General features: G+C 40.4%; 1 protein-coding gene across 1 annotated transcript; it reads right to left on the minus strand.

The window, feature by feature from the left end:
• Positions 1-299: 299 nt before the first annotated feature.
• CCDC80 (coiled-coil domain containing 80) lies at positions 300-32,929 on the minus strand. Its single transcript, XM_032852208.1, has 8 exons — positions 32,136-32,929; positions 29,796-31,702; positions 22,159-22,315; positions 12,518-12,654; positions 10,725-10,873; positions 4,395-4,498; positions 1,823-1,903; positions 300-803 (listed from the first exon to the last, which is right to left on the minus strand). The coding sequence occupies exons 2-8, from the start codon at positions 31,689-31,691 to the stop codon at positions 457-459; spliced, it is 2,871 nt and encodes a 956-aa protein (XP_032708099.1). The 5' UTR covers positions 31,692-31,702; positions 32,136-32,929; the 3' UTR covers positions 300-456.
• Positions 32,930-72,089: the final 39,160 nt, after the last annotated feature.

Raw genomic sequence — 72,089 nt, forward strand, 5'->3', positions numbered from 1 at the left:
AGACTGACATTTCCGAAAGTGTTAAGAAGCTATTTCCTCTGTTATATGTGTTCAGATGTTTCCTGAAAACATCTGTGCTGTGATCTTTAATTTTCTATATCAGTTTTACTTACCAATGAATACTTTTAAAAATGTAAATGAGGGTGTAAATACTTTTATATAGAATTTCGTATTCCAAATAGTATCTATCATATAAGAAGAGGGAATTATCCATTCAGCACCAGATCCCCTCCAGTTAGAGAACTGGAGCATTCTTTTAAACATCTTTATGATTTAAGGTTTTAATAACAACTCATGAGTAGGCAAAAGTTTGCTATTTATTTAATTTTGAAAGAACACAGAAAGAAAAAGGCAGGGAATGTAGGCAGTGTGGAAAAACTCCTTCACATAGCTGGCCATTTGTGGCTTTAACAACTGCGGGGGAAAGTGGCTGGGGCTAAGGTTACACATTTCTGTTCAGTAAGGGTATCCATGGTGGTAACTCTCATGATGACGGTAGTCATCCTGGTAACCATCCTGGTATCCTTGGTGGTAGCTATGGTAACCGTAGCCTGCGTACTCATCTTCTGGGCAGCGCATTCCCAGTGACTGCTGAATGGCCATTTCCTGTCTCCGGAGTTGCATGGAATCAATTAAATCATACACAATCACCATGGACCACATTGGGGAAGGATACCAGGATTTGACATTTCCATCTTTTCCAACAAGAAGCATGGAGAAGTACTCTGGGCTCACTTGAAAATAGTTCCGGATGTCTTTCACCAAATGGGCTGGTATGTCTTCTCGCTCCACAACAGAACTCCCTAGAACAGGGTTAGAAAAGTAGTTAGTGGATTGAACAGTCAGCCCTCAAGCAAAGATCAAAATGAGAAGAAATCACTATGAGAATAGAGAGAGGACCCATGAGTCCTTTGGTTCAGAATCCAATTAAAGAAGGTTGCTGAACTTTTTCCACTAGAAATTAAATGTCTCTGATGTTCTACAATATTATTAGTGTCAAACTTTGGGACATGTGATGTCTTTTTTATAGGAATGTTGCAAAATATAAAACCAGTCCTTTAATTTAATTCTGGCAAGATCAACTTCTTTCAAGTGTATCACGAACAAAGATTATATTGTTGATATTTCTAAGTTTATTTCCAATTAGCTTAGTTACTTCTTTGCAAATTTGGCTCTCCTTTTGATGCTTTTTTTAGAACAAAAATCTTATAACAAAAAAAAATTTCTCCAAGGGGAAAATACCAATTACCTAAGATGTGGATACATGTATTTAAACTATTATGGTCAGTGAAAAGGGGGAGGGGGAGGAGGAGGGTACTGAAGCTTTCCGTGCCAAGGGGTTTATGCCACTATCTCTGGTGAAGATCTTGATCTTGCAAGGAAGAACTGATTTGCTTTCTGAAAACTTGAGTCACTAGTCATCTACTTTCAGCTTCTCTGAGCCTTTCTGTACTGAGCCCATGTATTAAAAGGGGATTCGTAAGATACGCTCCATGAGCTCCATAAAATTATTGTGGGAATTAAATGAGGTGGCATCGATAAAAATGCTTTGTAAATCACACAGTCCTATGCAGACAAACAGCATTATTCTAGCTAAGAAAGCGGATACTTTTACTGCCACTTATGATTTTCTATTAAAAACAATATTAATGATTGCACCCTATTTCCCATTTGTGTGCACATGCATCGTGCGTACACATGAGGTGGATGAATTCAATGAGCTGCATTCACCTTAACGGTCCCTCACTGCTTGCGTACCATTTAACATAATTCAATTTAACTTAACCGTGGTTCATAATATTTTAAAAGAACAACACTTTACCATTAATTGGGAACAGTTCTAAAACTCCCCCAACTTCCTCTCCAACCCCTAAAAGTTTCAGAACGGTTATGTGGCGCAGACCTGGAAAGAGGAAGAAAACCATAACGTTGGTAAATCATCTTTTACCTTCGAAGGCCAATAGCTGACAATTAGGAATCTCTACATTAAAAAGAACATAACTTGATTAGGCAAAATACTCCATTTTTTTTCTATAAAAAGAGTCATTAAATACCTTTAAAACCTTGAGAAAGACCTAATTTCAGATTTGGGATTAATAACAGGGTCAGATGTGGGTTTTTTTGTTTTGTTTTATTCTGTCTGTAGATGGAAATAGAAGAATTTGCTCTTAAACTGTGGTTCTATTAAATAACAAACAAAAGTGAAGCCGTCGGAACATTTAAATATCTGGGATGATCTGAGCTGATTTGAGTGCTGAAAAAAAGTCATGCCTGAGGTTATAACAATTTAGGTGGATGATGTTTACTGGGCTAATTCAACTGTCTCTTGGAGAAAAAAGCAGAACCTATCCAGTGTGATTGTTAAAGGAATATTTCCAGCTTTCTTGCACAAAAGTTTGTCAGTGTAAAGGGCAGGTTCTTACCACTTACTTAGAGGATTCAGAGGAGAAGCACTTAAGTAAGCACAGCGTGCTTCCCACCCACAGCTAAAGTTTCAGGAAAGGAGAGAGGTCATGCCTTGGTAGCTTGTTGGAATTCTTTTGAGGATGAAGTGCACACCAAGGGATTCAGGAGAAAAAACACTGGAGGACAAGGGGGCTGTCAGTTCATCATATCAAGATTTCATGGCGTTGGACAAAATGCCAATCTATTCAGGGTCATAACTTGAGACTAATAATACGAATATCAATGGAGTTTATTGTTCAGAGGAGAAAACTGACAGTAGCCATGGCTTGAGGCTGTTTTAAGGAGGGGCTAAAATCCTAGCCAACGGCTATCCAAAAAAAAAAAAAAAAGTTTGTGGTCTATGCTCTTCTCCCAGAGAAATGAAGCATTCTGTTCTCCTTGTCGTTGAGTCATGTTTTCAAAAGGGAAGATCATGAATTTAATTATTCCTGGAAAATAGGACTTGTTTACATTTCCTGTATATTGCAAAAGGGTTTGCTTGCACTAATGTGATTTCGGTTCTGTGTGCAGAGATTAAATGAAACATCACCTAATAACTGTTCCAAAACTGTCTTTAGACAGCTGAAGTAAGCCATGATTTTATTTACATTCTTATTGTGAAGGGCTATTAACCGCTCTAAACTTCTGCCTTACCTAGCAACATTGGTTGCTACAAATAGTTTAAAATATACTTAAAATACAAAAAAAACCCCAACCTTATATATTGATATAAAGTCGTTATTTATTTACTTTGATAGTAGGACTATACATAAAATACTCGTGAATTTTCTAGTTGTTTTTACTGTTCTGAGCTTGTTGTCTGCCTCTTTTGAGTTATTATTTTATATCTTAAAACTAAAATGTATTTAAATTTACAGATACGGAGTCATAGTAAAGACCCAGGCTCTGTTAATGCTTTACAAAACTTATACCCCCATTTCTTAAAATAAATTAAGCACAGTTTTATAACTAATAAATGATTCTTCTTCCTAGCAGAAGTATCAAAATAATGCTGATTCATCTGTAATCCAGTTAGGAATGGAATTTTTAGTCTGTAGCTTCTAGATACTCCCCGCCCCCCACCAATGACTGTCAAAATTCTTCCTCTGTAGAAGTACATTTTAAATGAGATTTCAGTTGTAAATTCCAGTTTTGAAACTGCCCTTAGCTCCTTGCTTCACCACTGATCTTAGTAGTAAGTTCTATCTATGTACTATGCATTTTCCTTTGTATGCATTCCTATTCAAAATGATACTTTAGGTCACTAGGATAATAATTTTGGTAAAGAAAGCAAATGTTAGTTTTTAAAACACTGAGTAGTTCACTACAAAAATATAAATAAATAAATAATAAACTATGTTTCTCTTTGACCTACTTGTCCTAAAATAAGATTCTGTTTGACAGATCTTGCTGTATTTTCTGTCCAATTATAGATCAAAATCCTTTTTAAGGGAGTGGCAATGTAGTACAGTATGCTTCCATTAATATATTAATTCTCAAAGCCATTCCTGTTTTATAAAAGACACTTAACCTACGGAGAAGGACCCAGTGTTTGTAGCTAAGTATTACCTAAGTAAATGATGATACCTGAGTTTTATGATGTTGAGACAAGTTTAAAAGAAATAAAATAAAATAAAATAAACCACAGGGCACATAATACAGATCACTGAAAGTAAAACAGTAGGTTTTTTCAAACACTTCAGTGAAGAACCCCAGAGAGGAGAATATTGAGGAAAAACAAAACAAAACAAAAATCCAAAAAAACCCTGCATTTGATGAAGGCTCCAGTCTGAAAGCAACTTTATGCTCAATACAACTGAGTAAGTGTCTGGGAATCTCCAGTCTGGACTGAGGAATATTTGGATGATCTAAGCTTCTATGTTCCATTTTAGAATTGACCAGGAAGAGAGTGGTATGGGAAAACAGTGATGACGAGGCTTCCCACTCACCAAAATTGCAGGCCTGGCCACTGAGGGCCGAGAGCTGCTGTGAATAGGCCCAGTCTTCATCATTAGGGGCAGAGATCACCAGCAACCGCCTCCTCCATCGGAACCTGGATAAAAAAGGAGGCCGTGATTACTGCTTCGAACAATAGAGGCTAATGTAAGAAAGTAGTCACTTTGGCTGTCGGGTTTGCCTATGCCCAGAATAAAAAAACACTGGCCCTTAGAAATATCTCATAGTTCCACAAAGCCATTAAACTTCATTTCCACATTTCTTGAAATTTTTCTGTTATAACTTCATGGTCTGCCTACTGTGGCATTTGCATGAAGCATCAGGCATGAGTCTGGCCACCACACCCAGTAGGGTCACTTGGGGAGACATGAGGTCCTCAGATGCCATGAAGACTGGCCAAAATAGTAACCACAGAAATAGGGAATCAGAAGAACTGAAGAAAAGTTCTAATAGAGTTCACTAGGGCTTGGAGGGGGTCAAGAATCAAAGGTAGGGACAGAAATAGAGTAGAAAAAGAGAACTAAATTTAAAGCAGATGACAGTGACAGGGTGACAGTGACAGGAAGAAGGAAAATGGGGAAGTGGTTCAAAGAGTCAGGGAGGATTCCTGGAAAAACAAAGCCCTAGGTATCTTTTTCGGTAGCCAGTGGTTCATCCTTTGGCAAATGCAAGTTCTAAAAGGTAGCCTACCAACTAGAAAACCAACCTTATAGAGCCCTCCTGCAAAGTGGGATGGGGCTACACCTTGAGCCTAGGATTTCAGCATATAATACAGTAAACCTGTTTCTGCTCTGACACTGTAGGGTAGTAGAAAACTTTTGTCTTATAACCGGAGTTCATGTTTTGTCACTGCTAACTTTTTGGGTTCCCTGAGCGTGTCACTGAGTTCATCCAAGTCTCAGTTTTTCCTTATCTCTGAACCAAAAATAGCATCTACTTCAAAGAATTCATAACACCTAAGAATTAAATTAAAACCCATCAGTGTAAGTTGTCTACACGAGGGCATGGATATAGATAGTGGCTTGATCTGTGGCCTTCTAGATGGAGAATGTTGTCTATGAAGAGACCTCAGACATTTATCTGCCAAATGCCATATGATAAGTGATTTAATCCTTTGTGTATCATTTCATAGCTCACGTTCATCTACACGGAAATCATTAGAGGTCAGTGAAGACACAGCCTATTGTCTTCATTTGATGGATGACAAAATGGGGCTTAGAGAAGAGAAGTAATTTGCCAAACTGGTAAATCAAACAGTTGGTAATAATGGTTTCTCTAGTCTATCACCCTCAGAGATCCTGGCGCTTGGCTGATGCAGTCAGGGTCCCTCGGGAGATAGGAAGGAGAGGGTATGCATCCAAGGGCTAACAGTATGGAGTTGTCTCCAATTCCCCTTTCACTGGAGGGGAGGGGTTTTGCTTTCTGCCTTCTGTGCAGACAACCAGGGGATGTTAGTACCCTCGCTGAGCTGGAAGCCAGTTGATTATATTCATGACTTCTCTCCCTGTGCCCATTCTAGCCTCACAGTGAACACGAGAGTTTTCAACCCCAAAGAAAATGGCCTCTTGGGGGAATAGTGGTTTGGGTGAATGAGAGAAAATGATAGTCTGATGAAATACAACCTCTCAATGGATGCCTGTAGCAAGGCTTGCCAAAAACTGCTTGCTGTGACATTACATTTGCTTCCTCTGCTTGTTTCTCTTCAAAGGGAAAGAAAAACTAAAATGTCCACTGAGAATAGGGAGATGAATGTATTTAGCATGGAGGAGGGGAGAGGAATGTCTGAAACTGTCCAAGACCTCCTGGGAAAGGGAACAGTGACTGCTGTCGGATCACAAACATGGGTCTCCTGTACCCTCCCTGCTTCCTTAGGAGGCATGCCAGCCCAGCACTGCCCTGCCCCCACCCAGCCCCCAGCCAGCATCCAAACCAGGCCAGCCTTCCTGGCCTCACACAGAGCTGTAGGGTATCCTCGAAGGAGCTATTTTGGGTGAGGTATATTTTGGCTTGTTTACCGGTGTGCACCACTGGATGCTGTCCTGATTAGACAGGGACAGGATCTGAGACTCCCTGTCGCAGACACAACCAGGCAAAGGTCATTTCCCCTAAGGAATGATTCTTTCTCCCACGGACCTTCACGTTAAGATATGAGGCTCCAACTTGCAACACTGAAGGAAATAACTTCCACAGGGTGTAAAAAGAGATGTCACTGTAGCCCAGATCCTTATTTCAGACAAATTGTTCTCCTGTCACTTTAACGTATCAGTAAATAAAAATTCTATGAGCTGTGTGTGTGTTTGCTTCTCTTAACTGGCACTCCTAAATTAGTGTGCATTTGCCCACTCTTTGGGGCTTCTGTCTCAGAGGAACGTAATTATAGCCTGAACCAGATGAGTGTCACTGAAGACCAGACCGGCTTGAGTCTGGTCAGCTGAAACCAGGCTGTGTAGACTCACCAACAACTCAGCAAATGTGAAGGAAAATTCCGATTGGATATTCATTTATTTATAGAACTTCTATTTAAAAAAAATTTTTTTTTTCCGTTCTCTCTGCCTGGTTTCAATCCTGAGGTGTTTACTAAATCTCCTCTGACCTCTCCCTTCATGACAAAGTTTTCTAACTAGGAGCTGAATAACTGGTCCTAACACTACCGATAGCCAGCATTTGTTGATTACCCACTTTGCACTAACTTGTGGTCCATCATTACCTTTATTTTTTGTCTTATTTTTTAAAAAGATTTTATTTATTCATTTGACAGAGAGATAGAGAGAGCCAGAGAGCAGAAATGGGGGGAATGGCAGAGGAAGACGTAGAAGCAGGTTCCCCGCCGAGCAGGACATCAGATGCGGGGCTCCATCCCAGGACCTAAAGCAGTCCTTAATGGACTAAAGCAGGCGCTTAATGGACTGAACCATCCAGATGCCCCATCCCCCATCATTACCTCTAGTATTGAATTTACCTTTCACAACAATCTTAGGAATAGGTACACTTATTATTCACATTTTGCAAATGAAAAACTAAAACCTGGAGAAGTTAAGTCATCAGCCCAAGGTCACACAGCTAATACATGGAGATACCAGGAATCTAACTCAGGAATCTATTCCTGCCTCTAGGTAATAATACACAATTCTGCTTTGACTTTTAAGATCAATGATAATTATCAGCACAATGATTGCATGAGTTGCGACCACAAGTCATGCACAGTTATAGGACATCCAAATTAGAATGGCATCCATTCTGAGTATCTGCAGAGGATGCCTTTTCCTGACATAGTACTGAATACATATAAGGCTCTGACATTCGAAGGAAAATATATTTACATATTATAGTGTCCTGGTAAGTACAAAAGGTTTTAGATGAAAAATGTGCATACAAGTCTTAAAAATCAAAGATAGGCCAGATTTGGATGCATGATCAGCCAGAATGAATGCTGCAAGATTTTGTGTGTGATTGAAATTGAGATAATGTCAAGCTTTCCTGTCAAGGTTTGAAACCCATGACACAGTAATTATAAAAAGACAGCCTGCCTGGAGATGTTAGGAAAAATCTCTCAGAATGTCTGTAGCTACAGGTCTCCTGGCTGGCCCAAATCCTTGGCTATAAATAACAATAATGAACTAGGTGGTAACTGTCTGCTGTTGAGGACAGGTGACCTGAGTTTACAGGGTTGGTTCAGCAGGTAAGCATCTTTTAGTCCTGGAAAATTTAGAACTAAGAAGAGAAGATTTTCAAAGAATCATAGTGATAATCTATATTTCTAAGAAGGATCCTGGTCTTTATATACATAATTTATGTTATTATGAAATTTTAGAGAATTTGGTTTAATAAAATGACAACCCTAAGACTATGATTAGAATGTGTAATTGAGTGATTGGCTTAGATGTGTGGTTTTAAGTCACGTGCAGTTACTGGAATATCTGAGAAAACGTTGGATTCACTGTATTTACAAGATTACTGGATCATTTAAGTATTCAGCAAGGTTTTGTTTGTTTATGTCAAACAATTAAAAAATACATATTAAATGTAAAAATGGCTGTTTGAAATAATAAAATTGTTTAATTATGGCGTTTGTAAGCAAGATCAAACATTATTCAAAGCCCCTTAAAACTGATAGCTAAAATTTGCTAGGTTATAAATAGAATAATATGATTTAAAAGCCTAACTTAAAAGTTTAAGAGACAACTGTGGTCTTAAATTTATTACTTGGATATATTTGACTCTAATTGTGAAAATCAAAAGTGAACTTCTAAGAATCTTGTCTGCCAAAAGAAAGGTGGAAGGAAGGAAGGAAGGAAGGAAGGGAGGGAGGGAGGGAGGGAACGGAGGGGGAGGGAAGGAAGGAAGGTGGGAGGGGTGGGGGGGAAGGAAGGGGAGTGCAGGGCAAGGAAGGAAAAGGAAGAAAAACACCTCAAGGGTAACAGAAAGGTTTTCTCATCAATCCTGTAAGTCAGTGCCATCGAGAGGGATGACCCTGGACCAGAAGCTGATGTTTCAGTGCCCCCAAAACTAGACAAAGTGCCATCTGCCCAGTGGAGTGTTAGAGCCCTTTCTTAGCCAAGAGACTGGCCTGAAGACTGAGTTGAACCTTAAGTACTTATAAAGGCACGCCCTTTCCGTCTTCAGTCCAGATGCTTGCACTGCCCTGGAAATTTGAATGAAGGAAGAACCTCAAGTTCCTTTCAGTTCTGAAATCCTGTGGTTTTAGGGATGTCTCCCTTTGCTTCAAACTCTGGGCTTCTGGCTCCAAGACTAAAAATAATTCACATTATATTTTCAAAAGGAGTATCAGATAAGAATGTGAAATTTAGGAGCCAGATTCTCCTGGGGCCACTGAGTCCTAGAGCTGGCACTAGCTCAATGTTGACAGAAAGTTAGTTACTTAATCTCCATTAGCCTCAGTTGTCCCATCTGCACCACAGCAATAGTTACAGTATTCAGATCCTAGGGTTGTTTATAAAGATTAACGTTGGAAAGGAAGATGAAGTGCTTGGCACAGAGGTGAGCATACAAAAAGTGGTCGCTTGGGGCACCTGGATGGCTCAGTTAGGTGTCCGACTGTTGATTTTGACTCAGGTCATAATCTCAGGGTCATAAGATGGAGCTCCCTATTGGGCTTTAGGCTCGGTGTGAAGCCTGCTTAAGATTTTCTCTCTCCCTTTCCCTCTGCCCCTCCCCCGGCTACAGTACATGCACTCTCTCAAAGAAAAAAGAAAAAGTGATCCCAGCAACCCTGGGATGTAGTCTGTAGTCAGATCTACTTGCTAATGTTCCCCTTTATGGGTGAAATTTTTAAGGCAGGTTAATTGAGAAGCATAGAGAAATCAACATAGCTAGTAAATTGCAGGCCCCAAACTTGGATGAACAAGAAGTCCTATGCTCTTTACACATCATGAGGTTCTCTTTTAAGAGACCCAAGCTTCCTGAATCTAGAGGAATTCAGATGATCTATTCACTTACTAGTCATAGCATTCTTGATTTTCCAACTCATGAATGGAGAATACGCAGGAAGTTAACAGTTTCCAAGTTAATGAGTCTCCAAGTAAGTTCTTGCTCCATTTCTGGAGTGTCTTGGCCACTCAGTATAACTAGGTGTGGGAGGTGAGGAGAGGAGATGTTACACTGAGATTTCTGTGCCTTTATTTGTTGTGGGAGGAATTTCTGCAGTTTTCACCTTCTAGATCCCCAAAAGCCCTGTAGAATTTTTATCCAACATGAGGGAAGGGATGAAGAAGGAAGAAAGTAGAGCAATTTTCTAAAACAATCTTCTCCATGTATTTATTGAAATTTTCATATAATGGTTTTCAATAAACCCTACTCCTCAGGGAATCAGGGAGCTGGGTCAAGAGGATTTCTTCTTTTGAGGTCCTAGAGGGGGTTTTTGTTGTTTTCTGAAGAGTTAGAAAGAAGCAGAAAATCAAGGATAGTGTTCCAAATCCTGTTTGGAACCAGAGTGACCTAATAAACAAACATGTAAAATAAAAACGCTGTATACAAAGCCCTCTAAATTCACTGGTGGAATAAATGAAACCTCCCAGGTCAGAATTCTCTACTCTGTGCCCCAAGAGGAGCAGAAAATGAGAAAAGACCTATCCAAAGCCACCAAATCAACAATCAAGCTTGGAGTTGACCCCAGTCAACATTATGACCAGAGCCCTTTCAACAGGAAAAGACTAAGCCCTGTGGCCTTAGGGGCTACGAAGCAGACAGACATTTCACCAGGGAGGGTCTGCACACAGGTCTACATCATGTTTCCTTGACCTTTTTATTAGCTCACCCAGAACACCTTCCCATCTGCCTCCTCAGGATCTCCAAAGGTGGGATACCTGGATAGGAAGTTCTCCAATGACTGCTTCTTATCTTCCTTGCAAGCAATGCCCTCCTTCTTCTGCTTTTCCATGTCTTTGATACGGGACTGGAATGTATCAATCAAATCGAACACAGACTTCATTGATATAGGCACTTCATAGTATTGCTGTTTCAGAAAGAATAGAAAGCATACAGTGTATAAGGGTGTTTCTTCCCTCTGTTTGAAGGATAGAGAGCCTGGGAGAACTCAGGAGAGCACTGGAGAAATCAGAGTCTGGAGGGTACATTGATTAATAAACTAAACTCTCTTCTTCAAAAGTACCTCTGCTGATGCTTTGAGGTTCAGAATCCATGAAACAACTGTCCCTTACCTTTTATGAGAATTTCTTAATTGCATACGTTTGTTGGAAAGGGTTCATGCCTTCCTCATTACATGTATCTTAGGTTTGCTTCCCTATCTCTGGGACTAAACTGATTCCTATTCACTGCACAACTGGAGAGAAGGTAAGAAATACTGTAACCAACAAGGGAATGGAATAACCTTGTAGAGCATCTGACGTGAACTATAATGGTAATTTTGCACTATGAGGAGGACTGTTCTTTGTCCATCAGGAATCTACATACACCCTTTGTGATTCCCAGAGACTGTTTTATTGAGCAATCGTCACTTAAAATTAGGTCATGTTCATATATGTATTCTTAGAAAAAAATTGGAATCCAACTTCAAGATAATGCCATTCAGTTTCTTGGATCCTAGCTGTCTGGACTTACAACAGCAACCTAAGATGGATTTGAAGGCTAGCTGAGCAGAGGCAACGTAAACTAGAGAGAAGTCTGGACCTAGCTTGGAGCTATGCCTCCAGTGGGAATTGAGTAAACTACAATGTGAAAGCTGTCAGAGACCTTTGGACCCATCTAGCCCAGCCTTAGAGGTGGGGCAACACAAGTGAGGAATGGATTAATAAATGGACCGCTCTCCAGATCCAGAAGAATACTGCAGGATGGATCAGCTATTCTGATAGCCCTGGTGACCTTTTCCCTGATGATTTTCATGTAAGCATGGTACGCTATTGGTGTACAAGAATAGTTCAGAGATGCGATCTGGAGCTCACCTGTATGGGTAGGAAGTGCAATGCTAACTGGGTGAACTTGGGCAAGTTACTTAATCACTCTGGGCCTCTCTTTTTCTTCTGGGAAATAAAAGTAATACTTGTTATTTATCTCAGAAGTTTGGGATAGGGATTGTAAAGGGTTGAGGTGAGTGCCTGTCATGGAAAACACTTAATAAAGTTAGATATTTTTGCTACTATTTTATAATTATTATTAGTGTCACTACATGGCACAGTTTTTCATGGCTCAGAACTTCTGTTCCTAAGCATAGGAAGAAAGTAGGTATAAAACCCTGCTATCTTGTCCATGTTGAATCAGAAGGTAAACTTCCAGGCCCTTCCAGAGTAGGTCATGTTCAATCTGGCTTTCCTGAAGGAAGAAGCCAAATACTCTTCACCTTTTATCCCTTGCGCCTGGCAAATCGTAGCTATTCAACAAGTGTCTGATGAATGCTTGACACTAAATTTGGTCTGAGTCAAACCGCTGGGCCACAGGAGGCCATCCAACCAAGCTCTTTCCATAGACCGCATTTCTAGGCACAAATTCTATAAGGCAATGTGGAATATCTGAATCATTCCCAAACCTTAACACTTATAAAATAATTTGTGCTTATTCATATGTCTAATAGATTCACTGGCAAAAAAATTCCGAGTTGTATTCAAAGGAATATAACTGTATCACCTAAAACAGAAACCCATACCTTGACTCTCAGGTCCACATCTGTGAGCACCATGAAGAAGTCATTATAGGTCATTCCGTACTCCTTCCTCAGCTCACCAATGAGATGCTGGTCTACCAAGTCCTCATCATCCACCACTCGCAAGGGTTTTTCATTATCTTAAGGCAAATGAAATGTGAATAAATATAGGTGTGACAAGACAGAAATAAGTGGGAAGCAAATGAGTGATGGCTCTGGGTCTCCATCCCGAGTTAATTAGAACAGCTTTCATTAGTTGCACACATTCAACTAACATTCTGTTTGAACAAAAGTTTCCCAAGTGGATAAGTAAATACAGAAATAAATGAGTAAACTAATTTTGAAAGTCAGTCTTCTACAGATGATCAAGCCCCACCTCTGCCTACCTTGGTCGTGGTGAATCAGAAGGCACAAAGTGAGAGTGAAGGCAGCTGAGTCATCCCTGGAAGATGACTGCCAATTCTACTCTAGGAATGAGTCATCACCCCCACCTCACCAAGGAGTTTTTAAATTTATTTTAGTTTTATTTACTTAGGTGAGTCTAAAATCTGTGTCTTTTCTTCACTTTCATTAGAGAATCACTTTGGGACTCAGTGTACTATGTTGTTGCTATAGAGAAAAATAACCCTATGTTCAAGCCTGGCCACAGGTTCATTTTAACTCCAGAAATGTAGGGTTTTTCATAATACAAATGTTGTAAGTAAATACCATTTCCAGTCAAGTGTTACTAAATGTATGGTAGTTTTTAACCATTATGTATTTTTTTAACATTGAATCCTAAAAATAAATTATTATAATTTGAAATGGTTCTTGAAGATGTCACTAGGTTGATGAGAAGTATGAACATGGCAACTCCTACATCTCTGGAAATGATTTTCACATTTCTGAGATGAAAATGCTGCTTCCTTCCCTTACACGCCCCAGTGTTTTCCTCAACCCTATAAAAAAATTTCCTCTCCAAAATAATCCCCTGTCCTTAAAAAAAAGTGAAAAAAATTAAAGTTAGCAAATATGTGATAATAGATCTATTAGTGAAAAGACTCTACCAGTTACTATCCACATTACTACCCAATGAGTAATATCATAGTAGAAACAACCACAGCTTTGCAGATACAGAGCTTATAGAGCTTGAGTACCATAGACCATTACTCTTCTATGGATAAAAAGGGAATGATTACAAGTTAACTATTACTTTGATTTATTTGATGAAGATCACTAAGAATATACCAACAAGGAACTTGATTTCCCCCAAAGAAGATCAAAACACAAAGAAAAAGAATCAATTTTCCTCCCTGAGATTGGGACAGTTCTTTATGAAGGGGGTTCAAAGGCATGGGAGCTGATAGCTTATATGAGGACCAAGCACTGTCTGCAAAATGAAAAATGACATGCTTCATGCATATAAACTATTTTTAAATGCACATTTTTACTGCCATTAATTACAAAGTGATGAAAAAGAATTGCCAGATTCATGTTTTTTTTTTTTTTTAATATGTCTCATTGGGCAAAAGAACAAAAAAACAAGTTGCTGAAGAAAATGCATAGTGGATGTTATTCTTGGTTAAAAGGAAATAAAACAAAAGAAAACACATCTGCACAGGAATAGACACCAGAGAATGTCCAGAAGGACAACTGGCTGGTAATGATGGCTGTCTCTAGGAAATGGAAAAGGTGAGGTGGAAACATTCTCTGTTTATTCCACACATGGCTATAGTAGTTAAAATTTAACAAGGAACATAGTTTAAACTTAACAATAATAATAAGGTAAATCATTAAAAACTGATTTCAAAAATGTTTTTAACAACTGATTATTCTAAAACTTGACAAACCAAGTTTTATCTAGAACCTAGGGATCACCATTTTTAACTCCCAACATACAGTCATTTTTGCTTTTGTTCATTCAACAAAATATTTGTTGTCAGTGCCCTGAGCTAAGTCTATGCTGGGCCCTGGATTCAGATATAAGTAACTTGGTTGGAGTTCAAGTTCCTAATTAGAATAAAAATTAGATCATTATATCTACCTAAAAGAGGAAGCTACAAAAATCACTGAATGGATAACGAGATGGAAGTTGGAGGTTGTAGCAGATTTCAAAGATGGCTCCTATTCACCACCCCTCTCCATATTTAGACTCTTGGCTCAGTAACTGCAGCTCCTCATTAAGGTGAATGAGTTAAACTGTCCTGCCTCCTGATTCTCAGGTCATCTATACAACTTGTTTTGGCCAATGCTAGCTGATGTCAGCACGCATGACCCAGAGAATAGAACTGGGCCTGTACATTTGGGATTGCTCTTGCCTCTACCATGGCCATGAGAACCAACGCGCACACTAGCCTTCTGAAGGATAAGGTACACCAACTTACCCTGGCCTCAGCCCAGAGAGGGCCACTCCGATCAGCCAACAGCAGTTGGCCTGTACAGTGATCAAGTCCAACTAAAATCAGCAGGACTGCAAGTACATGGACCAGTCTCCCTGAGGCCCACCAAGCCCCGCCCAGATGAGCAGAACCTTACAGATGTGTGACTCAATATTTAATAATTACATGCCACTGAAGTATGCAGGTCTTCATTACAAAACCTTATTGTGGCAATAGAGAAGTGGTGCAAATGTTATCTGGCACAATCCAGTCACATTATTGGGGAAAAAATAATATTGGGAACATATGAAACAGGAACTGAAGCAGACCCTGTGGTTTGCAGTCCAGATCCCACCTTCAGAAGCAAGGTCACTGTGGAGAGAGCTGACTCCCTCTCTGGAAATCACTCTCCTTAGAAAAGAGCTGCCTTTGCCCCAAGTCACACTCTGACTAGGGGGCAGCCCACATTCAGATCTGAAAGATGTCCCCCTTGCCTCGAAGAGGACCACTCCAAAGAGTCAACGGCAGTACAATTAAAATTTCCTCTCTGTTCTCTTGTATCCCTCACCTCTCATAAGCATCATTCCTGAAAATATGCCCCATTCACCCTGTGCATGTAAATCTCAGAGTCTCAAGTCTTTTTACCAGAGGATAAACCTATCACAGAGCCCATGAGGGGAGCAACTTGCTCAAGTTCACATCACTAGTTAGTAACAAAGTGAAGGTTAAGCCTCAGGTAATATGACCTCACTCTTCTCCAGCGTTCCCTCTAGTTGACCAAAATATGTCCCACTCAAGGATAGATTGGACCTACAACCAAAATTTAAGCTAAACTTTGCTCTAACTGAGATATAGCAAGAAACCAATTTCACGGTCTGGTTTTTCTTTTCAACTGAAATATTTTCTGAAACCGTTTTGATGCGACATCAAACATAAAACACTTTACATTTCCAGACTACAGAATATCTAACATCCCAAATGAATGTTTGTGTCAAGGAAGAGCATCTGCGCCCCCCCCACCCCCACAAAACAATGAAAGCACTGATCAACGGTGGCTGCAAGGATGAGCGCAACTCTCTGCCAGAGCTCCCCTCTGGCCCAGTTCTGAGCAAGGTACAGGCGAAGCCAACTCCCAGCTCCAGCTGCCTCCCCTGCCCCACGTCTCTGTTATGCTCTGCATTCATTCTCAGTCAGGGCTGAGATGGAACTGGGTGAGCACAAGGCTCTCTTCGGGCTGGAAATGCAGCATAAATCTGCCAGCTTCTTGTTATATTTATCCAAGTTTTGCCAAAGCTCTCCAGTCCTCATTCACAGGGCTTAGAAGCAAACATTCTTTAGGACACATCCTATAAACAGTCCACATGGTCTTGATCCCACTAAACGGATTCCCAGATCCAGATCCATTTGGTGGGATTTGTCTATCCCAAACAGATTGTCCCTGACCCAAGGTGACTGAGGAGGGACAGAAGGGAGCGTGAACTCTGTTACATGCTGGTGGGGACCTGTCCTGCAAGGGGGGCATTAGCCTGGCTTTCCATCCTTGAAGGACCTCAATTCCAAAAGTCAGTGGCCAATTTCAGGTAGTGGTAGATTCCTTCACATCTTTGTTCTTCCATGTCTGACTACAGACAGTAATGACCCCACAGAAAAATTCAGCTCCAGCCACAACTTATTAATCACCAAATGTGTACCAGGCATTACGTTCGAAGCTTCCATCCATGATGGCTTCTCCTCTGTTGGTATTCATGGTATATCTCCTCCTCCCTCCTGTCCTACCCGAGTTTAGGCATTCGACCAATGTCCCTGGACAGCATCCACCTCTCTGCTGCTTCAGGAGTTTATCTCCTCCAGCAGTTTTTCAAAGCATGATCCACTGTCTACTTTCATCACAATCACCTGGGGCACCAGTTAACATTACAATCCTTGGATCCAGACCAATTGGATCCGAGTGGCTAGTGGTGAGGCCCAGGAATCTGCATTTCTTTTAAAGATTTATTTATTAATTTATTTGAGAGAGAGCATGAGCAGGAGGGGCAGTGGGAAAGGGAAAGAAAACCTCAAGCAGACTTTTACGCTGAGCCTGGAGCCTGACTCAGAGCTCGATCTCACGAAACTGAGATCATGACCCCAGTGGACAACGAGAGTCGGACACTGTGTCACCCAGGCATCCCAGGAATCTGCATTTTAACACGTATTCTGGGTGATTATTATGCAGTCTAAGGACAGAAAACAAGGACAGGATAAAATCCAAATCCTAGACTTAGCAACCAAGGCCATTTCTGCTAGACTCAGCTGATCTTAGCTAGCTGATCTCTTAACTCTTCCAAATATTATGCTCCAGCCTCTGTTTTTGGTTTCTAGAAATATGCCTTCTCTTTCTGGAATGCTATTCCTATCCTTGTCCACATGGGAACTAATTACCTGTCGACTTGTCTCTACCTCATCTGTGCACTCACAACACTTTGTTACACGTTTCTGCAATCATGCCTATCACCTTGCATCGCAATCAGTGATTATGCATCTGCTTTCCCACTAGATATGAGCAATTTATCAATAGGGACTGACTTTGACCACCTTCTAAATCCTGTAGCCTGGCACACATAAACACTAGGTACAAATTTGATAATCATGAAATCTCTCCCCTAAGAAGGATGTCACATTAAAAAAAAAAAAAGTAGTGAAGGGTAGAATAAAGAAGTTGAGCAATTCTGAGTCTCTGTAGAGAACCCACCATCAAACCCTTGCACTTCCTTAATCTTGTGAGCCTGTAACTCAGCCAGTCTAAGTGTAATAGGAGAAAACTCACCATATAGATTTATTTTCTAAATTTGGGTTTTCATGTATGAGGTCTCATAATGGAATTAATCATATTTTTAATTTTCTATATATTATGATCTTTCAACATCTTAAAAACCCTTTCTGACTGGGGAGAGACTGCTCCTCCCAAGGCTAGAAAATTCTTAGAGACAACAACAACAAAAATAATAAACAAAAATAAAAAATTTCTTCTGCCATTGGAAGAGCTTAACCCTCCATCACATTCTTCAAGCACTTGTTTCATATGGTTGACTTATCAAGTGCTTTTCGCCCCTTGATCATTAGGGCTTGATCTTGACACTGATACACTTGAGAGGCAGGAAGGCAGTGAAATGGGATGACTGAACAAGGTGGGAGCACGCTCGCCAGCTTCCAAGGCACACAGTGATTGATAATCAGAGACTGAATAAACAGAGAGGGACACCCAGCCAGGATCTGGAAATCTGATCACTCACACAGCCTGGCCTCCCAGCACAAGATGGCAGAGTCTAGAGAAGGCAACTGAAAGGAAGAGTTGGGGCAAAAGGTCAAATTTTCAGGTGCTTCCCAGGGAAAGTGACATTTCTGCATTGTTATGGAGTCAGTGAGGCTTGTTCATAAGAAACAATTCTCTTCAACAGAATCAGAGACAGAAAGAGAATATTTAGGCTGAGATAGAGTCTGTTGTTCTCACCTACAAAAGGTATTTTAGAAATTCACCCATGACTTCCTTACTCATATAACTATGGAATCACTTTCTATCCTGTTGTTACATTCCAGCCCCATCCCCATCAACTTTCCACCCCCTTTTTCATCAAATACCCTCAAACTCTTCCTCTTTCACAGGAAGTTTTCAAAGAACTTCCTTTGTCCATAAAAATGTCCTATATGTTCTAGCCCTTAAAAGCTGGTGATTGGATATCAGTGTCAAATATTTTTTTATCCCTGTATCTTTCTAAGAGAGGAACACACTTCCTGTGTTTTCCCCATATTTCTCTTTCCATTCTGCAGTAAAGTGCTTTTATTATTAATTTTTAAAATTTATTTGAGAGAGAGGGAGCATGAGAGAGACAGTGAGAGCATCAGCAAAGCTGAGAGGCAGAGGGGGAAGGAGAAGGAGAAGCAGACTCCCTGCTGATGCCAGGCTCAATCCCAGGACCCTGGGATCATGACCGGAGCTGAAGGCAGATGCTTAACTGACTAAACCATGCAGGTACTCCAGCAAAGTGCCTTTAGCCAGCTACTTCTTTCTCTCTGGCACTCTTTGTCTATAATCCATCCTCTTCATATGTACACCAATTTTTCTGTCCAATTGATATTTTAAGTACCAATAACAACTGAGAATGCTTTTGTATGTTGTATCTTTCTAAACTCTCCTGTATAATATTATTTTGAATGGCAAAACCACAGGGGCTTAATCTGCGTTGTAATTTGCTCAGGCATGAGTGACATTCATTAGGCTAATGATTGAAATCTTAAGGTAAATTTCCAGGTATTTGTAGGTCCATCACCTATAGTCCAAATACATTTAGCAAAATGGACCAGCTGGTGAGTACAGCCCACAGTGTAGTTGGATGTGGGTCTCTCTTTTTAGGGCCCAGTAAAAGTCTGGAAGGGTAGAGAATCCTTGATTTATTTTTAAAGAAAGTAAGGCCATCTGATAGATTTCCAGCTGAAAATTGGTCAAGGCTAGAGTTTGGTTCACTGAGTCCATGGTGCATGCCAATTCCTGTTTTCCCATGGCTGGCTCCCAGTCTTGGCTGAAAATTCTACATCCTTTCCCATAAGGAGGGTAAGCTGGGACATAACACAAATAGAGAAAGGCCTTCCAGGAATTAAATGAGGATCAAAAATGAAGTCCCCCCCCCCCCAACGATGTCCAACCTAACATTCAGTGAGAGGCAAACACCCAATGCACAACACCTGACTTCCAATAGGGCAGGAAAAAACCCCTCAGTGCCTCTACAGCCCATATTCAATCCAGATGTCTAAAAAACAGCAGGATTAATGCTAAAAATTTGCCAAGGCAGCACCAGATGCTTTTAACAGTTGGGACCACATAGAGGCTGAAGTAGAACATATAATGATTTTTCCAAACTTCTCTGAAATGAGGAATGAGGATTCTTTGTGTAGGGTTGGTGGGCAACACAGTTGACACTGGGAACACCTGGCAGGGGAGGTCTTTCATCACCAGCCAGCACCAGTTTCTGCACTGAACTGAATTCCTCTTTCCTCTCTAGACATCTGGACTGTAATTAAGCTCACTGGCTCTTGCTACTATTTGAAAAATCCAGAAGTAAATGGCTGAATCTCAGTTAAACATGAAATAGGTGGCTTTGCAGTCTTAATCTTCTGGGCTTTGGTTTTGTTACCAGGAATCATAAGGCACCTTGTGACCTGGAAGGTCAGTTGTGAGGGTTCCCTGTCAACATTCTGTCATTAACAGAAAACAGGTCCAAGTTCTTTTTAATTATAGGTGCTCTAGTCCCTGTGACAGCTCACTGATCTCCAGATCATATAATAGTATTTATTATATGACAGATACTTATAGGCGCTATCTTACTAAATCCTCACCGTAGCCTGTGAAATAGATTTCATTATTTTCTAGGGTGAGGTTTAGGGACCAACTTGCCCAAAGTCACACAACAGATAAGTTAGGACTGTGGATTTGAACTGGTCTGACTCTAGAACTTCTTTTGTGTCTTCTGTTTTTATGATTATTGTTGTGGTGGTTAAGGGCTTTGTTGTTGTACTCCCTCCCAAACACAGATGCAGCATAGGGATTGATGTCCACAAACCCATCACCTATCCACAGTGTTTTATGGTGGGACATTGGAAAGGATGGTATTTATTTTCCTTTGGAGCTAACTCAGGGAAAGGTGAGCTAATAAAAATAGAGAAAGTATAACTGAAACTTCATATTTGAATAAGTTCTAGAGACCTGTATACAATACTGTGCCTATAGTTACCAATACTGTATTGTACACTTAAAAATTAGTTAAGAAGATAGGGCTCAGAGCACGTGGGTGGCTCAGTTGGTTAGGCATCCTACTCTTGATTTTAGCTCAGGTCATGATCTCAGAGTTGTGAGATCAAACTCAGTGTCTGGTTTTGTGCTGGGCATGGAGCCTGCTTAGGGTTCTCTCTGTCCCTCTCCCTCTGCCTCTCCACATTTCTGTCTCTCTCCCTCTTTAAAAAAAAAAATTGGGGATCACATGTTTTAACTGCAAACTTATCTTTTTTTTCTTTTCTTTTCTTTCCTCTTCTTTTCTTCTCTCTCTCTCTCTCTCTCTTTTTCTTAATAGGCTCCACACCCAGTGCGGAGCCAAACAGGAGGCCTGAACTCATGACCCTGAGAACAAGACCTGATCTGGGACCAAGACACTTAACCATCTGAGCCATCCAAGTGCCTCTTTACCACAATTTTTTAACATATGAATTAGAAGCTAGACAATATCCAAACCAAATTGGCATTATATGACATAATTTTGACTGCTATGTGTTCTATTACATCAAGATCACATGACAGAAAAATCTGTGAGATAATGTGTTATATGTATTGAAGTTAAATGTTAACTAATGGGGAAAATATGTTTTATATTCTTTCTGAGTAAATGTATTTTATGAAAAATATGCAGGATCTGCAAATGTGAAATATGAAGGACTTCTGTTGTAGTTAAAATTAAAAAAATTAAAAAGTAGAGAATGCATGAAGGGAAAAAGGGTTTTTTGTTTTTTTTTTTTTAACATAAAACCCCAGAGATGTAATAATTATAGAAGAAACTGGGTGGATCAGATCTGGGGCTTCTGACTCTGCGACCAAACCACTCAGTAAATCTTGCAACATTCCCATGAGACCTGCAAGGAGTTAGGCAGCTGCCCAGCGCTGAGCTGTATGCCTCATGGGCCTCACACGCACCATTAATATGAAAAATTGTGAAAACTCTACAGTTAGCCAAATTCTTCGGCTCTCCAAAAGGACTTGGGTGCAGTTCAGTCCATATTTTCAGTGACTTTTCATTTAGCTGAACAGCCTTCCTCTGCCCTCCCCAGGCTTGCTAGACTAGAGTCAAGGGCTTCCAGAGGTCTCGCAGGTCCCCATCTGTGAGTGAGTCACCTGCAGCGTGAAAGCAGCAGGAAGATCAGATGGTATCATTCACAGGCTAGATGATTCCGGAGCCAGAGGAGACTGTCTACATACCTTTCTGGCTCTCCCACCACTGTATTTCTTCTCTCATTTTTCTCTGCCTTATTGACTTTGAACCCACAGAATGCTTGCATATTTTTTTCATTGTAACGTGCCAAAAACTTACACCAGAACCATCCGGAATAGTTACGTAAATAGGCTGGTAAACTGACCTTTGTCACCACAGGAAAGAGCCTTCTGAATAACTGAGTGACCCTCTTAATGCCCCACTGACCTCTTCCATAAAGTTTGTCACACCTTAGGTATGAGAAAAACAATAATGCAATTAAAATGTTGAAGAGAACCTAGCTGGAAGTGGTCGATTTTCATGGTACTGTTGTTGACAGGGCCAAAGATGGTGATCACGGAGATTTTCCTGGTGGCCATCTTACAGAAACTTTCCAGATACTCATCTCGCTGCTGCACGTACATGTTGTTCTCAGCCTTCGGAGCCGTGATCAGCTAGAGATGGGAGGAGGCAAGCAAATAGTAATTCACAGTGATAGTTGTATACAGAGGCAAAGTCCAAAGGGATAGTTTAAAATAGAGGGCCGGTAGTGACTGACACTAAAGTCAACTAGAGTGTTCTATTGGACAGTTACCGTAATTAGGGCCAAAACAACCCATTTGGAAAGCCCCTCCCCCCTATTTAAAATGGCTCCAGATACCTCAGAGTTTTCTGTTCTCACCAGTTGTCTTTAGTACTAGTCTTCATGTGTCCTAGCTTTCTCATTTGTGAACTCTGCACAGGAATACTTATTTTGCAAGGCTGTTACATGAATACTGGACATGCAATCATTGTTAGCAACTGCTATCCCCCTTCCTTCCTTTTGAGCTTTATTATCCTAATGGACGCTCTCGTGAATTCAGTGGTTATCACTCTTTTGTTTCATGTCCCACAGGGTTGAGAGAGCTTCATACTCTTTGTAACTTCAAATCCATACATAGATTCTGTTTCATTCTTAATCATACTTTAATAGGCAATCTTGCAGAAAGTTTTTAGGATGGCCTTTTGGCCTATGATTTGTCACACAGAATATATTCATTGTCACACTGGGCCTGTACAGGGTTTGTGGCAGACCTCTTTGACACTGGAGAACCCCCCGACAGGGTGGATTTTGCTCTTTCGGTTCTATAATTCAGGCTTGGCATTTTTCAACAAGCTCCTGTGTGTCTTTGAAGCTCACTGCCAACCCCTGGCTTCTGGGGAAAAAGAGGAAAAGACAGAGCAAAAGAAAGAGAGGTGATAGTCACCAGAGCCATCTGGGAAGTCAGATTTTATAATTTTGGATAAAAGGAGGATACCTTTCATTTTTAGGGCTCCTGTTGAATGCTCTAAGAATGTCTCGATGTTTCCATCTAACTGGATATAAAAGCTTTTCTACTTCCTTGATTCTTTTTGTAGGCTTTTCCCAAGCCTTCTCCAATTTTACCAGGTTTTCCATGAGCAGAGACCAGAACTATGTGCCACACCCCACGAGTGGGTGGGCATGGTGCTGTTCACCCTGGAGGTGGAAGGACGTGGAATTTCATTCTGATGATGAGCAGGTCTTTGTTGAGCTCTCTGACCCTAAAGAGCTCCTTAGACTGTTGTCTGCACGACCCTTTGCGAACACATAATTTGGCTTAGAGCCCAGCCTCTATACCCTTTTTCAAACCTGACAATATTCAAATTTGTCAGCCCCTTTTCTATTTACCCATCTAACCTTATAAAAGATTCCTGAAGTTTGGGGCTATTAGCTTGGCATTTTTCAGAAGGCAATTTGCCATGTTGTTAATCCCTTCCAAACACTTAATCAAAACGGTTAATAAATCTGCTCCCAGCTTGAAACTGCTGTTTATCCTTCTCTGTCAGAGATGTGTTTATTGGTGCCTGCAGGCTTTCTCTTTTAAAAATTCCCTGAGCTAGACAAAATACTATTCCCTCATGGAAATCAAAATGTGTTCGATAACTTTTGAGCGGGACATTAACAAAGATTTTTCTGGGATGTAGCTTCCCCCCCCCCTTCAGGTTGTTATTTATATTTATTTAAGTGGTCATGATTTTGTGTATTTTTGATTTTGTGTTTATATGCCTGTTCAGGTGGACAGGGTGGGTAGACTATGCTTATTTTAGAAATGTAATTCCCCAAGAGGAAAAATAATATTTTCCCAAATTTATTCATTGATTCATACTTAGCCTTAAAAAAGATTTAGGGTGGCTATAAAAGGGTTCGGTGATGGTATTTTTGCTTTGTTAGTTTTCAATTGGTTTTATGACATTTGAACGTATTTCTTCAGGTTTTAATGGTGGCCCATACCTTGGAGCTTTATTTTCAGTTGGTATATTTAAGGTTTTTTTCCAGGCCATTCTTTGCTCACAAACACACTACTTTGAAATAAATGAATGTTCAAGTGAAAACACAAAATAGCCAGGAACAAAGGTAAGCTTTACTGGTAATGACTTTGGATTCCCTTTTCTAAATGAAGGATGTGCCCGTATTTAGAATGTACTTAGAGGAGTCTCTAGAGCACAGCTGTCCACATGCTAGATGACTGATAATTACCTGCTTTTGTAACTTCAAATCCATACATAGATTCCATTTCATTCTTATCATACTTGGCTGTGGACCTTTACAGCCCATGGACACAATGATAGGACAGGATTTCAAGAGCCCTCACAGCTCCCTCTGGTCTGTTTCTCCCTCCTATGAATAACTGGGACTTCAGACAACATAGAATCATTCAGAAGCTCATCCTCCCCGGCCTGGCAGCTTCTCTCATTACCTCTGAACACAGTAGCCCTGGGCCACTGGATACCCAGCGGGAATCAACATAAATAAATAAAGAACCCTGATGTTTATTTTCACCTCAGGACCTGTGCCCAGGGATGCCTTAACCTACCCCTGAGGTGACATTTATTTTGCATGACTCACTTCCTCCCTCCTGCAACCTGGCCCCAGGCTCTCTCTTGCTAACCTTTCCTCCTATTCCTCCCTTATATGACCTCTTCACCCTGTAGTAGACTGGTCTCTGTTATGAAATGAAAGGAATCTGGGCAGAGTGGCACAGAGAAAGGGTGAATGTAGTTAAAGTGGGAGGGACTGCATTTATTCTTAGTTCAACACTGGCTATCTCAACAAGGCCACTTAACTTTCTGAACCTTGACTTTTGCATCTTTATAATGGAACAACTTCCCTGACAATGGGAGTGAGAATCAAGGGGAAAAAAATTTTATGTGTGTGTGTGTGTGTGTGTGTGTGTGTGTGTGTGTGTAGGCTGTGTGCACATAAGCACCATATGGGTATGTTGCCTCTGAAGAGCTGACTCTCATTCCTTCCTCTGTCTTGGCCCCTATTACCCTTTCCACCCAAAAAGCTCTCCCCTCCCCTCCACCTTAACTACAGGTAATAAGTCTTCAAATGCAGCATCTTCCTTAACATCTTTCCTAGCCCTCAATGGTCACATTCTCCTTTCAATTATTGTTCGAATGTTGGCCCATGTTCTTTAGTTTCCATAGATCACTCCAGCCAGAGGTGAGGAGGAGTGTCCCCCTGCTTAAGAATGTCTAGATGACCCCTGAGAACCAGCTGCTAAAGACCCTTTTCCCCCTTGCATTTAATCTGCTGCTCGAGCTAGCATCGGGGACAGTAGTAGAGGCTGATCATATGAACATATTTCAGCCACTCTTTCCCTGTGTGCTGACATCTCCTTCCCGTTTGCTGTTAAGCTTGACATTGCTTCAAATGGTGTTTAAAATGGTAACCATGTCCAATTCTCTCTTCCTAAAAAGAGCATCTTAGAACTTCTCAATAAACATTATTGTCTGACACTTGGCCTCTTTCCAGTTTGGTGGTGATAAATCAGGGCATGTAACATGGGTTCAGAATTGTGTTGTGGTTCTATTTTATGTTTCTCTTCCAACTGGTGTGTTGGCACAAGGAGCCTCAGAATATAATGAAGCCAGTTTGCGTAAGTGAAGGGAACAAACAAGAATGAGAAGATGCTAAAGGGAAGATATTTTAAGTCTCAGCTTATTTTAAGCACTGTGTTAAGCTCAAAACACTAGATTTTTACAAGTTTCTGAAAAGTAACATTCAAGCTAGTAGTATGCTTTAGTAAAGCAGAGCTTTATAAACTTTTCTAAAATTAAACCAAATAAGTAGATTGTTGTTTCAATATCCAAATTTCTGAGGTAGTGTTAAAAGTAAGAACCTACTTGAATTATAGGAGATTGTCTCTAGAGTGCTTAACTTGATCTTAAGTCTATGTAATTCCACAGTGTGAGGCCTCTTGCTAGGTGACAAGTAGGTACACCTCAGGGCACAAAATGATGGCTTTTCAGCTCTATACCACATAGTCCAATGTTTTAATGATAAACAGTGTTTCTATATTCTTACTGTTGTCAACTCTAAACTGACACCAACCAGTCTGAGGGGTTAGGTTAACTGGGAGTCAATCTATTATTCTCGATTGACCCCCAGGCAAGCCAGAGGGCTCAGGTGCAGAGAACCAGCTGGGCAATAAGGTTGGAAACTCTACACTGTTGCTTAGCACAAAATATTGACAATTGTTAGACCTTACCATTTACCTGAGTAATTTAAGGTTAAAAGTGAATTTTAAAACATGTGAATTGATTAACTGAGAGGATGATTTCTCAGTTTCTCTTTCAGTTTATGGCATATGTCCACTGAAGGCTCACACTCATAGGATGCAGAATGATGGGAGTGGCTGGAGTATGAATTTTAAAAATCAAAGGGACTTGAGTTCTAATTCTGACATGGCCATGTATTAGCTACGCATCTTAGGAAATTTCTCAAACTCTCTAAGCTTCTTTCTTGACTATACAGTGGAGTTAATGAGTCCTTCCTCATGGGGTTGTTATGACAGTTAAACCACACAGCTTTGGCAAAGCACCTTGCAAGATGTGCTCTTGAAGGACTGACCTCTGGCCTCAGAATAGGACACCTGGTTCTACCTGCAGCTCCTTGGAAGGTCTCTCAGATGCTGTTCACCATGGTGACCATTGTTTCTCTAAAAAAATGGGTTAGGGAGGAACTACATGATGTTTTCACATCCAAAGAATGAAATAAATACATGTAAAGCCCTAGAGCTTTATGATACATTGTAGCTGTTTACCGAGAAATGGAAAAAGGAGCTAAAAGTCCGGTGTGACTTCTTAGAATGTAACCTCGCTTCAGTTTGCTCACACTGGGTTTGGTTGTGACCAGTTGGAGGTGTATCTCGTCAGACCTCCTTTTATAGCTCAGAGGCTGAGAAGCCTCAATGAATATTAATTGAATCCCTGCACTTCCTGAATAATATCAGCATGTATAATAGGAAAAATAAGTGGAAAAAAGATAAATGGCACCAACCAGCTCTTTTACCCAGAAACCCAAGTCTCCCCTCTGCCTGGTGAAACAGATTCCTTTTCTCTCCATCTTTTGATATTATATCACATTTATTTCATCTTGTCTTTTCTAATTAGTGCCTATTTTAGATATTAGCTCTTCTAAAAACACATTTCTGGTATGATCATCAACTGGGCACACGTGGGATGGTGAGATGGAACTTCCTCCTGTTGGTACTTTCTTCCTAATAACAAACCTGGTTCTCTCACCAGCCCCAAAGAGCAACGCTGCCATGAGCCACCCCAGTTGGTTTCTGGTTTGCCTCACATGACATCAGCAGAGGCTGTCATTTGAATTTCATTTGCTAGGAATTTATGATCAGGGATACTGTTTAAAGCAGAAAATACCCAACTGGGCTTTCAAATCCCTGACTAAGGGAGTAGAACGAAAGGGGAGGAATGAAAGGCATGACTAATATCAGGGATAGAGTATGAAAACCTCTTTCTTTGGACTCACAAACCAGGAGCAATGGAAGTATTTGCCAGACGGGTGCACAATTACAATCCCGACATTTTACCCATGATTATTTTCCCCCTGCAAAAAACCTTCCCATGAGGAGAACTTTGCCTGCCCTGTTGGCTAAACAACCAGGGTTGGGTGATGTGCTCTAGCAGGCTGGACAAAGTCCTGGGTCCTTGGGAGGAGCACACTGTGCAGACTTGCCCACACCTCAGAAAAAGCAGTTGGCTCCCTTATGTTCTGTAACAGACATTTAAGTCCCAGGTAGAATTCTCCTCTGAAATGAATGACTCTTTTGGCTCTGACTAAAATATTCTCCTTTAGATTTATGTACTCTGAAAATAACCAAGTAGCTGTTAAACTACTCTAGCAGACAGCCTCTCCTCTGCTAATTTGTATACTTTAAGGCTCTGGTTAAAAATGAGTGAAATATATAAAAAATGCATAACAACACACACACATAGACACACACAAACCTGTAGAATCAATGAAAACTTACATTTTGTTCTAATGCATAGATGCACCATTGTGAAACAGCTGAGAGAATTTGGGGACATGCCCCACCCACGATAAACACCACTAGGAACTCTGCTCTGAGTAACATTTCAAATGCATATTTAAACTTTTTGAAACCACTAAAGATAAATGGACATCAGAGCCTCTCTGCTCAGATCAGTAATCCAAATTTAGACCAGATTGAAAAAATTAAAAGCCCCAGGATGCCTTGAGAGAAAAGTGCCTATCTCTTGGCGGGGGCGGTGGTGGTGGTGGTAATAATGCAGGGTGCAGTCACCCTGTGCCTTTAGTAGGACAAATGCTGTCCTCAGTGGCATGAAGTGTCTCCTTCCCACCCACATACCGGAAAAAAAATCTTTCTTGACTCACAGTGCCTGACATTAATTTACTGATCCTTTTCTCTGAAGTGATTGTGCTGTACCTTCTCCTCCTTGACAGCCTAGAGTAAAATGACAACATTTTAGAAATCTTGGAAGGGCCCCAAAAGAGGGCACAAGGAGACATGGAGAGGGAAAGAAGCCATTCTTATATGGCTGATGAGAACTGCCCTTACATTTAGGATGGGATTTATTTCTGTCCAAAGGCTTCCTTTGGCTTGACTAGATTCTTTAGTTATACTTTGGATGGAGGCTAGTAATGGCCAAAAGAGAGAGCTCCTGAGATGAATCTATGACTTGCTCTGTATCAGTGGCTTCAGAAACATAGGCAAAGTGGGAGCAAGGTTTGTTTGTCTCCTTTCACACATACACACACACGCATGCACACACACACACACAGAGGGACTCTTTTGACAGAGGCTCGGGAGAAATTGAAATCTGTCCCTAGCACTTTGGAAATTGGAACAATTAACCCACTTCCCCATGCTGTCTTTTTGGCCTCTTACTGGAAGTTGGGCAGTAATGGGGGAGTCAGTCATTAAGGAAAGAAGATTTCAACCCCCTGGTTTTAAAGCATTGGTGAGGGTCACGCCAACAAGGACACTTCCCCATGCCCAGTCATATCCACTCCCCACCCAGGCTGCCTTCCTTTCCTCTTTCAGGCTTCCACTCTGATATAGACCTAATTAGGAGAAAAAGGAGAAATTTTACCATTTCCCCATACACATAGTTCTAGTTCCTAAGCTCATGAAGAGATATGTCCTTTTCCTAAGTCATGACAAGAGTCAAAGCATGCCATTTTAGGAACTCCTTTGATCTTCTTTTATTCTTTGAACTCGGTAAAAGGGAGCTCTACCCAGAACTATCTGTTGGAAGGAGCTAAGGATGGGGGATGGATACTGACAGGTTTCGAAGAAACTGAGCAGATGTGCTTCCCTGGGTTTATGTCTAAGAGCTCCCGGCCATTGAGTCTGGACCTTAGGGTCACAAACCTGTGTGGAGTGAGGTTCATAGAGCACTAAACCAAAAGAAGCACCTGGCCTGGCTCCCCTTCTGGACAAACCTCCTGATCTCCCTTACATGGCACGGAATCAGCCACAGTCTGCCATCCAGCAACATGATTTTAAGAAAAATTGCAAAGCAAACTTTAGCATGCCCTGCCTCAGCCCACAGAACAACGCTAGGGAGAAGATTACTTACAAGCAGCCTTCGTTTGCCTTCAAAGGACCCCAGCAGATCGGTCACAGACTTCCTGGGACTCTGAGCAAAGTGTTTGGTGGTGGGTTTCAGGTAGCCCTCCTGCTCTGCTTTACCTGCTTTTTTCTTCTTGCTCTTCTCTTTCTCCTGCCTGCTCTTTTTCTCAGCCTTCTCCTTCTTCACCTGCTTTTCACTCTTGAGTAACTTGTCTGCTTTCTCATTTTTCACCTTTTTTTTCTTCTCCTTCTCAGGTTTCTCAAGCTTTTCATGCTTTTTCGATTCCTTTGCTTTTTTGGGGGGAACATTCCCCACCTGCAACTCCTCCTCCAGCTGAGAGGCAGTAGGCCTGCTGAGGTCATACTTACTCTCATACTCATTGCTAAGAATTTTGTCCTGGGCTTTCTTTTTTGGAGGTTTCCCCTTGGCTGGCTTGTGAGGACCTGGCACCACATTTGGGTCTTGGTGGCCATGCTCCCGTCTGTCTGTGCGGTTGTCCCGGAAACGTCCGGGGCCTGCCCTTGTGCTGTGCTCTGAGACGGTGGTGGGAGGGGCAGCCGTGAAGCTCTCGAAGCTGGTGGCCTTGCTGGGCCTCCTGGTGGCCTGCAGCCTCTCCCTGTGCTGATCCTTCCTGGGCTGAGGGTAGAGATTTTCTGAGGCCACCGGCTCCCTGGCAGGGGCCACCTCCACCGTCGCCGGGGGCCTGTGGGCATCTGAGGAGGGGTGCACCCTGGGAGTCCAGGGCCTCTGGGTGGTGGGAAAGGCCGTGGTGGTGGTCAGTCTTGCAGCTGCAGTTACCACCCGAGAGGTGGCCCGGGTCACTGTTGGGACTGCAGCAGGAGGCAGGGTGGTGGCCCTTGGGGTTGGAGGAGGTGGGGGAGGGGCGGCCGTGGTAGTGGCCGGTTTTCTCTGCACCTTCACCCGAGTGTCTCTGGTTGGTGGGACTTGGGCTCTCCTCTGGTCCTCCTTTCTCTTCTCACTGCTCACCACCTGCTTTCCTGCCCCTCCGCCATTGTTCCCCTCCTCCACCACCTGGCCCTCGACCCCAGAGGCCTTGCATTTTTGGACAAAACCCTTCTGCCTGATTTTCTCAATCCTGCGGATGGGGCTTTGGTCGATGATCTCATACAGGGCCTCCAGCCTGACGGGATAAGGGTAGCGCTCCTCAACCTGCAGCGTCTTCTTCAATAGCACCATGCCGAACTTCCCCTTCTCCAGCTTCAGGAAGCTCATCAGCTTTGGGATGAGGCTGGGGTCCAGGGGCTGCTCCAGGACGCGGCCCTCACTGGTGATCCTCCGCACTTTGCCTCCTTCCTCGCCTGCCTGGTGGAACAGCACGATCTGCTGGATGTGCCTTTCCGCCAGCTCACAGTACACGTCGTCCTTCAGGAGGCTCATCATGAGGCGGTAGTAGCCCTCTGAGGAGTGAGGGGCCGAGATGACCCACACCCTATTCTTCCCCGCAAAGCTGGCGAGGATGTTAGGAGAACTGGACCCAGAGGGGAAACGCAACAGTCTTGAGCGAGCGGAGGACCCCTCATCTCGGATCATGTCACGGGGAGAGCTCGGGGCTACTGGTCTCTGCTTAGGTCTCCCTGGGGCCCCAGTGATGCGCTGGGGGGCCAGCGGCGCTGTTGTCGCGGGAGCTACTCTCAACACCGGCACACTCCTCCTTCTTTGGAGAGGCGGAAGGTTTGGTTCTTCTAGAGTGGTTCTCTCAATTCCCTGAGACCTCCCTGTGTGCCTCAGAAGCCGAGCTGGCCTTCTGTTGGCTGGGGAAACCAGAGGTGTTTTCCGCCCTCCGGGGCTCCCCCTATTCATGGCATGGAGGTGGGGTTCTGATCCACACACCAGCCACATTGCCAACAGCATGGTAAAACTGAGTCCCATTCTCCATGTCATTGTGCAATCCACTTTGAAAGGCAGCAGGGTCAAAAGACAGAAAGGGACAGGGGGAGTGGGGGAAAAAAAGAAGAAGAAGAAGAAGAAGAAAATCATTTAATTGCAAACAGAACTGGGCATTTTCTCTTTCTCTATCTTGGCCAAGGGGTGGGGGAAGGGGTGGTGAGAGAAGCAGCAAGGAGGTCAGGGAATGGAAAAAAGGATGAGATCCTGTTGCTTTTAAACCCCTGTAATTTGTTAGTGCTTAACAGAGACAGTTACATTAAGTAGGAAACCCAGCTCCGCTCCCCATTCAGCATGCTTGCCCTGTTTCCACCGGGCTCTCTGATGCTCCAGAGAAAAGGCACACTGAGCATATTAATTGTGACAACATTCCTATTTCATTTCTTCAAAGGAGCAACAAAGAAACAAACACACCAAAGACAGAAAGGATTACACACTTACATTGTGGCTCATGGAGATGGAATGCAGAGGGTTTAAAAGGCAATCTGAAGTGTGGTCCCAGGACAGTTTCCTAGATGAAATACTTTTCCTCCCAAGCCTCTTTCTCCTTCGCCCGGCTGAGCAATACAAAGGGGGGTGTGCTGCAGCTCCAGCTCCCAAAGGCGCCACGGACCCACAGCCTGTCCTGACCTGAGGGCCGAGCTGCTTTCTTCTTTCCTCTGGCTGTCTTTTCACCTTCTTGACAAGTAGGATGAGGGGAAAGGAGCTGTCCTTGTGAGTCTTCGCCTCTCCATTTGTAGTTTCTGCTCGCGTGCGTGTGTCTGTGTGTGGCAGTCCCCTGTGCCGACAACACACGGCGCCCCTGAAAGTGAAGTCCCAGCTATTCCTGAATCTTGCTCTTTCTCTCTTTAGAGTTCCAGGATCCTTCTTATCACCCTTTCCCCCACAGTCTGGCTGAGTCCCTTTGTTTCCGAGCGTGAAAGCTCTGGGATTAATATGTTTTCCAGGCTGAGGCAAAACACAGGAATGTGATGTTGAAAAAGGACTTTCTTCTTTTCCTGCCCTTCTCCCCTCCTTTATTTCTCCCCACTTTTTTTTCTCCTCTTTTCTTTCTCCTTCTTTTTCTTCTTCCTCTTGCCAGGACCCAGTCCCAGAAATGCCAGGACAACCTCAGTTTTGATCCAAACCAAACTCAAACAACAGCAGCCGCTGGAAATCAAGGAAACTTCACTAAGAATTTAACAGATCAGCAAAACACCACCTCCTTCCCACTTCGGCACATTGAGAGTGGCCTCGGTGGGGAAGGGAGGGCTGTTCTTTGGGGTGGGGGGAAGTTTTGAAACACTACACATCATCATAAATCTCTTTAGAATAGGATGGCTGAGGACTTAACCCCTTCCATACCAAGGAACCAGGATACTTTCCCTTCCTGTCTGGACTCACATTGCACACTGAGAAGGGAAAATTCTCAGATTTCTGTATCTGGCTGCTTGGTTTTCTAAAGGCAGATACTCATTTGGGTCAGTGTGTTTGGCTGTACGTCCACGGACGGTATATATATTTATAGTTCTGTGCATATATTTTTATCTCTTTCTCTGTGTTTTATGTGTTCAGTTTGTGGTTGGAAAAGCCTATGGAAAACATGACTGGGTTGTTTTTATTTTATGCTAATTGGGGATCATATTACTGAGTTCTTGTTCGTAGTTTTCTCCTTGGCATGGAAGGAAGCTGGGAAAAGGTCAGAGATGGCAGGCGATGGCTGCTGTTCCCCCGAGACTGTAGTTGGTCATTACATCTGGGGAAGAGAATTACAATCTCCAGCCCTGGGCTCTGTCTAGAGACAGTAAGCTAGAAGTTTCCTCAGAGGACATGGATGTATGAGGGAGTATGGGGAAACAATGCAGGATTGTGCTCTCCAGAGATTGCAGGAGTCTGGAGTGTTTTAGGCAATCCTTGGAAGTCACCAGATCAGGTTCCAAAGGAGAGATTGAGGCAACTCTGTGTATCCACCTCCTGGATCTGCCATGGGCATCAGCTTTTGGTGGTGACAGTAGGTGACTCAGGATATACAGATATTTCTTCCAGTGTCTGAAGAGCATCATTCAGTCAGTATTAATTGTTACAGACAATGGTGAGCCAGGATTTTCAGAAGGCTCCTTCGAGCTAGGCCATGACAGTGGCTACCCTCACCTGGTTCCTAATTGCTACCCATTGACCAGCCCCATCTCTGACTGGTCACATTTACCTTTCCTTCACATAAGATCCCAGCACGGAATTAAAAGCCTTTAGGGGGTTGAGTGTAGGCTTTTCAACCCACAGCTTGGAGACCAAGGAGTGCCAAGAAGAAGGGCACTCCTATGGAGTTCTTTCTGACGCTTGTGAGTATAGTAACAAAGGTGGACTTCAGACAGAGAACTTCTGTCTGCTAGAGTTGGAGAAGACATCCCCTCTCATGGGATTCACCTGCTCAGTTGATCAAATAAATGCCTTTGGCTAAGTTGGACAGTCCTAGATGTTATTTCCCTTCTCACATCATAGTGTGTTCCGTACTATCCTTTACTGAGCCTACTTCTTTCCTCCCCTTTTCTTTTTGTCTTTTCCCCAGTAGTAACACTACCACTTGTTGAGCATTTTCCCATGCATCTCTGGGCTTGGTGTTTTCATATATTTCTTTCTCTATCCTTCACAGCATCTTTACGAGATAGGTGGAATGATACCCATTTTATAGATGAATATATTGAAGCTTAGTAAGTTTAAATAAATTGCCTACCATCACACAAATCATAAGCTCTGAAATTTGAGCCCAGGTTTAAAACTACCTAGAAAGCATTATGCTATCCCGTCCCCTTCTTTCATTTTCTTCCCATGCTTTCTCTTTTTTCTCTTCTTTCAACTCCTTTTTTGTGTTTCTAGTATTCATAGAGAAGTATTATTTGTTTGTTCAACAGGAGCACTTATAATTTTAGAGTCCCACTTTCTGGAATAATTGTATAAGAGTACTTTTTCCCTTTCTTAAGAGGTCCTTAAAGTCTTTTATCCTTTTCCTTAAATATCCCATGGCTTCCACCAACTTGCTGACCATGTGCACAACATTTGTCACCTGTGCACTGGTAGAGTTGAAAACAGTCAGTTTTGCCATGGCAATTTGACCCAGAGGGGAAGCCAGCCCAACCTTGAGCTGTTTGTGTCTTCCTGGAGCCCTCAGACTTTCTTCCCTTCTGTGAGCCTCACTAGATGGCGCGCTAAACACATAGGCGGGAGAGAGCGGACTGCACGACTTCCAGGTCTCCTCAGCATTCCCCATTCCCTGCTCAGACAGACTAGCAAAGTGGGGTTTCTCTGCCTGTTCAGAATTTTTCCAACCTCAATGCCTAAAGCCTTCCCTGAAACCTCAGAAGTCCATAAAGCACTTACTTAATAAGAGCAATTAAGAAGCATGAGTTTGTCAGAAAATCCTATAAATCATTATCATGGTTTGTAAAAATTCTCAATTTCTAGTCCAAGATTTACGAGTTCTGTATTTAAAAATATCCCTCTTAGATCTTTCCATTTTTTTTCCCTTGTAACTTAAAAAGGAGACATTAACCCATTAGCGGAGAAGAGAGATTTGGAAGAGATGGATGTCGAGTCAGAGAAAGGTAAAAGGAGTAACATTTGAAAGTAGAATTTAGAAATGCTAGCTTGGGAATTCACTGTGTTGAAACTGTCTGACACTGGCTGCACAGTGATTTGGAGGAAGGAAAGGAAATGAATGCACAAAACAGAATGACAGGCATTAGAGACACAGGGATGGGAGTAGCCATTTGATGGAAGTTGGAGTAAATGGAAGGAGGCATCCAGAAGGAGGTGTGCTAACTGGTCAGACCCACATGACCCAAGGCTTCAGCAACTTGGGACTAAACCTCCGGGAAAAAAACAGAGCCATTTTATCACACCTTTGTGGCAGAGATGCGGAATTATACATTGAAGATTGCTATGTACTTTTCCTTTTCATTTGCAGACCTTAATCAAAGATTCAATGTTAAGGATGAAGACCACATTATGTCCTTCAGCATGAAAAAGAATTCTACTCTTTCTCACTGTTCACGGGGCAGAACAATGACAGAAATAAACAACAGGGACCAGAGGAAAGCCAGCGGTGTGCTAATTCAGGAGGCTGCCAGCCCAGAGAGGCTCTGAGAAAGAGTAATCCCCAAAAAGAAACACTCTGAAATTGTTCCTGGAATGTTAACAGGGTCACATGTTTAATCCAAAATTGATAAATGTGTGTATTTAAAAAGATAAATAAAAATAAGAAATATTTGACTGGATAATGGCCCAAACTCTTGGGGAACAGTTATAAATATTCTTTTTTTATTTGTTTATTTTTAATTACTTTAGAATTTGCTGGGGAGGAGGGCATAAAGACACTTTTTGTCCCCCAAGTGGAAGCTTACTTAGTTAAGAGGACGTTGAACTCTTAATTAGAACAAATTGAAAGATGTTGTCCTAGCAGAGATTAAAGAACTATGTAAATAACCTAATGGCTCATTTTAAATCTTTAATGTTAAAGATTTGAAATTTAGATCTATATTGATTGCCATTCCATCTGTGCAAGAGGTTAAATTTGTGGGCTTATCAGTTTGCTGCATGGGGGTTAGTTCTAGGTTGGCAAGGGATAGACAGTACTGTGTTCAAAGTCTTAGCCATTGGCCATTCAATGCATGCAAAAGATTCCTATCAATCAGGTTTAAAGAGGCAAATTCTAATTATGTTGCTCTGCATACCTGTGGGTATAGCCAAAAAGAGACCAATGGTCCATTTTTTTCTCCCCTCTTTCAGCCATTCTCTCAAATGTTTGCCAAGAGTGCAGACTTTGTATCAGGAATGATATAGAACCAGGAAGTCTCTTCCCCTTAGAAGTTCACAGACCACTGGAGAAGCCAAACAATTGTCAATTATATTTCCACAGCCAACTTTCTCATGTAAAAAATCAGTGCTGACGATGGCTGCAGCCAATATGCATGGAGTCCACTCCTGTTGGAGACTCTGCTCCTTTTATCCCTGGAGCAGGCTTTTCCCCAGAAAGAGGCTTCCCATGGCAGCTACTGCATGGCACTGGAAAATCCTGTTTGGTATGTTTCATTGGCCCTAGAATCCACTAACGTCTACAAGAGTCCAAGATAATCTGGGTGGCAGGAGGTGTTTGATTACCTGACAGTCCTTCATCCTCATTTTCCCAGTCCCCATCTTGGTTCTGTCTGCTGCACTTTCTTTGCTGGAATTGCCCCATCTTTCACTTGTCGTTTCTCTGCATTGAGCCTGCCCTCTGGGTTTTGATCACATTGCTAGTATACTACCTTACATAGACAGGGGTTAACCAACAAGATGGCAATTCATTCACTCAACAGGTATTTATTCAGTGCCAGACATCGCTCTAGTCACAAGGGATATAGCAACGAACAAGCACTCCCTGACCTCATGGAAACTATATTCCCGTGGTAGGAAACAGACAATAAGAATATAAAAAAATAAATACATCTGTACCCAGATAAGTGCTTGGAAGAGATTGTTTTTAAAGAGAAGAGAGTAAAAAGTGATGGAGGGAGGATGGCCATTTTAGGCAGATGTCAAGGATAATGGTCTTAAGTGAAGCTGGGAGAGCTAGACACCCAAGTATTGGGGGAGGGGAAGAACATTCTACACGGAGGGAATAGCAGGTACAAGGCACTGAAGCAGACTCTGTTATACAAGTGTGTCATGGAAGAGCAACATTTGAAGGATTTTAAACAAGGAGGTGGTCAGAACTGATACATAATTTGAAACAATCACTATGGGTACTATGGGTACTACATGGTGAATGGACAATGGCAGCAGGAAAACCAGTTAGAAAGACATTGCACTAGAGCAAGCGAACCGTGTGGTAGCTTATATTAGGTTGCTAGCAGGAGTATGGGTGTGGAAATGCCATCCTCTTTGGTATATACTTTAAAGACAGAGAAGATACTAATAGTTCGGGAAACAGACAAATGTCTTGCTTGAAAATTGTGTTAGACACTGTGGTACAGAGGTCAAGCTGGCATTTGGTACATGAGTCTGGAGTCAGGGAGGACTGAGGCCAGAATTATAAATCTGGGAGGCTGTTTCATGCATGAGGCTGGAAGAAACCACTTAAGGAGTACATATGGAGAGGAAGAGTCCCGTGGCCTGAAACACGATATTTAAAAGATGAGAAGAGGAGTCCAGGTTGTGGAGGAGGAGAAGCTGATGTGGTAGGAGCTGTTTTCCACTGCTCCACAGCTTGAATCACATATTGCCTCTGACCCTTTCTCTACAGGTCCAACCACATGTGCCCACATTCAGCTCATTTCTCAATGTCCATGCTCTGTACCGTCTCTTCCACAGTGTTTTCTGAGAAGTCCCCACACAAACCATTCTCCTTTTTCTGAGAAGGTATTCTGCAGAACATCACTCTTCTAATTGTTTTGTACTTCAAATACTGGCTCTTGACCTTCCAAGCACATCTTTAAGCTTTTGAAAACATGCAGTAACCCTACACTTATTTTGCATTCTTAGCACCCTGCATGCAGTTATGGTACAAAAATGGGACATTTGTACTGATCTAATATGGTTAAAAGGAGAGACAGCAAAGTTTCAGAAAACAACCCAACTATGAGTAGGAAAGAACAGAAGAAAAGAATCTACACTGCTAATGAACCGAACAATCACTTTATCTCCATTTATTGAATAATAATAGTAGTAACAGAGCACATGGCACTGTAAGTCATCAAAATGAAACCTGATGCTTGCCCTGAATTATGGAATTGTGAAATTGAAGCAAAACATTTGTGTCAAGTAATGTAAATCCTCGTTTTATTCATTCCTTCAATCCCATGGTAGATGGAGCACATTTTGTGTGTTGAGCCTTATTCTGGTGTCAGAAATATGGCAACAGACAAAAGTCTCTGCCCTCATGAGACTCACATTCTCTCAATGAGAGATAAGCACTATAGAGAAAAACAACGTAGGGAAAATTAATAGCAAATGAAGGAAAAAAGGTACTATTTAAGATGGAGTGATCAGATATTACCAAGTGCCAGCCTTACCAGAGTAGCGGTATGCTATGTGTAAAGGAATCTTAGCATATCCTCCACTTTGTCACTTCTTCAGCCGCTGAAGTTGGAGTTGGGTTTTAGTCATAGCCTGAAGTCTCTAGAAGACAAGTCAACTGAATAAAGTAGATGACAAAATTGTATATTTCTGGCTGTGGTCAAAATAATAGATGACTATAAAGACATAAGTTTTCTGGGGACCTGGGTGGCTCAGTCGGTTAAGCATCTGCTTTCAGCTCAAGTCATGATCTCTAGGTCCTCAGACTGAGTCCCACAGCAGGCTCCCTGCTCAGTGGAGAGTCTGCTTCTCCTCCCTCTGTGTTCTCCCTCTTGTTCTCTCTCAAGTAAATACATAAATAAGCTTTCTGTATTGTTCATTAACTGGCTTTGGAAGAAATATAAAAAAGGAATTTCAAAAATTCTTGGGCACCCGACATAGAATAAGTACTTCTTATGTGTTTCAGTGAATGGATAATTGAAATATCACTATATACAGTTTCCCAAGATGTTTGATTTGATGTCGATGATATGAATTTGGATTCTACTGTTTTCTAAAAAGTCACATTAGTTTGTAATCACACCCCAGAAATCTCTGTTTAAAAACTATATTGTTATAACTTAAATATTTTTAACCAAAGTCTGTTGCAAGAATTCCGGAATAAAGATCAAATACAATGTGGTCTTTAAAGTGAGCTTAAAAATTCAAAGCAAAATTCATTCTGAATATGTTAACAGGTAACATTCCAAAGCTTTAAATGTTATTTTTATTTAAAAGTTAAGCATGGAAAATAAAAGCATGTGGTCCCCTTTACAAATAATTTGAGATGATGGATTTTGGCAGGAGTCTTGACGTTAACTATCAGGAAATTCAGTCAGTACAAATAAATGTTGGTAAGTAACGGCATCGAAAACAAGAGAAAGGGCTTAGATTAAAAAAAAAAAAAAATTCCTGTTTCTGGTTGGGGAGCAGTTCCCAGCTCCCGTATTTGGAGGTTATATATTCATCAGCACAAAATTTTCAGCTGGACAAGCTTTAGATTGGAATCTGAGGTTTGTGCTCCCTAATGGTGTGACTTGGGCAAGCTGTCAACCTCCCTGAACCTCTCAGTTTCTTCATCTCCAAAAATGAGAATGGTTATTTTTTATATAAAAGGGTCAATTTTTCTCTAACAATGATTTTATTAGAGTGCTTCATGGTTCAACTTACAGGAAATCCATAGCTAACTGCTGTAAAACAACAGGGAATTTGTTAACTCACACAAATAAAGTATCTTGAAGTAGAGCAAGATTCTGGATTGATTTGCCCCAGAAGTTCTCATTCTTTTGTTTCTTTGTTCATTGTGGCAAAATATAGACAGCATAACATTTACATTTTAATAATTTTTTTCATTTTAATGACATTTAAGCGTCCAGTTGAGCAGCACAAGTGCATCTCCATTGCTGTGCAGCCATCACCACCATCCATCTCCAGAACTTTTTCATCTTCCCAAATGGCAACTCTACCTATTAAAAGATTTCTCTCTGTGGCCTTCCTTTCCTCAGTCCCTGGAAACCACTATTGGCCCGTCTCTATGGATTGGACTGTAAATGGCTATTTTTTATGTATGCGATGTGCTTACCTCTCAGATAATCAGGACAGAGGGGAACAGTGACTGCACAAGAACATCCAGCCTAAGGCGACAGCCTACTGGAATGATGTGGGAAGGAACTAAAAGATCAGACAGAAGTGCTAAGCGCCAAACACAAAGAGAAATGGTTAAACACTAGAAGAGGATTCACCTATTAAGTATTTGGGGCCAATCTGTCGTGAAATTGGAAGCCAGAGTAGTGTTCACACGTTGTGTCTTCTGTTGGCTTTTACCTCTACAGCGGCAAATGTCTTCCAATTGGTCTTCTGGCCACCAGACTCATCCTTCTAATCTATCCCCTAAATGGTTGTCACTATAATTTTCCTCAAACATCAATGTTTTATTCCTGCTGCAAGTTCCTCAACTGTGAGCAAAGAACTTTAGAGAGAAAACTCAAGGCTCCCTTGGTCTAGAAGTGGGCTGAAAAACTGGTACTGATTCTAGCAGTAACCTTGGAAACCTGCTGATGGGCACTGATTTTAGTAGTAATAGTGGAAACCTGCTGATGGTGTGAAGTTGAATCAAGCTGCAAGCGGTCATGAGACAGTAGGCCCTCAGTATAATACCTGAGAGGAGCTTGGGACCCCTGGGATTTCCTCCTGCAAATAAGTTTTGAACTTTAACCAACAGATGAGTGTGAAGGTACCCTAGAGGAGCAAGAGAAATGCATGACCTTCAGGTCCACAGTCTTTAGAAGAAGATGGTTTGAATGTGAGTTGCGCAAAATGCAGGGAACTATGAAACTCCCCAGACACATCTTATGGGGTCCACTGAATGGTGAACATCCCCATGTAGGAAGGGAAAGCAGAGCCCCAGAGCTTCTGTCTTCAATTAAAGAGCAGTGCAGTTGCATTGGAAATTAGGCAGTGATTCCATTAATTAAGGGTTTTAACAACGTAATTATAAAAGTTTTCCTGACCGTAAACTTGGATTAAGATGGAAATCATTTCTTTTTGCCATGTTGGACCTAAATTAACCTGGCTATAACTTAAAACTTAAGAAAAGAAAAAAAGCAGGAAAGAAAATTATGCCTTTAACTTTATTTTTAGAAATAAAATAATTTCTGTAGTGTCATTTGCAAATATCTTCTCCCATTCCGTGGTTGCCTCTTTGTTTTGTTGACTGTTTCCTTTGCTGTGCAGAAACTTTTGATCTTGATAAAGTCCCAAAAGTTCATTTTTGCTTTTATTTCCTTTGCATTTGGAGACATGCCTTGAAAGAATTTGCTGTGGCCAGTGTCGAAGAGGTTACTGCCCATGTTCTCCTCTAGGATTTTGATAGATTCCTGCCTCATGGTGAGGTCTTTTATCCAATTCAAGTTTATCTTTGTGTGTTGTGTAAGAGAATAGTCGAGTTTCATTCTTCGGTACATAGCTGTCCAATTTTCCCAGCACCATTTATTGAAGAGAATTTTTTCCACTGTATATTTTTTCCTGCTTTGTCGAAGATTATTTGACCATAGAGTTGAGGGTCCATATCTGGGCTCTCTACTCTGTTCCACTGGTCTATGTGTCTGTTTTTGTGCCAGTACCATGCGTCTGGTAATTATAACTTTGTAGTAAAGCTTGAAATCAGGCAATGTGATACCCCTAGTCTTGTTTTTCTTTTTCAACATTTCCTTAGCAAAAAAAATAGAATAAAGTTTAAAAGAAGAAATAAAATAATGCCTTTGATTTTTAAAATACGGTAGTTTCAAAATTATTTTAATTTAAGTGTTGTTCCAAAATAGGCAAAAAAACAAGACACGTGTACACCTGTTCGTGGTGAGCTAGTATGTCTAAATTATCAACATTTCTGACTCAGTAAGTAATATAGATGGACATAGAGAGGGGAAAAAAAGGATTTTAAATCCACGGGTTATTTTTTAGAGTTTTTTCTGTTGAAAAACAAATATTTCATTATGTTTAGATGTTTAATATTTACGCAGTTTATTGAAAAGACACAAGTACTTAAAGACAGATTTCAAACTACTTTTTCTATAGATATTCAGAGCACGAAAATCTGACAGATGCTTAAAAGAACAATTTCTTTTCTGTGTTTTCAAATGCAGTAAAGCCAGTTAAATGTTCACCCAACTATTCAAACTCAATTTGCCTCCATGGCAAAAATAACCCTATTGATCTTTTTCCTCCCTTTTCCCCACTGTGTTTTTTCCAGCATCCTGACAGCTGTACTCTCATATGCCCAAATATTAGATAAGATTTCAGCTTACTATAAGGAAAATGTTATAAACACCAGAGCTGTGCAAATGCGAAGCGAGATGCCTGGGGAGACAGTAAGCATCCTGTTGGAGAAAGTGTTAAAATAGAGGTTCCCTCACAGAAAATTCAAACATTTGGAGAGTGGCTACTCCAGGTGAAGTTTGCCTTGAGTCTGGAGTCTATGGTTATTATAATTACTGTGTATGACTTGAAGTAATTTCCCTGGCTCGTTTTTATTTTTTTTAAAGATTTTATTTATTTATTTGACAGACAGAGATCACAAGTAGGCAGAGAGGCAGGCAGAGAGAGAGGAGGAAGCAGGCTCCCTGCTGAGCAGAGAGCTCGATGCAGGGCTTGATCCCAGGACGCTGAGATCATGATCTGAGCCTAAGGCAAAGGCTTTAACCCACTGAGCCACCCAGGCAACCCCCTGGCTTGCTTTTGAGAAAAAAAAAAAAATTTGAATGAAATACCTGTCATCAGAATTGTTATAATCTAAGGAAAAAAGGTAGAAAAGAAGCAAGTGTCATAAAAACACAAAAATAGTGGACTGTCTTACAAAGTTAGTTCCCAAAAGTTCTTCTCTGTGTAACAACTGTGCCCATCAATTAGCATCTTTATCTAACAAGAAATAGTGAAGAACTGCTAAAGTTACATGCAATGGATCTGGCAGGAGACAAAATCAACAAGGGCAAAAAGAATGATTGGTACCGTGCATGAAAATTATTTGGAAATACATCTTTCAGAAAATCAGCTAAGCCATTGAAAAGCCATTGAATAAGCTTAAAAATGTGATCCTCATTGGGGCTGTGCTATATAAGTCCACTGTGAAGTGATGGATGCTGGGTCACGTTATAGATTTGGTTGGGAAAATTGTGCTCAATCCCAAGGCAAGGGCTGAGTCATTTTTTCATCATCCTAAGAACGTAGCCCACATTTGCAATTGCAACTCAATATGTTACACCTAAAATAAAGTAAACTTTATATTTTTATCTCAGATTTCAATATAAGGTTGCAAAGAAATTTTGAACTATTTGCTATGGCATTTAGTACTTGTTGAGATGGATTAATTTTGGTGGTCTTCTCTCAGAATGACATTTTTGTTGAGAAGTAAGGACTTCGTGTATTTTCCAAGGGAGCTCCTTAAAGCAACCTGAAAACAAACATATACCATGAGAGGCACTGTATTAACAATTTTTAAGAAGTTATTTAAACTTTCCCACCCTACACAAGTCCACAGTAGAAATAGCAGATGTTTTGTCAATTTAAAAGGAAAAATTCCATGCCTGTTGTGTCAGAAACTTCTTTAGGAATCTGAGATAATTCCACTAATCAATTATACCCAAAACAATTAACACAAGGCAGGAAGCATGCCCTGGGATCTCAGTCACTGAATGCAGTTATTGGTGACAATGGGTGATATTTTTTGGTGATTCAGCATACCAAGATTCAGGTGTTTACCCTGAACTGTGTCTGTCCCAACTCTGCCTGTGATCTCTAATCCATGAACCCTGTCTTGGTCTCCTGACCTACCTCTAGTGCTTTGGGATCTAGCACATCAGTTTGAGTACCTATAGGAATCCATTTCTACTCTCGCAATCCTCACAGGTATCATTTGGTTGCTTAAAGTAAATTTAACTCTACCCCCAACTGAAGGACTAAGGAATATCGTCCTGGATACCCAAAACCTCTAGTTTACTGGAAGCCAATATTCTCCTTCCCGCATTACAGAGTAATGTCCTCCAGGAGAGATCAGGAAATCCTGATGTGGATATGGAGGTTCAGGCCTTCTCATAATTGAACTAGAAAGACTTTGGAGGCAGTTTCAGACAAGATAGAGCCACAAATATAAACTAGAGCCCAAAGACCAGCTGAAAAAACCTTTTAAGACCTTTCTGGCATCTTCCTTGACCTTTAGAGAACTCATAACTTCACACGTTTGCCATAAACACATTGATCTTTGGGCCAAGGCAGCGAGGTAAAGCTTCTGAAGAACAGGCCTTCAGGTGATCTTTTCCAGGCTTGGAGATTTCCACTTTCTTGCACATCATTGAGAGAAAGGGCTTAACCTTTGGATGCCTCTCTTTATTACATAATCTGTTCATCACGAGGCACAACCCTAGTTGCTAGTTGCTTATCTGGATAAAGAGAATTTTAAATCTTGGACTTCGAATTCTTTAAAAGCTTATGTAGATGGCTTAGTGTCATTTTTTTCTATGTTGGTCAATTCATGCTAAATGTGTCTATTTAATGTGAAAACTTATATATAAAGTAATACTGCAAAGCCTATAGCTACCTATCCTGCTCCTACTTAATCAGTTCTCCTTGCCTTGGGAATAAGAAGCCCAGTCCCATGTTTGCCCCAGCTCTAAACAAACCCAGTGCAAGCCCTGCAAGCTCTGCAGAACATACCAAGACAGTGTCTCACATTCTCTGGAGTTCATCGTGGAAATGTGATAAAGATTAGAAATATGTAGACCTTTCTCTGTGTCTGTCTTCCAAGCGCCCTGTGAGGGCTGGCAAAAAAATGTTCTTATTCTCCAAATATTCACTGGCATGTATTTGTGCAGTAAAATTATGTTTGGGGTTTGTAGTTGGACTTTTTAAATGAACATCTGTTATTCTCTTTCAGTCAAGAGGTTCTGAACCCAGCTGGGCAGGGCAACTTGGCTTCCCCCACCACCTCTGCAGACTCACAGATGGAGCCTGTAACCCACCAGCTGTTTGTTGATTGGCTGACCAGCTTCCACTCATCTCCCACAGCTGTTTTAGCTCTGAGAGGCTCTTGGGTGTGGAGGGAGAGGGTCAGGGTCAGCTTGTTCTGTGCCGCAGCTCATGGGAATTCCAGAAGCAGGGATATTTCATTAAACTGCTCTGATCAGCCGTTACTGAATGCTTAAGTCGCAGCCCTGAGTGGGTGTAAAACAGGGTCTGGTGTATACCTTTTAGAATGGTGAGTCATCGCAGCTTGGTTTTTAGAGCAATTGTTTTTAACTCCTGGTGTCTCTCTGGACTATTTCTATGAGATGAGATTATAGATAATGTGATGCATGCTAAGGCAAATGAGAGATGTGGTTGCAAAAAGGGCTTTATTTTCACCAAACAAAAATGCTCTTTGGATCTATATTACGAGTTCCATACTCTTTGGAAAAGGAAGCCTATTTTCTGCCTGTGTCAGTGCCAACAACTATAAGAATACTTCAAGTTCCCTAGACCACTCTGACTCTGATGGCTTCAAGACCTTGGATTTCAAGAAGACAAAATATAAGACTTCAAAATCTTCCTCTCCAGGCCCTTCAGAAAAATTATATCAATAGTCGTAACACTCCTTTTGACATGCTATTATAGGATGATTACTCTTCTTGACTCACAGCTTCAGTCGTGTTGTCTTACTCAAATTCCTTCCATGACTTGCAGCTGTCAAAAATACAGGTCATACTCCATAGCTTGGCATTCAAGGTCCTTTATGCTGTGATCTCAATCTACTTGTCAAAACTCTTTTTTGTTTTTTTTTTAAAGATTTTATTTATTTATTTGATGGACAGAGATCACAAGTAGGCGGAGAGGCAGGCAGAGAGAGACGTGGAGGCAGGCTCCCTGCTGAGCAGAGAGCCCGATGCAAGGCTCGATCCCAGGACCCTGGGATCATGGCCTGAGCCGAAGGCAGAGGCTTTAACCCACTGAGCCACCCAGGTGCCCCAACTTGTCAAAACTCTTAATTGCCAAGTACTTCCAATAACACTTCCTTCAGTCTAGTCATAAAGCACCATGTACTGTTTCTTTGTTGCCCCTTGTTCTCCAGCTTCTGCTTTTGCTTATTCTGTTTTCCTGATCTCCTCAAATCCAAATGCTTCCTGTCAAGGCCAGTTCAAATATACCTGCTCCATTAAAGTCTCCCTAAGCCTTCTCAATCAAGCCCATCTCTGCTGCCTCCAAATATCTAATTACTTTCCTCAAGTTCTCTCAAAACATTTTTTAGCACGTACTGCCTGGAATTATAGCTCACAGTGCCCAGTAGTCCTACCTTCCCCCAGAAGGGACAGGTAGAACCTGTATCCAGTTAATCTTCGTACTTGCCCTAGGGCCTTGCATGATCAAGTTTTGTTGCAAATATAGTAAAGGACATTTGTGGAAAGCTGTAGAATTTCCAAGTAGGATTCACATTCATCAGTTCAGTTAATTCTTACAAGTGAAAGTACAAAGAACAAGTGTTCTCTTTATTATAAATGAGGAGAAGGGAAATAGAACTAATTTTTAGTCAGAATTAACTTCCACTTATTTATCAAACTATGATTTGTGTCATTCTTAATGGCTGCCTCTTCCACCATATTGTAAGCTCCATAAGAGCAGGAACCATGCCTATATTTCTAGTGCCTTGCACATTGACAGACATAATATAAGAATTTATTAAACATTGCTGAATGAAGGAAGGAGTGAATACCATGAGATAAATAGTAGGCTGAATGTTCTATGTACACTGTTTTATTCTCACAGCAGGTATCAGCTCCATTTCACGGGCAAGGAAATCTAGTCTCTGGGGCACAGAGTGCTTACACACGCAGTTGAAATGGAAACCTAGTTTTCGTGATTATAAATATGATGTATTTTCCTTCATACCATCATCCTTCTAGGAAGTGCCTTTAAGTAGTCTTTCTTTAGTTATTTTTTTACATTTAATTGCTCTGTAATTCTAGAAGAAGAAAGACATTTTCAAGGGTTACCTTAACTCTTAAATATTTATCTCTGTTAATTATAGATATCATAGTTATAAAATTGTGGGTAAGTTTATTAGTCACAATTACAGAGTCCAGTGGTATTGTTATGTGAAGGTAGATGGGGTGTACTCTTGGAAGGGAGGAAATGATTTTCTAAGGATTTCTCTCCCTCTACTGTAGTTCTCTGCTTTTTTTTTTGAAATAAAAAAATTGTTTTGATCTAAAAGTAAAAAATAAGTTCCCATCACAATTTACTTTGTCCTCAGTGATCCAGATGAATATTCTTAGTTACATTTTAATTACCGTCTTTGAAAAGAGAAAATGAATCTATATTGAGCAATCTCCTCATGCCAGGACTTCTCAGGTGAATATTCACCTTCATCAGGTGAATAGCCTGATGAGGCAGGCATTATTATTACCTCTATTTTACAAAGGAAAATGTTAGTGCCTTGTATGTGCTATGATGAGTGCTGTGAATTGTGTAAGACTGATGATTCACAGACTTGTACCCCTGAAACAAATAATACATTATATGTTAATTTAAAAAAAGAATGGTTTATTTTTATATCTTTTGAATTTCAAAAGAAAAATCTATGATTGAATTGTCCAAATCTCCTTTTTCTTTATGAGAAATTTGGGGAAAGATTTTCTTCTAATTTAACAACATTCCTCAGGCCTAAAGTCAAAAGGGAGTCTTTCAACTTTGTAATTTTCTGAGTCTTCTTTATAGTGTTTCCATACTGTGCTTAGTAGTCAAGTCATTGGGCTTGAAATGGTGTATTTGGTTAACGTGTGTATGCAAAAATGAGAATTAAATAATGCTTATTATTATTATTATTATTTTAAATGTTTGTTTTCTTTTTATAGCAAGATCAATATGTATCTTTGACTTCTCTTTCTCAACATACATTTAGAAAGCCAAGTCTGAAACTTCTTGATTTGAAGGGTAGCATGTTTCAACATGATTTCTAAGAAGGAGTCCAGTTTATTAATATTTTATAAATCTGTGTTAATCTATCTTTACTAATCATCATCTAATTTGCATTTTTAATATCTACTGTGCCTTTAGTGACAATGTGTTTTTCTTTATATCTCTGTAGACCTCAACTACCAAACTACTGATACGCAGTTAGTCATTCACAAAGTGCATTGGATCAAAACAAAAGACCTTAAAGCCAAAGTTTTGTGCTCTAATACCATTCCCATGAGCCCTGCTTGTTACCCACAGCCTGTTCCTATCACTGTGATATGGATCTTTTAAAAACATAACAGATTAGCAACATCTAAAAATCCCTGGATGGAACCATTACTCTGAAAGTGATCCAAAACTGACATCACACAGAATCTTTTGTAAAAATTTCTGTTCTCATGGCTACTTGAGGTGCAAAATATTTATGTGAACCCAAACTTTGCAAAAGAAAACAACTATTGGAAAGATATCTCATGTCTTCTTCCTACCATTTTCATGGTCACACTTCAAATTTGTTGCCAGCCAAGGCCCCCTTGAAAGAGACATCTGTGAAGGGAGTTAGGAACATTGAAATGCAAACTGTAAAATAAATTAATCAATAAAATACACCTTCTAAATAGAGTTTTATAAGTAATTGCACCAAACGATTAATTAATTATTAATTATTTTAAATTTACTTAGTTAACATACAGTGCAATATTGGTTTCTGGAGTAGAGTTCAGTGATTCATCACTTATAGACAACACCCAGTGCTCATCACAAGTGCCCTCTTTAATACCCATCATCCATCTAGCTCATCTCCATTGCCTCCCTCCACTAACTGTCAGTTTGTTCTCTATCATTAAGAGTCTCTTAGTGTAGGGGCGCCTAGCTAGCACAGTTGGTTAAGCTTCTGACTTTTGGTATCAGCTAAAAATAATTTCTTTTTGTCCAAATCGAAATTTTTGAAAAATCATGTTGATATCTCAGGTTCTTCTGTAAAGATTTTGTGAGCTATTTAAAATATCTGCCATCTCTGGGGCGCCTGGGTGGCTCAGTGGGTTAAAGCCTCTGCCCTTGGCTCAGGTCATGATCTCAGGGTCTTGGCATTGAGCCCCACATCGGGCTCTCTGCTCAGCGGGGAGGCTGCTTCCTCCTCTCTCTCTCTCTCTCTGCCTGCCTCTCTGCCTACTTGTGATCGCTGTCTGTCAAATATATAAATAAAAAATCTTAAAAAAAATCTGCCATCTCTCATTTGATACTTATTAAATCCACTTCTTCATCATTGCTAACTTCCTAACTTATCTTCTTAATATTTTTAATATTTTCCTAAAATCTTAGACTTTCTTCTCAAAACTTCTAGAAGAATTCCCGATTATAGAGGCCACATATCCATGAATAAATATATATCTTCTGTTTCAGAACAAATGACAAGATTTCATTTTTGATGGGGGGGGGTAATATTCCATTATATATATATACACACACACATATATATAAAATTTAAATAGAAATATAAATAAAATCTTTAAAAACAAATAAATACATAAAAAGATGGATAGTGGGATCAATAAACAAAATGGTTTGGGGAATCATTGACCTTTGGATGGAAGCAAAGATGTGAGTCACATTTAGAAATCACTGCCATATGGAAGTTTACACTGCTGGAGTTTGGCCTCTGGGTCAATAACTTAAAATTCTATGGGAAATGGAATAAAAGGAATTATATACTCCATAGTATAAAAGAGTCCCATTTACATAATTGAGATGGACTTTGTGTCATTTTTATAAAACCTAAAATAATTAAAGAAAGGAATAGGGGTATGACAAAGACTGATGCTTGTCTTTTAATATTTACTCCCCTCTTTTTTAGTAATAAGAGATACATATTTTAGCCTAGATTTTAGTAAAAAAAAATGCACATATTCACTCTCCCTTTCAGCTAGGACTGACTACATCATCAATTTGGGGCCATATGACATAAATGGAAGCATTGTGTGACACTTCAGATGTTCTCCTTAATTAAAAAGCCCTCCTTTGCCTTTCCTTCATCCTGCTGCTACAATAGTTGGAGCTCTAGCAGGCATGTTGAACCCCAAGAACAAGGACCACCTCTTAATCATGTTGAAGCAGAACCTTGGAGAAAGATTGGTTCCTTGATGATTGTGAGATCGTCATCATTCCTGGACTTACTCTCTCTGAAATTATTTCACATGAAGGAATGATACTTCTATCTTTTTTGAGTAACTTTTTTTGTGTGGGGGGAGGAAGGGGGGAAAAGTGGTCTGTTTTATTCACAGATGAACCTAATCCTAACTGATATGTTTTACTTTCCCATCCCCAGTACTTTGCTGGAATGTGTGTTGGATCTCGGAGAGAGCTGGAGGTGAGTGGGGCAGTAATCAGGATAGCCCATAGTCAGAAGGATTGGCATTCCTTTGAGCTACAATCTGTAGTCATAATGCTCCAGAGAAAAGGTGGACAAGAAGTAGTTTACCTAGAAACTGAAGCAATTTCTGGATTACCTGCTGTGTTGGCCCCTGTTACTCTATTAAATAAAAGACATGGTCAAGTGTATCCGTGTAATTTTTCCTTTTTTTTTTTAATTCCAAGGGTGTGTGTGTTGTAATTTTTAGTACATTAAAATTCTGATGTTCTCATGAAGTTTAAATAAAATGTCAGTTTTAATAATTTTCATTTAAGTGATTTTCATTTAAGTGATTTACCCACAGTAAATCCTAGAACCTGAGTTCCTGGGTTCACTTTTAACTGAATGCTGACCAGCTCTTTATTTCTGAAGGCAAATTCACCAGAAATGTGGAGTCCCAGAAAGAAAAATACTCACACACTTGTAGCTCAGATTTCTTATTTGGGAGAAAAAGTGTAACCAGTATGGTCATACTTCCTATGTGGCTTCATAACTGTTAGGAAAAAAATTATTTGATGTGGACACAAAATTATCTTCCAACTGAGAGATAGACTCCATTTGCTTCATTGAAAGTTAACTAATAATGTAAGGATAGTGGGGGGGGCACTTTTGTTCACTCTTCCTTCTTTCTAGAAATTGAGTAGATAGTCAAATCATTAAGATTATGCTAAAATGAAATTAACTAGCAAATTAACATTTGTCCTGATATCAATTATTCTTGCAAGCAAACTGCAAGGTGTTGTGCTTTTATATATTTTAAGCAAAAGAGTCAAAACAACACCAAACATTTTTGGACAACTTTAAAAAATAGTTCAGAAAGCAGTGTTTTCTAATTTTGTAGGTGTGTAGAGAAAGAATAGTATCTGATAAGATGAAATCATTTTCAGCAACAAAATCACTTATTAATGGAAGCATCATTTTCATAAAGCATTTTTCAGAGTATGGGGTTCTTTTGAAAAGCATTTATCATCTCACCCATTGTTAAAATACTTTCTTTACCTTGAAAGAAGACGTTGAGTTTACATTTATAAATATCTATAATATAGCATACTGTCATATCTCCTTAAATCATCGTTTTAATATTATTTAATGGTTGACAAGTTTATACTATGTTGAAAACAAGAAGACAGACCCCAAAAGGAGTTGCTTATCCTTATCCCCACATCAGTACACTGAGACTTAATTCCAGTTTCAGCTCTCCCAGAATGGAATCTAAACCAGTGGATCAGGAATCTCTTCATTAGCCGTAGTTAGGTCATCTGCCTGATAGACCCCCACCGTGCAGGGAAAATAACTGCAATAACCAACCCTCTTTTTGCCAGTACAACTTCCTAGTTCCTGTTCTGTTCTCCCTATAAAAGTCTTCCATTTTGTACTGCCCTTCAGAGCTCCTTTCTGTCTGCTAGATTGGATGCTGCCAGATTCAAATCAAGTTCTGTTCAAATAAACTAAAGATTTTTAATATGCCCTCAGTTTATCTTCTAACAACTAAAAATAAGAAGAGTGTCGGTTTTGACGTGTTTGTTTTTATACTGTTAGTATTATCTTTAAGATGTGGAGTATTGTGGAGATTCGGGGATTTGGGTTTTTTTTGCAGAAATCTTTTTTATGCTACTTATTCATTTTGTGAGGCTTGTCTAGGTTAAACTGAACACAATATATTTTTATAATATATTAAAAATTACAAATAGAAGTTCTAATATTTTCTTCCCACACTTCAGTGGACTGTTCTGCATAGCCTGTGGTATATCCATCAATTTTGGATACTCTCAAGGAACTGAAAATCAACCCCACCTTATAGAGTCCATTCATTTCACAACTAACGGCAACATCATAATGGGAGTGTCCCCAACCCCTTTCTAAGTGTCCTTATACAACTAATATGATCCAGTTTCAATCCAGAGACCTGATAAGGAAGCCCATCCTTCTACCTACCAGAAATGGGAGTCAATCCAAGACCCTGGACTCTCTTTTGTTCAGTAAAGTAGTATCTTGGCCTGAGGGGCACCTGGGTGGCTCAGCTGGTTAAGTGCTCAACTCTTGATTTTGACTCAGGTCATGATCTCAGGGTGGTGAGATCAAGCCTATGTAGGGCTGTGCACTGGGCATGAGCCTTCTTAAGAGTCTCTCCCTCTCCCTTTGCCCCTCCCTGGCTTGCACTCTCTTTCATTCAAGAAAAAAAAATATTGGGGGGCTGTGAGGTACATTTCAGCCCAGCACTCCCACTTGGCTGCACTAGCTCTGGGTAGTGAGACACTGAGAGCTGAGGAGAAGCTGGCTGTGACACCTGAGCCCAGCATTCTGTTGTAGGGCTAGTTCTCAATTCCCACATTTTTACATCAGTGATTCTCCCTTGTACAGACTCACCCCGCTCTAACTGCATGTCAGACCTGGAGCACAGAGCTAGGTTTGGCTGAGCTGTCTGCTAGTACCCAGAACGTTATCCTCCTTTTCCTTCTTCTAAGCCCAGGGTGTCGGCTTCAGTACAGTCTTAGTCTGTCCTTTTCTCCATCCCTTTACCCTTTTGAGGGCAGGCATTCACAGTAATTCTAAAGAACATCCCTCACCCCAACCTCCTTCTAAATAAGGTTGGCCTCCCTGAGTTCAAAGTGCTTTTCTAGCTTCGTTTTTGCTGAAGCAGAGAAAACAAAAATTTTATCTTCATCTGTGTCTGCACTACAATATTGAATATACACTGTGTTCAAGGCGCTGTGATAAGACATTGACAGTCAAAATTTCTTTTTAATACTCACAGGAGGCTGATTATTATCTCTGTTTCATAGATGGAGACATTGAGGCTTAAAGAGTTTACAAAACCAGCGCAATTCAGAAAATGGGGGGTGTCTATAATGGAAACTCAGGCAATACTAACTTCAATATCCATAATATCATCATTATATTATATTACAATCACATAATTAAACTTAGGGACAACAATAGCTTTCTACCAGAATTATGTTCATGTGTACAATGAAATATTTTTCCTTGAGTAGGTCACAGTGTGGAAAGAGATAAAATGTGTTAAAATAGGAATTGGTAAAAGTTGCAGGAGAATACAGAGAGTCCCTAAATACTTAGAAGGGGATCAGAGAAAGATTCATTCAAGAGGGAACTCTTGAAATTCTTGAGTTAATCCTTGAAGAATGAGTAGATGGTAGCCAAGGAGAAAAGACTGGTGGACATGCCTGGCAGAGAAACAAATTATGGAGAGGTGAGGAGGCTTGAGAGTGTCTTACACATTGGAGGATAGCAAATAGCTTTCCATAGTCAAAGGACAAGAAATGGAGCTTTAAATATTGAATTGAAGAGCAATAGACAAAATGACAAAAAAAAAAAAAAGTCAGAGGGGAAAACATGGAGCACTTTGCATGATAGGCCAAGGGCTTTGGACATTTTCAGAGTGTGGCAAAAAGCCACTGAAAGTGTGAATATCACATGATCATGTTTGCACCTTAGATAACTCTAGAAATGGATTAGAGGATGGTATAAGGCTTAGAGACCCAGGTGGAAAGATTGTATAATTTTTTATGCCATTTTATTCTAGAACTCAGGGGATATCGAAGTATGGTCTGGGTCACTAGGATAGCTGCACAGACCAATGTACTCTTTTTCACATTTTCAGTTTGAGGGCTTATACCAAGATTGGTTTTCTTAAGTCCACTCCCTCACTCACTGACTCATTTCTTCATTCAGCAGAGATTAATTTGGCAAGAGTTTCTAAGAGCGGAGTTCAGAACTAGAGCAAACTTTTCCCATCAAGTTCACCCCAGGACAAACACACATCCTTTAAGCTAAGCCAGCCTAGACAGGCTCTTCCACCTGAGCCTGAGAAAGTATGAGACCGCCTTCATGCTTCTCGCTATCTCTGCCCTCCCTCTGCACTACCTGCATGCATCCATCTGGCTACCAGAATCTCAGCAGGAAGCCAGCCACAGGAACACTGGCCCCGGATGAGTGCCTCCCTGCTACATAATCATGGGGGCTGACGGGTGCTGGGCAACACTCCTGCCAAAGCCCAGCAGAACTTTCTACAGAGGGATGTGTAGACTATTTTGAGAGAAAAGCTAAACTGGAATGGTATTGGCTGATGCATGTCAGCATCTTTTTCTTATTGGATAAATTTGAAGACAAACGAAAATTCCTATGTAGTTTCAGAGATAATATTTCAAAGAAAACCCACATGGTATCAACAAAGAGAACTATGATCATCCCAGCTCTCCAACTCAGAAAGGATGAAAATTCTGCATTCTTCAGTATCAGAATAGGAGCTGGCACCTCCAAAATAGAGTTTCTTTATTTTTTATGCCATATTCTCTTCAAATCTTTGTTACTGTTTTCACTAGTCCCAGTGAACAAGTAACAAAAATTACTTGAGGATCAATGTGGGCAAAAGACTTTACAGGACACAAGAGATAAAAAGACTCATATAAGAGCATTATTGTCCTTAAGTACTTTAGTCTAATTGAGGCATATAAAAGGTACATTAGGAAAAATTCATTATATAATAAAGACAGCTACGCTATGGGTTAAGTACACGACTAACAATGGTTTCATAGGAAAGAGGAGATTTATCTGAGATTAAAAGGAACAGGAAGGTTCAGATTATCACAGAGAGGAATGACCCAGGAGGAGCTCACAGAGAGACAATATGAACTCTACTACTGAAGAGTAATTATGGCTAACATTCACATAACATTGTCAGACATTGTTCTAGTTACTTTACACTATAAATTGATTTTATTCTTTACAATAACCTTATGACATAGGGACTAAATTACCCCCTATATTAAAGATGAGGCAATGTGCACAGAGAAACTAAGTGACTTGCCCAAAGTCACACAGCCAAGAAGCGGCAAAGCCATGCCATGATCTCAGTCAGTCAGCCCTCAGAATGTGGTCTTACCACTAACACATCCTAGATTGTGTAAACAGCCGTCAGGCTTCATCTAGGGGCAGCAGGCAAGAACAGAGGTGGGCAAGTATATCCATGTGACAGGGGGTGAAACCTGATGAGAGTGGGAGCATATTCAGAAGAGCCCCCAGAAACCTTGATTTGCTCAGTGTGGGTGTCAGACTGAAAGGCATTCACTTCTGGATTTTATTTTATTTTACTTTAATATTTTTTTTAGGGGGAGGAAGGGGCAGAGGGAGAGGGAGAGAATCCCAGGCAGACTCCCTGCTGAATGCAGAGCCTGATGGGGGCTCTATCTCATGACCTTGACATCATGACCTGAGCTGAAATCGAGTCAGCCATTGAACTGAATGAGCCACACAGGCACCCCTCACTTCTGAATTTTAAAAGGCAGTGTATTTCACATTTGCAAACATATCTAATTTCAAAACTCAAAACTCAAATGGTAAAATCTTAAATAATCTCAGACTGCATTAATATTAGGGTTGAATGGAAAACCAGGCAAAATAGCACATTATGTGGCTACAGAAATGAATATTAACATGGTCTTCAGATGGGAAAATGTGCAAATGTAGAATTTTTTTCCTAAAATTTGTATTTATAGGACTCATACATGTATAAACCCAAATTTTAATTACAAAACATTCATGAGTGTTCTTTGTGTTCTTTATGTTTGGCCTCTGAATTTATCCTTCTCCCCGGCACCGTGTTTCTTTGACCTTCTTCCCTCTGCCACAGGTAAGAGACAGTGGGTCATGCCACCAATCATCCTGAACAGAGTCATTTCATGCTCGCTCATTAGTGTTCTGCTGAAGTGGGAACCCTGGACCAGCTCACTTCCTCCCAGTGTAGTAACAGAACCTTGCTTCTGGTAAAAAGGAGAGGAGAAAAGAAGGGTATGGCAGAATGGGGAAGTTGATTTTGTTTCAGGTTGAGGGAAAACACTAACATGACAATATTCTGCAACAAATCCGCAAGACTTTTTTCCACCCCAAAACTTGTTAGCAAAACAACGATCTCATTTGAAGGGGTAGAGAGCCCTTAGATGAAGACACCAGCAGACAAGCTTCCTGGAAAGAAAAAAAAAAATTAGTGGAAATCTGAGATACCTAAGCCTCCTCCCTCCCCTAAAACAAATCTATGGTATTGGGGTGAGGGACAAGAGGTGGAAGGGTTGGGGAAAGGCCAGAGACTACTGTCTCTACTCTAACTCCAGTTCTCATTCAAAGAACATCAAACAAAATCTTTACATGTCTGGAGATTCATTTTTTCTCTCTATTTTTGTTTCCCTTCCCCACCCTGAGCTGTTTAGTATTTTAGGAAAGTTTCTAATCATATGAAGTTCACTGACCCCCTTCTGACAGCTCCTATATGTCTAGATGCACTCTAGAGTTCCTAGTTCTCCCAGACTTCAGCCTCACTCCTTCCAGATAATGTGCAAAGGGGGCTTGTGCCAGGAGCACAAGAAAACATCTCTTTTTCTCTTATAGTTTGGACCAGGCTTCCCTAGAAGGCCCCTATGCTGCCGAGGAGCCCAGAAGAGGCATCACCAAGGGCAGGGTGGGTCAGGAGATACAAGTAATCTTCCAAACTGCCTAAAAGAGACCATTCTCTGTAGCCTCCTCTCCGTGGCCTGGGACCAAAGCAGGAATGTGGAGAGTGCCCCCTTCCATCCTCTACTGTCTCTGAGTAGGTGATGTTAATTTAAGGCACTCAGACTGTAGTTTCCATTTATAATTGTTCAGAGTTCTTTGGAAATAAGAAAAACAAAATTGTTCAGCTTTCTCTAGAAATAAAGACAATACGAAATACTTCTTGCTTAAAATAAATATTGTTGATGAACGAATGAAAGTAATCATTGCTGGCATGCCAAATAGAAATGGAGAAACAGTGATACTCCAGAGAATCAAAGGTTGCCCTGGGTCTAACCTTAACCCTGACCTTGACCCTAGAGATTGGAGGGAGGGAGAAAAATGGAGAGGGGGTGGAAGAGCTGGGCCCAGCATAATCTGCCACTTGGAAACTCTGGGGAGCCTGATGGTGCATCTCAGCCAGGGCTAGACACAGGGAGTGAGAGCCCTCTGCTTCCTGGGAGGCCACAGGGTTCAGCCTGGACTGGGGGAAGAAGCAGAATGGAAGTCATGGCAAAAAGTTTTCAATAGCCAGGGACAGTGACAAGCTGGTCTTGGATGCTCAGACAAATATCTAGAACAACAGTTTAGTAAATCCTAAATGAGACAACACTGATCCATATATAGTTTATACCTTTAGGTGTCCTTATGATTTTCTAGAAAAAAATTACCACATATTTTAATTGCCTTTGTTATTTTTCAGCGTTTTTTCAATGCTCCTTGTTAAATTCTTACCTGAATTTCTTCTCCTTTAGCCACCTTGTAACCGAATCTTCATTTTGAGATAACTGTCTTTTTCTTCCATTTCATTTCTAATTCAGTCAATACCCATTTCATTTCCTCTGAACTGGTTCCCCCCCCCCTTCTTTTTGGTTCATTTTTGCTTTGAATTGTTAAAATTTTGATTCATCCAAATACTGCTAAGCAAGCTTGAAGGTGGTAGGGAAGGTGGGGAGTGGCAAATCTTGTGGGTATCTCTGGAAGCCAGAGCCATGCAGAGAAAGCAGCATTTGCAAAGGCACTGAGGCAGGTACAAATGGGGCTTTTCTAAAGAAAAGCAAGGAAGCCCAATGGCTGGAGCAGAGGAGCAACAGGATTCTTCTTACCACATGTGAGGCTGTTTTGAGGGCTTTTAAAATATTAACTTCTTTTGTCCTCAGAAGAATCGAGCGAGCAAGATAAGATGCCCAGCTTCATTTTACAGATGAAGAAGTGAGACACAGACCAGTTAAGTTATTCACCCAAAGACACACAGAGAACAGAGTCAGGACTTGAACTTGTGTAATCTGTGGGGAGAAGAGGAAGAGAGGAGAAAGAGGAAGAGGAGGGAGCTAAGGAAATCCGTGCCCTGCTATGCAGAGTCTTGCAGGGCATTTCTAGGGCTGTTTTGCTCTGTTTTGCTCTGAAAGAGATGGGACATAATGGGCAGATTCAGTCAATGGAGTGGCATGATGGGATTTACACTGTAGAAGGCACCCTCTAGCTGCCAGGTTTAAAAGAGACTGTAAACAGGGAAACCTGTTAGGAAACTGTTAAAATGATATGGTGAGATTTCCAGGTGTGCCGATATTCATGAATTCCAATTCATTATGTAAAAGTAACCCCCAACTCCCTTTCTCACACGTTGGCAACCAGTTCAGGCCTGTGTAAAACATTGTGATTACTAATCAGAAGATAGGTCTACAGATCCTTCTGTCCTGCACACACATCTCTCTGCTCTTACAGGAGAAGACATCGAGCCCTGCCTCTCTCCTTCTCTCAAGCCCTAACTGTTCCTCTCCATTTGAAAATGGATGTGTCCTGAATGAATCAGTTTAGTCATCCCTAGAGTGAGGGGGCGACACAGCAAAGAAGAGGCATAGCACGACTGTCCCATTGGGGATTTCACTTCCTTTCACAGAGTTTATTCTGCTCCCACACCTCAGTCTGTGCACACTGTTGGAGGAAGGCTCCATCTGCTTTCTCTCCCTCCCCCTCACCCCTTACTGTCCCACATGCAATCACAGAGAGGGGGTGGCAGGGTAATCCAGGTCAGTGGGGAGGCTGAGATCATGGTCCTTCTGTTTTTCCCACCCTCGGAGACCTGAGATCCTGAGTTATAAAAGCCGTCTCAGTCAATGTTGCCTTCACACTGCCAGCTGTTTTGCAAGCCCAAGTGGGACAGCTATACAAAGCTCCTGGAGAGGGGAGAACTACTCAGGCCTTTTTATTTCCTCCCTAACAGAACCAAGCCTTTTTATCTCCTTCCCAACAAGTCCACTAGCCAACAGGAGATATCTGGTATCAGTCTCAGAAAATCTCAGTGAGATTCCTGAGGGTTGTACTGAGTTTGGGCTTTTGCTCCAGTACCCAAGGGCTGAGATTCTATCTGGAAGGATAACTTTTTAAGAAACTGCCAAACTCTTTTCTAAAGTAGTTATGTCATTTTTACATTCCCACCAGCGGTTCTTATAGATCCTCATCAATACTTGATATAGTCAGCCTTTTTAATTTTAGCCATTCTAATAGGTACATAGCGTTATTTCATTACTATTTTATTTGCATTTTCCTAATAACTAAAAACATTGAGTTAATCTTGCCATTTACTTACTTGTCATCTATATTCTTTGCTAAAGTGAAGTGTCTATTCAAGTATTTTGCCAATTTTTAAAAAATGGGATAGTTGGCTTTCATATTATTGGCTTGAGAATTCTTTATATATTCCAGATGCAAGTTTGTTGCTGTTTTTCTTTTTTCAGATACGTGCTTTGCAAATATTTTATCTAAGCCTGTGGCTTGACCTGAAAACTTGCAAAGAACAGTGTTTTGCAAAGAACAAAAATTTTAAATTTTTATTAATTCCAATTGTTTTTTTCTTTTATGGTATAAAATTTTTTTTATGTAAAAATTTTTTTTCTTATATTTTTTTTCTTTTATGGTGTTGGATAAAATAAATTTTTGTCTAATCCAAGTTAGCAAGGATTTTCTTCTATGTTTTATCTAGAAGTTCTATAGTCTTGGTTTTACATTTGGGTCTATGATCCATCTTCAGTTAATTTTTTTTTTATGGTATAAGATATGGCTCAAGCTTCATTTTCTGTTTGTTTTGTTTTGTTTTGCAATTGTTACAGCATGGTTTTTCTTTTTAATTTGTTACTACAGTTAGTTACATTGATTAATTTCCAAATATTAAGCCACTACTATACTCATGGGATAAACATAATTTGGTTATAATATATTATTTCTTTAACATATTGTTGGAATCAGATTGGTAAAGTTTTGTTTAGAATTTTTGCATATATATTCATTAGGGATATTGTTCTACGGTTTTCTTTTTTTGTAATGTTTTTGTCTGCTTTTTGAATTAGGGTAATGCTGGCCTCATAGAATGAGTTAAGAAGTATTCCTTCCTCTTCTAGATTTTGCAAGAGTTTGAGAAGGTTTGGTATTAATTTTTCTTTAAATATTTGGTAGAATTCACTTGTGAAGGCATCTAAGTCCTGAACTGTTCTTTGTTGGGAAGTTTTTAATTACTGAGTCAATCTCTTTATTTTTTATAGATTTATTCAGATTTTGTGTTTCTTCTTGAGTCAGTTCTGGTAGTTTTTTTGATCCTTTGGTTAATTATGAGTGTGTTGTTTAATTTTCACATATTTATGAATTTCCCAAATTTCTTAGTATTATTGATTTCTAATTTTATTCCATTAGAGTCAGAGACTATATTGCATATGATTTCAATCACTTTAAATTTACTGATCTAGGTACACACACTAAGCCAGGTCTAAGTTATGATTATTGCAATAACCTTCAGGACTTGATATCAAGTTTTTCTGTTGGCTGTTTGGAATTTCTTTTGAAGTGAAGTAGGCTTGTGCAGGCAGCATGTAGCCTATGAGGGTTGGAGCTCAGCTTTCCTATTTGGGTTTCCTTCTGGCTCAGACCACAAATTATTTTGCTGGGATACAGTTAGGAATGTCCTTTTTTCTCTGGTTGGTGGAGTTGAAGGGCATCCCCATTCCAGACATAATGAGCACTAGGTGCATATGAATGTAATATTTAAACTTACCAGGTTACTTTGCTAGACTTGTTTTATAAAATTTAAATGAGTGTTTGGATAGATGTGGTTCTATTTCTGATGGTGGGTTTTTTTTCATTACAGGTTTCATTTCCTTATCTGGAAACCAGCCAACATCCCCTTCACTGACTGTGTTGAAATTAAAACAATAAAACATTCCCTTCCTTAAGAAATCTTGATGAGATTTCCCCCCATAACAAGGCCATACTTCCTGGCTTCTGTCAACTCATGAAGCTGTTTGGGGGTGTTTTTTTCCTTATTTGATGACCTTAGATACAGGAGTTCATAGAATAGTGCCCTCAAATATGCTGAGGCAAGTACATTTAGGTTACTTATCTGAGGAAATAATCTAAGCCAGTGAAGTTTGACAAATAGAAGGGAAGTAAACTAGGTAAAGAGAATACATTGATATCAAGAATAGTCTGCATGTTCCTCCTTTGGCAAGTCACATGATCTTAGTTCAAAGAAACTCTTAGAGGTTCTGTTTTCACCCCTTGGAAACAGTAAAATTAAATCCAGCTTTTAAGGGTCTTATGGTATCTGCCACAAATTTAAAAAAAATCCCAGGGGCACCTGGGTGGCTCAGTGGGTTAAGCCTCTGCCTTCTGCTCAGGTCATGATCTCAGGGTCCTGGGATCAAGCCCCACATCAGGCTCTCTGCTCAGCGGGGAGCCTGCTTCCCCTTCTCTCTCTGCCTGTTGCTCTCCCTACTTCTGATCTCTCTCTGTCAAATAAATAAGATCTTTAAAAAAAAAAAAAAAAAACAAAAAAAAACAAACAAACAAAAATCCCATTTTTCTTTCAGGGTGTTTCCTTAGCAGTTGCCACCCAGCATAGTTATGATTATGTCTTATCCATAATACTTCCCTGAATTCGTGAAGCAAGAACATACATTAAATATTTCTTTAAAGTTAACTTCATGTTAAATATAAAGTGAGGGAAATTAATATCTAGATATACACTATACATCAGAGAGAGTGGTATAAAGTGGAACAGGACTTTAAAGAAACAGGAATTTCTACAATACATAGAGACTGCTGCTTATCACTAAATTCAACTGTTGCAAAGACCATTTAATTCAATCTAACTTTAGTTCAAACTCTGCGACCTAAAAATCAGGCTCATCCTATTTTCTTCCCAGATGCAGAAACTGCTATCCTAGATTCAGTTATATAAATACAAATAAACAAATATACACATGCACTTGTGGCTCTTTCGTACATAGAACAAGAAAATTACAGGATCTATGCAATTACAGATGTCATTTAGATCACTTAATTGTTTCTGAATAAAAAAATAAGCTGTTCTTCACAAAAATGATAAGGAAAAGAGTAATCATCTGTTGTGCCCATGATCAAGACAGTGAAGGTTTTAAGCCCCTAAATCTTCTCTTGTCCCTGAGGAAGACATAGTGTAGGTATCCCAGCAACTAAAAGCATTAGGTAAAAAAATGACCCGAAGGGAAGGTCTGAATACTGTGAGGATACAGATGGTATCAGGAGGTAGTCCTTCTGTAACAAACAGACCCATGTACCACCCTGTCTCACACTTGTACTTCTAAAGTCAACAGTATGGCTCCTGGGGTTCATAACTGGGTAATCTACCACAGGGACTTAACAAGGGATGAAGCCAGGGTCAAATTGCTGCTATTCTCCTCTGTCTTTACCCCAGCACCAGTTTTGATTGGGGGAAGCTGAGCTCTCACCACCATCAGCTGGTGGTGGCATCCTCTCCAACCATCTCACTCACTACCCTTGAAAATCCCTTAACCTGATTTGGTCTCAGCCCTTTCATTCACAAAAAGGTGATTGGCCCAAACTCATAGACTCAAAGATCCTAGAACTAGAGACAATTACCGTGAATCTATGATATAAAATATTAAGTAATGAATATAAAACAGAAACTATTGAAATTGTAGGAAAAAGAGTCATAAAATGGAAGAGAAAATAAACTAATGACAAAGACTTGTTTTGTAACCTGGTTGAGTCCAGCTAGCTAACATCTCTTCCCATTTTAGCCTATTCTCGTCACTCTGTGACACTATCGTCTAGTTGAACTGGTCAACTCCCTTTTTTTTTTTTTTAATTTTATTTATTTATTAGAAAGAGAGAGAGAGAGAACACAAGCAGGGGGTTCAGCAGAGGGAGAGGGAGAAGCAGGTTACCAGCATAGCAGGCAGCTGGATGCCAGGTTTGATCTCAGGACCCTGGGATCATGACCTCAACCAAAGGCAGATGCTTAACTGACTGAGCCACCCAGGCACCTCTGGTCAACTCTGTTATTATCAGTATATTTCTGATTCTGATTCTGATATATATATCAGTAATTTCAGAGATTATTATTCTATTCTTATGTATCCATGGCTGTTTTTACACTTAACTTTAGTCAGAGACCAAAGAACATCTGGTGTTTCATAAAATGTCACCTTTGAATAGAGGTTTGGCAATCACGTGCTGAGTTGTGGAAAATGACATACCGTCTAACCAGAGTTGATGTGTGGGTTCCTGTAACAGACCTAAAAGGAAAGTGATTTGCTCCACCCCACCCAGAGATCCCAACTGAGGGTTCTACTCTGGTGGAGTGGCTTTCTTAAGAGTGAACATATGCCATACTCCCCAGCATCATTTCAAATATAATCAGCCCACAGATACCAGCTGGCACATGCTGGCAGGCTGTCAGATCAAGGAGGGAGTAAAGAATAAAGGGATAGAGAAGTGGACTCCAGAGCCATGGGGTATTAGTGCTGGCTGGAACAGTGTAGATTGATTTTGTTCACTGAGACAAGCATGACCACCTAAATCAAAGGGAAGAAATGACAGATACCACTTTATCTGCCTTTGAATTCTCTCTTTTTTCTGATGAAAGCATTTGGAGTATCTTAACCCTCTGAGCTAGACGGTCTGAAATCAACCCCTGACTCTGCCCTGACTCGCTGTGAAGACTCAGGCAAGTTACTGATCCTCTCTGTGCCTTAGTTGCCTCGTTTTTAAAATAGGAGTAAAAATAGGACCCACTTTATAGAGTTGCTATGAGAATTCAAAGATATAATATAATATAGTTTTTTTAAAAAGCACTTCTACTAGGGCCTGGCCCAAAATAAGCACTATGTAAATATCAATTATTATTATGCTAAACCTTCAAAAGGAAGAATTCGTTAGTAAGATATAAAATTTCTTGGATAGATTATTTGAAAGATTGTCAGACTTTATAATTTATTTCCTTGGAGAATTTTTAATCTTTTTACCACCTGAACTTCATTGGATACAGCGACCCGCTTCTTTAGCAGGTGAAAGCAACTTAGAGTTCTGAAATTAACATTTTCCTTCTCTTATAGAGTTTTCCTGGCTCAAATAATGTTAGGGAAACTAACCCATGTTTCCCAGTGAAGGTGGGCTTTATCCTGCCAACCAGACAGAGTTGTGTCTGATAGCAACTGTGTCACAGCTGAACCACTAACCAAACAAAATGTCTAGGGCTTTGGAGTTAGACAATAGCTGAATTAGAAGGGCAGTGTCCCAGAAGAGACCATGCTTATTTTTGCAGATCTGGACAATAAAATGGCTGTGTCTTTGAAACCAATTGCCTAGGTCCTTGCTTTACTGTGAAACAGCGTTCCCTTGACAGTAGAGAATTCCCCACACAGGTGAAGGTAGGTTTCCTGTATAGTGTGGATGACTGTGATTGCAGCCCTCCAAAACCCCTGTGGGAAGTCAGTGGGAACTGACTCCACCATGCTAGGGAAAACATGCTGGACCAGGGATGGCGATGCTGTTTTGATTGGCAATTCCACCAAACAAGGAGATTATCACAAACTCAGATGGGTGGAGAGTTTCCCAGAAATGCTGAGTAATGGCCAGGTGATATGCTATGATCTGAGATAAATCTCTTGCCAAATATAAGGTCCCACAAAGTCTGGTTGGTTTTAAATAAAAGGACCTAAGGGACAGCCCTGGGGTTCAAATGGTGATGGAAGACTCACTGGTCATCAAAGCATTCTAAAGACTCTTCAAAATCCCCTTCTCTTAGGTTGCTTACTAGCTCCAGAGGGGAAGAAAGACATAAAAATATTCTCATTAAGATGTTCAGCCTTGGGGCGCCTGGGTGGCTCAGTGGGTTAAGCCTCTGCCTTCGGCTCAGGTCATGATCCCAGGGTCCTGGGATCGAGCTCCACATCGGGCTCTCTGCTCAGCGGGGAGCCTGCTTCCCCCTCTCTCTCTGCCTGCTGCTCTGCCTACTTGTGATCTCTGTCTGTCGAATAAATAAATAGTCTTTAAAAAAAAAAAGATGTTCAGCCTTGCGTGTGAGCCTTCATCATACCCCAGAGCTATGCAATCTTTGGGAAAGAACTAAAAATGAAGGTAATTAGTCACCTCCTACACTAAATCCCAAAGCCAGGATTTCAAGTTATGTGCAATCAATCACATTATCATCATCTATCACCACCTTCTCCTCACTCACGTTACCCTGTGACACTTCCCTGAATACATCGTCCAATTCTACAAACATATTTGTGGCAATGTGCAAGGATCTGTGATTCCAAACTAGCAGAGTGCAGCATGGAAATTAAGGGCAGTGGGGAAGGAGTTAGAGCTTGGATAAAATCCTAGCTTCATCCATTACTGGCTTTATGAACCTAAGCAATTTACTCACCCCCTGATGACCCAACTTAAAAAACAGAACTGACAAGTTTTCTCCTTACAATGCTTCTGTTGGTGTTTTGTAAGATGAAGATCTTTGCACAGTGCTTGGCATGGATCATTAACATCAGGAGATGTTAACCTGCGTGTGGCCTTACTGGAACCCAAGAGCAAGATCCTTAAAGCTCAGTTGGTGTCTACCTCATGGACCACAGAAGTCTTAGCTCTTGGCACAAGGTAGTTAATAAATATCTGTTGAATGAATAAAGCTATGAGTGTTTCCCTGCTTCGTCCACTCACCAATCCCTGATCCTCAAACCCTGACTCTCACAACACAAGGGAACTTCAAGAGCCAGAGGAAAGAATATTAAGATTAGGCTTAAGTTGGCTACAGTATCAGGCCTTCAGGGCTGGTCAAGACAAGTGCTGGACATTAAGAGCTCAACTGGAAAATAAGAGCCAAGAGTAGCTAGACGTCTAGGAAGGTCACAACCAGGAACCAGGATGGGCACAAGACAGGTGAAGGGCTGAGTCCAGGACATGCGAATTCTGTGTGCTTCTTTCTCTGAGGACCAGCTGTTTGAGGGTTCCACTAAGCTGAACTCACTGAAGTTGAAACATAAAGGCTTCTCTCAAGTTTTGCCTAGAACTCTCTTGTGACTCATTCCAGGTAGGAAGTAAAAGACCACGCTCAACAAGCAGACACTTAGGCTTATGTGTTTATTGCCCTCACTCTTTACCCCTGATTCCTTTCTCCCTCTCCCTCCAGAGTTTTCTTTGCTCACAGGCATGATGGGAACAGAAAGGACGGAGAAGCCCTGTTTCTTTACACTTTGGGACTTGAGGGGGCAACCTGCTTTATAAGCACTGATAAAACCCAGAGTCTTTTCTTCTCATTTCTGTGAAAATTTACCACAAATTAAACAGATTTGGGTTTGTTTCAGGTAAGTGAAATAAATGGTCTGCTTCCAAACACGTGGGGGCTGGCAGTATGTTGATCTCTTATCATCCTAGGCTTAAAGTTTCCTTTCTTGTAGTCAACATTTTTTGATGCACATGTTCTGACTTCTTCTTACCAGAAATGTTCCATCACAGGGGACATTCCTAGCCTTGGATTTCAAAGCCTTCAGCTTTGAGGAGGGAGAGGAAGTATCCTATGGAAATATGTTTTTGGTTGTGCAGGTGGTGGTTGAAGATTGCAAGATCAACCTGAAACTGGTGGTTTTTTGTTTTTGTTTTTAAGAACCCAAATTGCTTATTGGTATTGGCAAGAAGCCTAGTACAAAAGAGGGAAGAATTTGTTGCTGGCAGCTTTCAAATCCAGGAGACCCAACATTTGCTTTGTGAATACATGTCTGCAGGGCTTTGTAGGCTCCTGCCCACAGGAGGCAAGCAGTTTGCTCTTTGGCAGCAGAAACTCAGCATGCTTCAAAGGATTCCTTTTGAGCTGAGTTCTTACTCAGTGCAAGTTCTCTGACCTCTGTAGGTCTCACTAAGACATGAGCACTAAGAGCAGAAACCACATAGATGCCAGAGGGAAAAGACCTTTGGCTTTCTTTCATACCAAGTTGTTCAACTTCTGTTGTTTCTGCATTGTGGTTTTTCTGCTTCCGTTTTGTGACTCTCTAATTCTGTAGCTATTTTTTCTTCAACTCTTTTAGTAAGCATTACTTATACCTTCTCTTTTCTGTTCCTTTGATTCTACTTGCTCCAGCTTTCAGGCAGCCTTAGACAGGTTTGGGGAGCCTGACACCAAACCAAAACTAAAAATGTAGGGCAGGCTGAATGAAGAGGTCACATGGGAACAGGAAGACCTGAGACACAAAGGTCTCAGAGGTGTGTTGAGCGTAAGAGGCAAGTGACTAGGCCAGACACGTAGAATGTAGGCCAGATGAGACAGCCAACAGCAAACAGCAAAAAGAATCAAAACTGAAGACAAGGTTCAAAGTAAGAGTACAGAGAACCATGAGTCCAATTTCAGAGGTAAATTATCGAGGAAAGTCCTTTCAACCGCTAGAATAACTACCATTAAATTGAACACCTACCACATGCCAGACACTCTGCTTGATACTTTCTACACATTAAAACTCTGCAGGGTTTCGTCTTTACGATTTCTAAAGTGCAAGTGAAGAAGCCAAAGCTTGGATATGGAAGCTCCTTGACCACACTGTACTTTGGTTCTATGTCTGTGGACTGTAAGCCACCCTCTTCTCATGGCTTTCATGCCACTGGATAAGCTTTTGATGATCAATGTCTGGCTACTCTTCTTAAAGGGAAAATGGTCCAGTGGTGGAATAAGGATGGATGCTGCTCTAGGCTTTCCCTCTGTGTTTCTGTCCCTCCATAGAAAGGACTTCCCAAGACATGAGTAGGTTAGGCCATGGAGTACTGATGTGGTTAGAGGGGTAAAGAGAGGAACAACTATCTCAATCTCAATCTCACTTCAGCCTTCAGCCTTCAGGGTCAAATAGTCTTTCTATTCTTTCATGAAGGTAATGCAGGAAGTGTGCACTGCAGCAGATCACCTGGTCTTTCACTGGAGATCTAGCACTTAGTATTTGCCTGAACTTAGACACATTTCTTAACAGTTCTGTGCCTGTTTCCCTCTACATGAAATGCCAGTAATAATATCCAATTTATTGGCTGATTGATGTTTTAAACATTAAATGAGACAATCCAAGCGAAATGCTGGTTCAGTTCCTGACAGCCACTAAATGTTCATTCTTGTTATCACTATTAAGAAGAGTCTCCGTGTCTATATTAAAACCACATAACCTAGGAATACAACTTAAAACAAAACTAGTCTCTCCAACATTCAGGTTTACAAGCTCATCCAAAGCAAGATTTCCTGGTGAAATGAACTATTGGCCCTTCTCTTTGGGATTCTCTTTTTTTAAATGCCATTACCTTTCTCTTGGAATAGAATGGTGGTTCTCATGGTGCAGGGTCAAAGCCAATGATATTCAAGGATGTCTGGAGACACTTCTAGTTGTCAGCTGGGACAGGGCCTTCCTACTGGCATCTAGTGAACAGAGGTCGGGGACACTTCTAAAATCCTACAATGTATGAAATTATATGACCTGAAATGTTAGTGATAAGGTGAAAAACCCCAAGGTAGGAAAAGTGGGGTGTTTACCCAGAGGGAAAAATGTAAAAGACACCTAGATGCTATATGCAAATGCTTTTCTTTTCTTTATAGAGGTTTGTTTATTTTACAGATGTGATAGCCTCTCAAAATTCTGAAATAGTACTGAATATATTTTTAAAAGATCTTATATTTTTCTAAAATTTTTTGTTTTCTCAGTGTTTGGTTTTTCTGTTTTTAATGTCCCTCATGCTGTTGGTTTTTCAAATGCTGGATGATTCTAGGTTGTCTATTTATATTTATAAACAAGGGTCTACATCAGCAGTCTCAACCCTGGGAGCACATTAGACTTGTGGACCCCAGTTTCCAGGGGTGGAACCTCAGCACCTGCTACATTCTTGTCTGCCCTACAGACCATTGTAGACAAATGACCATAGTCTTGATTTCTACTTGTGTTGAATGAGGCTAGCTAATTTTAGAGACCCTGCTCAGACTGGAGCAGGAAGGCTCACACTGGGAAGTAGTTAACATCTTCTCTCTGTTTTTCTTGCAGTAATGTTAAGAGGTGCCTCTTCAATTCTCTCAGAAAGGTCAAGGTACAGCAGGAGAACGTAGGTCAGTGGCCTCAGGACCAATCTATGGAAAGATGGATCTTGCACAAGAGGCAGCAATAAAGTCAAGGTAAATATAGTTTTAATTCTGTATACAGATTGTTCTATGAGGGACTCTAGGTTATTCAGAGTAGCAGTGACAGAACATATATCCGACACAAGTAGCTCTTCAATGAGGATGGGAAGGAACAAATTAACAGTTTAGTCCAGGTAATAATTTTGCTTTTGTTATGTTTTGTGGATACATGGATCCCTTAAAACATATTCTTCTCCATGGACTAATATTCATTCATATTAACTGAGCATCTGCTATGTCTTAAGAGTAATCTGAACACTGAGGATACAATGAACAAGTCAAAACAATTCCCAGTCTCATAGAACTTGTATTCTAGAGCTGCACTGTCCAATACAGTAGCAAAAGTCAATTTAAATTAATTAAAATTAAATCAAATCTAAACCTCAGTTTCTCAGTCATACTAGCCATATTTTGAATCTCCAGTAGCTACATGTAGCTGATGGCTACCATACTAGACCATGCATAGAACATTTCCATCATTGCAGAAAGTTCTATTGGACAATGTTATCTCGAGAGGGCTTACAGTGTAGAGAAATCTTCACTTTAGGCTCCCACTTTGGCTATTATCAAACTTTTGAGGAGTCCTTTGTAGGAACGGGTCAAAAGACAAATAGGTTTTCATGGATATAGTGGTTAACCAATTAGGTAGGCACTCTTCTAAGTGTTTTCAAATATAAACTCATTCAGTCCACACCAAAGCCTAATGGAGTATACTATTATAATTTTTATTTAATAGTAAGAGAAATTAAGTCAAGGAGAGATTAAACAATTTTATTTTAGTTTTTATTAGTTTATATTAAGGTTTATATTAGTTTATATTAAGGATATAATATATATTTGTTATATTTAATAATAAATCATCTAGTGATTTTAGTTTATATTAGTTGAAAATTTCTAACAGCTTTACAGCCTCTATATCTCTGTGATATAACATGATAAAAGCTTTATTCCTTTCTCAAGTCACAAGCCAACCAACTGTTCAGTGAAGGCCAGTATCCTCTCTGGAGGCTTGGGCAACTTTTAGGTTCTCTGAATCCTTTGGTGGGTCTTCTGAATCTAGGCAGGAGACAGAGTAAGAAAAAGCTTAAAACAGGGTTTCGTACCTTGGACATTACTGACATGGATGATTCTTTGCTGTTTTGTGCATGGTAAGGTATTTAGCAGTATTTCTGGCTTCACCCACTAGACGCCAGTAGCATTCTCCCAGCTGCCGTACCCAAAATGTTTTCAGACATTACCAAAAATTCTGGAGGTAAGAATCACAACCTCCCCAATGGAGAACACTGGTTTAAAGGATCATTCCAGAGGTTTCAGGCCAGGCTAGAGGTGGCCATGTTCCTTTCACCCAGATTCTCTTGACCAGAATTCAACATATGGCCATACCTGGGCTAGGCTAAAAAACGTGATCCAGTGATGTGCCCAGGAAAAAGAGAAGGTCTGGAAAGACCAGATGAACAATGTGGAATCTGTAAGGACTATAGATTTTAGAAAATATACCAAAAGCTTCAGAGAAACTTGCAGAAATTTGCAGAGCATTCTAGACAGTATTGGAGATAAAACTATACCATCAAAAAAAACCCACTATACCATCAATATAATTTTTTCATGGTTAATCTCTTCACCCTAGATAGGATTCCCAGAAAAAAAAATACAATAAAACACTAGATGATTTATTATTAAATATTATTATAATATTTATAATATTATAATAATATTCATTTATATATAAATATAAATTAATAAATTATTAATAATTATTTATAAAATAAATATTATTTATTTAATAATACTAAAATCAAGCAAGATTTAAATAATTTAATTTTAATATAATTATAAACAATTATTATTTTGTTATTTATAAATATATTTATTTATATTTAATATTAATAATGTAATTATATTAATAGTATTGTTAATCTAAATAAATATTAGAATATTTATGACATTATTATTTAATATTGTAATACAATAGTAATACAATATAATATAGTAAGAATACAATAAATACATGAATTCCCTGGATGGTTATATTCATCTGATAACACCAAAAAGCAATCAACATTTTGCAATGATCCATGAGAACATTGAGCATATGCAGGGTAAGTATGAGGCTGGGATAATTAAAATGTTCCATGAGGCTGTCCAGCCTTAATTATATTCCAAAAAGATGAACATCTGCAAATGTATGGCCAAAGTGCAGGGAAGACAAAAATGCATTTCTGTAAGATGGACAAGTAAAGAATCTGCATAAATGTCACAGATAGCAGAGCTTCATATACAAGAAGAGGTAGTAGGTAGAGATTGCCATTCATTTACTACTAAAAGTTTCAAAGAATATCCTGGCTCAGTGTAAAGATATGGTGCAAAGTTGATTAATAAATGTCACTGTCTAGCATCCCACTTAAAGCACTAGAATTTTTGTATGGCAAAGCATGTT

The sequence above is a fragment of the Lontra canadensis genome, unplaced genomic scaffold, assembly GCF_010015895.1.
Source record: "Lontra canadensis isolate GAN:19392208 unplaced genomic scaffold, GSC_riverotter_1.0 scaffold6, whole genome shotgun sequence".
Classification (NCBI taxonomy): domain Eukaryota; kingdom Metazoa; phylum Chordata; class Mammalia; order Carnivora; family Mustelidae; genus Lontra; species Lontra canadensis.

What these genes read in the sequence shown, in the direction of transcription:
- CCDC80 (XM_032852208.1), bottom strand. Translation starts at nt 31,691, where the DNA reads ATGACATGGAGAATGGGACTCAGTTTTACCATGCTGTTGGCAATGTGG. An exon ending in AATCGACCACTTCCAGCTAG is followed by an intron (nt 12,655 to 22,158) that starts GTTCTCTTCAAC and finishes ATTTGCCTTAAG; the next exon opens with ATAATGAAAAACCCTTGCGA. An exon ending in TGGCCAGGCCTGCAATTTTG is followed by an intron (nt 1,904 to 4,394) that starts GTGAGTGGGAAG and finishes TCCTCTTTCCAG; the next exon opens with GTCTGCGCCACATAACCGTT.